The sequence below is a fragment of the Triturus cristatus genome, chromosome 7 (assembly GCF_964204655.1).
Source record: "Triturus cristatus chromosome 7, aTriCri1.1, whole genome shotgun sequence".
Lineage (NCBI taxonomy): Eukaryota > Metazoa > Chordata > Amphibia > Caudata > Salamandridae > Triturus > Triturus cristatus.
This window is the reverse complement of record NC_140590.1, coordinates 868,141,383-868,213,471: the sequence shown is the minus strand read 5'-3', so window position 1 is coordinate 868,213,471 and position 72,089 is coordinate 868,141,383. Positions and strand designations below refer to the sequence as shown.

The window sequence follows — 72,089 nt, the reverse complement described above, 5'->3', positions numbered from 1 at the left end:
ACAATCCCAGGGAATGCCTATGGCATTTTGGGGATGTTGGTAGAGTCCATTATCTGTATATTAAAGAGGAAGGAGATTATCAGCTCAGAATCATTAGCTTAGAGTTATCATCCTCTGGATGCATAAAGAGAATGGGGGTATAGAGCATCTGAAACTGAGCTTGGGTTCTTCTGTGTGAGCAAATCTCTGGGTTGTAAGGAATTGTTAAGCAAAGGACTAGACTTTCTCTGCATCCATTTAAATGTCTACTGACTACAAGGGCCAAGATGGTGCAGAAAAAGGCATCATAGGTAGTGCAGGAACGGACACCTGAATCAGTGTTGAGGACAGACTGATGTCACAGGCGGGTGTGGTTTCCTTGGAACTAGCATCAATGTCAGTGCCTGTGGACATGTGGGTTCAGTGGGTGACAGGATCAAACTGTGGCACACCCTTGGGAAGTGCTCAAGAAGGAAGTGGTGTATCCTTTTAGATATGCAGCATAGCCTGCTAAAAGGCATCATCCTGCGATGGCTCAAGGGTGTAGCCAGAAGCTCAGGTTCTAGCTCATTAAGAATCAGAATGGACTGCAAAGAGGATAAGGTACAGACCAGAATCTGGAAACGACACCACCGCCTTTCTGAAGGGTCCTGGGAACTGGGTCGTTTGCTCAAGAAATACAATGGATTTCTGATTGGGATTTTTTGCAGGGGAACACCTTGGAGGTTTGTTCCATGTCAGAAACTCTCCCACCCAAGCGTGCTTCTCCCCTTCTTCAGGTACACTGCTTACCACTATTTAATACTTGGAGCCCTGATAAAGTTGCTACTGAAAAGGAACAAAACGCATTGGCTGATTTTAAAGTTTATAAACAATTTCCATTAATAAAAGACAATGAACTGATTCTGGCAATACTGAATAGTTTTCTGGTGCACCTTCCCTATTGGCATACACCAGTTTCTCTAGTTTCCAGTGGTACTAAATGGCGGCAAGATGCACAGGACTATTTACTAGAATAAATGTGAAGGGGATTGTGGTGCGGAACCTATGGTCAGCTGCTGTTAGCTGTGTGTGGTTACAGTTGTAAGCCTGTGTCTCCCCCCCCCCCCCCCCCAAATCTACCTCTCCCGGAGGGAGCCTTTGACTGTTTGACCCATGGTACTATTGAGAGTCAAATGCTGAAGGGGTACTTCAACCAGTTGCTCAGGATCCATGGTAAGCAGAGCCCCAGGACCTCAAAAGTAAAAGGCCGCATCCTCCAAGACTGGGCCCAGTTGCTCATGCTTGTCCTATGGCTCTCGGAACAGGGTTCTAACACTTCTCAAAAAACATAACAAAACACCACATACCATTTATGCCAACAGAATGACCACCATGCAGCCATGATTAACTAAAGCTATACAGTATGAATGCAAGACCGTGATCAAGGAACCAAATATCTTTTTGCACGCTTACAAACACAATAGAAGAGTGGTGCAAAAATCATATTGCAAGCTTACTCAAGTAATAAAGGCGGTGATACAGCCATCAGAATATAGCCACACAACCAACATTACACACCAAAACTAGCATACATTGAAACACAGACCATTTGCAAGAAACTATACGATTAGTTACGAAGGATGCAAGTAATAATCCCCCAATTGTATTTTTACTGGTAACCAAGTACCCATTGTAGCACCCGACTCAGGGTAGCAAAGCAGAGCATTCCAAGGCCTACGCAGGGGCGGTGGTGTGGGCTAGTAATTCCAGTCCTCCGGTACAAAAAAAAAAAAGCGTCCAGACAGTGCTTTCTTATGAAAGGGAACAAATAAATTAAATTACAAATATGCACAATTACGTAGATGGAAATACTTCTTGTGACACTCATAACACATCATACCCATAGTGGAGCCCTAAACCCACCTAATCGATGCACTATCACAATATAAGGAGGTGCATTATCAATAAGGCAGGACTACTGGCTTTGTCAGGGTGTCACTGCTTTAGTAAAAGCAGCAATGTTATACTTCGCCTTTGCAATACCATGGAAATAAACAGGCACAGCATCAAAATACAATGCATTTTCTAACCCACCACTGAAGTAAATAGGGTTAGTACAAACATTCAATAGCATTCATTCTATTGTAAAGCATTGCAATCAAGCAATAAAGCACTGGGTTGAAATGAGGAGTCTTAATTTTACTATGCTGCATCTGTAAACAGGACCAACCAACAAGGGTCCATGTAGAATCCAAAGAGCCTTTGTGCAAAAGCATCAGCTCTGGGACTGCGTGAAAACCTCAAACACTTCTAGGGTCATGCCTTTAGTACCCGGAAGGCTTGGGGTAAATACTGGGGTAATACACTCGGAGCTGCTACGCCCTTGGCAGTCCCCCAAACACTAAACACATCAATTCATAGCAACACTGCCACTCCTGGAACTCCATGAGCAGCAAGTAGGCCAGGTTTGGAAAGCCTCAGAATTCCAGAGCGCTCCTTTCCCCCTCAAAGCAGTGAATATTCGAGTAGCAGCCTTACCTCTCTGCCGAAAAGACTTTCTCTGCCTTGCCTTTTATTTGTGTTAGATACTGGGCACCCATGTGTTGCCCTTTATGCTGGGGAGCACAGAGGAGTCCACAGCCACGCCACCAACATTACAATTAGCTTTTCATTTCTCCTAGCCTCTACAGGGAACTTGTTATGAGGCTTGGGGTTATGGCTACCTGTGCCAAATGTGTCCTCTGCCTAGATCCTGGCGTTTTCTCCGGAAGGGGAGGGTGGGGGGTGGGAGGGGGGGGGGGGGGAGAGATCTCGCACAGCTCTTCGAGCCAACAAGTACCACCCCCTTCCTGCCAAACTCATCGACCAGTCCAATAAAGTCTCAGTAGAACCCAACAGGGTTCTCCAGAAGGTTTGTTCTCCAAACTGGTCCTATGGGTGCATAAGTGGGCCAGCACCACTGGCCCTGTAGAAACCAAGAAAAGAGCTTCCATGAGAGCCCCAGCTGACTGATCCCATCTAACCAAAACTTCAAAGACTAGCCCCTGCTATGTGTGGTCCAGATGTCTGGCTCGCCTTCTTTGCTTCTACAAGTCTGGGCTTTGCCAGCCCAAGTGCAGCGTGACAACCTATTTAACAGATGCAGACTTCATCTCCAGCCATTCCTTTCCCCGGGAATGGTTAAAGCACTGTTAATGGCTCTGTTTTGTGGGGAAGCCTTAAATCCTATTGAAGGACTGCAGATTAACTTGGCCAAGTAGGGGTGTTAGACCTGTCAGCCCTTTGGGTGGTCCCTCATCATTTATTTTGTCCCACTTTTGCATCAAACCCTGTTATAATTTTTCCTTTTTGGGAACCACCAGACTTTAGTGTTGATGCAGGGTCAGGGAGCCATTTTCCTACCCCTGGAACTTCTGTCTGAGGGCCTGAGACACAACATGGTGGCCACCCATTGTCACCTGTGACATCACCAGAACCTCCTGGAACATTCTAGAACCCTGTGACAGTGGGAGGCTGTTTAGAATGTTGGGAGGCCATCTCAGAGTGGCAGTTGGCAACTGACTGGAGAAGAGAGAGGACAGAGTTAGAAGGAGGTCGGAGTAAGGCAGCAGAGGTGGAAACCAGTGCTTGGAATGGGGTCCAGAAACCCACCCTTGATGCTAGTCGCTACTGACCAAGCCCAACCTAAAGCCCTGTGTGGGATCAAGACCAGAAGAACCATCTTAAAGAACTGAATATTTGGAACAGGCCTTAAAGAAGAAGAACAGCAAGTTCCTGACCTGTTCAGCAGAGTCCTCCCGGAGTCCTGACGTCGAGAAGCCTAGAGACCTGGGGCCTGAGGTCGAGAAGCGGTGCTGACAGAAAGCAGACGTCGTACCCGGAGCCGCCAGAGGTTGAGTGAGGGCGCCGACGGAGGTCGTGGAGAGACACCGGAGGTCGAGTAAGGAGTCACCCGAGGTCGGGTGAGGGCGCCGACGGAGGTCGTGGAGAGGCGCCGGAGGTTGAGTGGAGAGTCACCCGAGGTGAGGGCGCCGACGGAGGTCGTGGAGAGGCGCCGGAGGTCGAGTGGAGAGTCACCAGAGGTCGAGGTGAGGCGTCGACGGGGGAGTGAAGTCCGCCCACCGGAGTCGCCGGAAACAAAAGGTGAAGCGCGCCGGAGGTCGGGAGTGGAGATCGCACTCCGGAGACACCAGGAAGTGGGGAGTCCGAATCCCTGTGACGCCGGAAGGCGACATCGAGTCGAGGCCGCCCAACGACATCGATCGGGAGCCGTCTCACGGCGTCGACACGGTGCCGAGCGGAGCCGATCATCTTGAAAAGGGCAGTAAGTGGTAGAGGGGGCGTCAGAGGCCCTGTGGAGCCCTAAAAGACCATTCTAGGGGCTATAGGGGTGTTAGAACCAGCCTGGGAGTGCCAGGGGTGAACTGAGACTGGTACAGTGACCTCCATAAAGGGTGGTGTGGTTTGGAGGGCCAGATCTTTAGGTTACTCTTATTCTACCTCAGCTTAGGCCCCAGCCTTGATCAATTTAGGTGTGACACCCCCATGCCATCCAAGTGTCCTTAAGTTGTGTATGGGCAAAGTAAGACCAAGTGGCCTCATGAAAATGATTTGAACTGTAACTGTCATTGATTGTTTTATCCTATTTAAGGTGCTTATTTATTGTCAACCACTAATTTATTCCTGCACTATATTTATTGACTATTTATTTGCCATCTGTATTTATTCTTTTCTAAATGAGGACCTGAACCTATTTATTGAAATTCCAAAGTGGTATTATTTATTTGACCTGCTCTTTTAAAGGAAAATCTTATTGTATTGTATTTATGTTATGAAACCTGCAACTAATAGAAAATAAGATAAAGACATATATATTTTCAACTTGACTTGCATTATTTTTACGGTGTAGTGTCGTTTTTGGAACGGATGAACGCATGGTTGTGAGGGTGTGACGTACGCTTAACACTGTGCCTGACCCCCAACTGCTCGAGCCAAGCTACCATTGTGCTGGGAACCTGGTGACTGCTAACCCGGTTGCCCGATTTCCAACATAAAATTGGTGTTCAGCGGTGGGATAGAGCTGTGCTTGAGTCTACTCGACAATAACTGTGGGTAGTCCATAGGCCTACACCGGGAGTTTTCTCCAAGCGGACTTCCTAATTTTGAGTTTTGTTTTTTCCAAATTTACTTCTGGTGGTGGGAGGAGGTATTACAAAAGGTACCCCCCTGCATAGCTTCTGTAAGCAACTGTCTTCTAACCTGAGTGGGCAAAATGGAGTTTGTGTTGGAGGATGTGGAAACTTATACTGTGGCCCAACTCGGAGTTTTGTCAGCAAGAGGGGGTGTTTTGTCCCCAAGGTGCAAAGAAGGGTGAACTCCAGACCAGCTTGAGGGCTTGGGGGGGAGGCACGGCGAGAAAGTAAGGTTGAGAAGGAGGACAGGGATGGAGAGCCTGACCTCGAGGGGGCTGGTTTGTACCAACCTGAGGTGGGGGACCTGGTAGCGGGGCCCAGAACACCTTCAAGGAAGGGCAGCAGTGTCTCTAGCCACGGCTTACTAGAAGCAGAATTCACTGACCGGAGGGAGAAAAGACAGCTCACATGGGAATTGGCGAAGCTGGAGAAAGAAAAGGAGGAACGGAGGATGGCTCGCGAGTTGAGGCTCAGAGAGATAGATCTCCAGATCCTACGGGTTGGGGCACACCCTGTTCCTAATGGTGGCAGCGAAGAAAGAGAAATCACCAGGGAATCCAAACCCTATTTGCCAAGACATAGTAGCTTGCTATAGTGCGGGTGATGATATCGCCAGGTGGCTAGCAGCCTATGAGGTCTCTTTAAGAGTCCATGGGGTTCCAGAGAAATATTGGGGAGGGGGATTGTATAGATACACGCCTCCAGCTGGTAGGGATACATCATTGGCCCTGGAGCAGGATGAGCAGACCCACTAGCCCACCATGAAAGTGGCGCTCGTGAGCAAGTTTGGACTAACCCGAGAAGTACCGACAGAAGTTCCGGGGTAGCCACAAACTGGGCACACAGAATTGGGTGGATTTCCTGGACTATGCAAAGAAGGCATTAGAGGGTTGGATACAGGGCAGTGAGGTGAGGGACTACGAGGGGTGGTTTGATTTAATGTTGAAGGAACACCTGCTCGAAAAATGTTTCCCTGAACTGCGTCAATACCTGGTGGATAGCAAGCTGACCAATCCCCGGAAGCTTGCTGAGGAGGCGGACATTTGGGCTAGTACCCGGGTGTCCACAAGGGGGACTGGAGGGGACTCTCAAAAGACCGGACAGGGCGCCGCCCAGAAGAAAGAGGGAGGGGAAAAGAAAACAGAGTTCTCTAAAGGCCCCCAAAATAGTTCCCAAGGGAACAGGATTCACCCCTGGGGCTAACCCACCCAGAAACCCTAATCCTGGCCAGAGTCAGCAGCCAAGGGTTGTCCATTGCTTAGAGTGCGGTGGTGTCGGACACTATAAGGGAGATGTGAAGTGCCCGAAAAGACCACCCCCTCCCATCGGAGGAAAGGCCCCCGGAGTAGCTAGTGTAGTGCTCGGGGAGGAGATGCCCTTAAATAAGGGAAGGGAGTGGGCGGGTGTCACTTTAGTGTCCCTGGGAGAACGGGAGATGGTTCCTAAGATCCAGGTGCCCGCAAATACCACAAAGTATGGGCAGTGGGTCACCATCAACGGCCAAAGAGGGGAGGCTCTGAGAGACACAGGAGCCAGTATGACTATGGTACGTAGTAAACTGGTGTCTCCAGAGCAGGTGATTCCCCATGTACTCCACCCTGCCGCGATGGCTGACGGCAGAATGGGCCACTATCCGGTGGCCGAGGTTCCATTTGAAGGGGTTGAAGGGTTGCTTCGAGTTGCCGTAAGCCCTGCCGTGCCAGTCGATTGTCTGCTGGGGAATGACATGGAGCATAATGCTTGGAAGGAGGTGGAATACCGGACTCATGCTGAGATGCTGGGTACACCTGACTGGGCCTGTGTCAGCACAGGGTCTGCGACTACCCGGAGGGGGAGTTCGTTTAGGCAGGAGCCTGGAACAAAGGCACCGCCGGCTGCCGACCAAGGGAAGAACCGAGGGCAGGAGGAGCCTGCCTCGGCATTCGCGCCCCGTGTGACCGATAGGCCACCGGAGGTGGTGGACCAGGAGTGCGGAGGGGGATGTTACCGAACTGGAGAACCTACCCATCCCAGCCGAGTGGCACGTGGAGGGAGGGCCGACCAGGGAGGAATTCTGCAAGGGCCAGAGGGAGTGTCCTACCCTTGAGGGAGTGTCCTACCCTTGAGGGACTGAGGCGACAGGCCAAAGCCCAGGCAGCAGGGAACGTTGAGGGGGAACTACAATATTTACTGGGAGGATGGCCTCCTCTACAGTGAACCCAAGGCACTCATGCACGGATAGTCACGGGCCTTGGTTGTCCCTCAACGTTACCGAGCCTTCCTTCTGGAATTGGCTCATGAGATCCCCTTGGCAGGACACCTGGGGCAAGACAAGACCTTTGCCCGGCTTGTCCCGCACTTTTATTGGCCTCAAATGAAAGTGTCGTCCGACACCTACTGCCGGACGTGTGTGTCTTGTCAAGCCAGTGGGAAAACAGGGGTGAAGCTGAAAGCTCCCCTGGAACCACTTCCTGTCGTTAGCACCCCCTTTGAAAGGCTGGGCATCGACATTGTGGGTCCGTTAGATCCGCCTACTACAGCTGGTCACAGGTTTATCCTGGTTCTGGTGGATCAAGCCACACGGTACCCAGAGGCTATACCTCTGAGGACCATTACTGCACCTGTTGTGGCTAGGGCCCTGATGGGAATCTTTACCCGAGTGGGTTTTCCCAAGGAAGTTGTGTCCGACAGGGGGACCAACTTCATGTCAGCATACATGCGGGCCATGTGGAAGGAGTGTGGAGTGACCTACCGGTTCACCACCCCTTACCATCCCCAGACCAATGGTCTGGTGGAAAGGTTCAATAAAACCTTGAAAGGCATGATCAGAAGTCTGCCTGAAAGCCTGCGGAGGAAATGGGACGTCCTCCTACCCTGTCTATTGTTTTCTTACAGGGAAGTGCCACAGAAGGGAGTGGGCTTCAGCCCCTTCGAGCTTTTGAATGGGCACCCTGTGCGTGGACCTCTCAGCCTGGTGAGAGACGGATGGGAAAGAACTCCCAGAAAGCTTCCCCAGGACGTGGTGAGCTACATGCTGGCCTTCCGGAGCCAAATGGCTAAGTTGTGGAAGCAAGCTTCTGACAACTTGGAAGCCAGCCAAGCAGTGATGAAGGCGTGGTATGACCACAATGCTCACCCGGTGGATTTGGAGCCTGGCCAGAAGGTGTGGGTGATCGAACCAGGAGAGCTTAGCGCCCTCCAGGATCGCTGGTCAGGACCCTTGGAGGTGTTGGAGAAGAAGGGTAAGGCTACCTACTTGGTGGATCTGAAGACCCCTCGCCAGCCCCTAAGGGTGCTGCATGCCAACCGCCTCAAACCCCACCATGAGAGGCCCGAAGTCATATTGCTGATGGTGACTGACGGAGCAGAGGACGTGGAAAGCGAGCCTCTCCCCGACTTATTTGCGTCTCAAGAGAAGGATGGGTTGGTGGAGGGAGTGATTCTCTCCCCGTCCCTAACTCCTGAACAGCAGGAGGACTGCCGCCAGGTCCTGGGGCAGTACTCTTCGTTGTTCTCCCTTGTTCCGGGTAGGACTCACCTGTGCGTCCATGACGTGGACACAGGAGACAGCCCACCTGTGAAGTCAAAGATCTACCGGAAGACAGACAAGGTGAAGGCCAGCATTCACAGTGAAGTCACTAAGATGCTGGAGCTAGGAGTGATTGAACCTTCCAACAGCCCCTGGTCCAGTCCGGTGGTACTAGTACCAAAAGCTGCACCACCGGGGGCCCAACCGGAACTGAGGTTCTGTGTGGACTACCGGGGACTGAACTCGGTAACTAAGACTGATGCTCATCCGATACCAAGGGCGGATGAATTGATTGACCGGCTGGGAGCTGCCCAATATCTGAGTACCTTTGACCTTACTTCCGGGTACTGGCAGATCTGACTGATGGAGCTAAGGAAAGGTCAGCCTTCTCCACGCCCAAGGGCCACTACCAGTTCTGCGTGATGCCCTTTGGGCTCAAGAACGCACCTGCCACGTTTCAGCGCCTGGTGAACCAGATCCTCACTGGAATGGAGAGTTTCTCTGCTGCTTATCTGGACGACATTGCAGTCTTCAGTAACAGCTGGGAGGATCACTTGCGTCACCTGCAAGCTGTTCTCCAGGCCCTGAAACACGCTGGTTTAACGATCAAGGCCAGTAAATGCCAGATCGGGCAGGGGTCGGTAGTGTATCTTGGACACTTGGTGGGTAGGGGAGCGGTGCAACCCCTCCAGGCGAAAAGCGAGGCAATCATGGCCTGGGAACCCCCCCACAAGACTCAGACTGAGGTCCGAGCATTTCTGGGCCTCACCGGATATTACCGCCGCTTCGTGAAGGGGTACGGTACCATTGTGGCCCCCCTCACGGAGCTTACGTCCAAGAAGCAACCTCGACGGGTAGTCTGGATGGAGGCTTGTCAGCAGGCCTTTGTGAAACGAAAGCAAGCCATGTGCGAGGCCCCGGTCTTAAGGGCCCCAGACTTTTCCAAGGAGTTCATTGTCCAGACGGATGCATCGGAACATGGCATTGGGGCAGTGTTATCGCAACTCAATGAAGAGGGTCTGGATCAACCCGTGGTCTTCCTATCCCGGAGACTACTTCCCAGGGAACAGAAGTGGAGTGCAATAGAGCGTGAAGCCTTTGCCGTGGTATGGGCTCTGAAGAAGTTGCAGCCATACCTGTGGCTCGCACTTCCTAGTTCAGACCGACCACAGACCCCTTCGGTGGCTGATGCAGATGAAGGGGGAGAATCCCAAGTTGCTAAGGTGGTCTATCTCCCTACAGGGAATGGATTTTCAGGTGGAACATCGGCCTGGAGTGGACCACGCCAATGCAGACGGTCTCTCAAGGTATTTCCGCCTTAGTGATGAGAACTCCCAAGGGGTTGGGTAGCTCTCCCCACTTTCAGCTGGGGCTGGGGGGGGGGGGGGGGGGGGGGGGGGGGTACGCGTGTTAGACCTGTCAGCCCTTTGGGTGGTCCCTCCTCATCATTATTTATTTTGTCCCACTTTTGCCTCAAACCCGGTTATAATTTTTCCTTTTTGGGAACCACCACACTTTAGTGTTGATGCAGGGTCAGGGAGCCATTTTCCTACCCCTGGAACTTCTGTCTGAGGGCCTGAGACACAAAATGGTGGCCACCCATTGTCACATGTGACATCACCAGAACCTCCTGGAACATTCTAGAACCCTGTGACAGTGGGAGGCAGTTTAGAATGTTGGGAGGCCATCTCAGAGTGGCAGTTGGCAACTGACTGGAGAAGAGAGAGGACAGAGTTAGAAGGAGGTCGGAGTAAGGCAGCAGAGGTGGAAACCAGTGCTTGGAGTGGGGTCCAGAAACCCACCCTTGATGCTAGTCTCTACTGACCAAGCCCAACCTAAAGCCCTGTGTGGGATCAAGACCAGAAGAACCATCTTAAAGAACTGAATATTTGGAACAGGCCTTAAAGAAGAACAGCAAGTTCCTGACCTGTTCAGCAGAGTCCTCCTGAAGTCCTGACGTCGAGAAGCCTAGAGACCTGGGGCCTGAGGTCGAGAAGCGGCGCTGACAGAAAGCAGACGTCATACCCGGAGCCGCCAGAGGTCGAGTGAGGGCGCCGACGGAGGTCGTGGAGAGACACTGGAGGTCGAGTAAGGAGTCACCCGAGGTCGGGTGAGGGTGCCGACGGAGGTCGTGGAGAGGCGCCGGAGGTCGAGTGGAGAGGCGCCGGAGGTCGAGTGGAGAGGCGCCGGAGGTCGAGTGGAGAGGCGCCGGAGGTCGAGTGGAGAGGCGCCGGAGGTCGAGTGGAGAGTCACCAGAGGTCGAGTGGAGAGTCACCAGAGGTCGAGGTGAGGGCGCCGACGGAGGTTGTGGAGAGGCGCCGGAGGTAGAGTGGAGAGTCACCCGAGGTCAAGGTGAGGCGTCGACGGGGGAGTGAAGTCCGCCCACCGGAGTCGCCGGAAACGAAGGTGAAGCGCGCCGGAGGTCGGGAGTGGAGATCGCACTCCGGAGACACCAGGAAGTGGGGAGTCCGAGTCCCTGTGACACCGGAAGGCGACATCGAGTCGAGGCCGCCCAGCGACAGAGTAGAGGCCGCCCAGCGACATAGAGTCGAGAAAGCCCAGCGACAGAGTCGAGACCGCACAGAGACGTCGAGACCGCCCAGAGACGTCGAGACCGCCCAGAGACGTCGAGACCGCCCAGAGACGTAGATCCGGAGCAGTCTCACAGCGTCGACACGGTGCCGAGCGGAGCCGATCATCTTGAAAAGGGCAGTAAGTGGTAGAGGGGGCGTCAGAGGCCCTGTGGAGCCCTAAAAGACCATTCTAGGGGCTAGAGGGGTGTTAGAACCAGCCTGGGAGTGCCAGGGGTGAACCGAGACTGGTACAGTGACCTCCATAAAGGGTTGTGTGGTTTGGAGGGCCAGATCTTTAGGTTACTCTTATTCTACCTCAGCTTAGGCCCCAGCCTTGATCAATCTAGGTGGGACACCCCCATGCCATCCAAGTGTCCTTAAGTTGTGAATGGGCAAAGTAAGACCAAGTGGCCTCATGAAAATGATTTGAACTGTAACTCATTGTTTTATCCTATTTAAGGTGCTTATTTATTGTCAACCACTAATTTATTCCTGCACTATATTTGACTGACTGTATTTATTTGCCATCTGTATTTATTCTTTGCTAAATGAGGACCTGAACCTATTTATTGAAATTCCAAAGTGGTATTATTTATTTGACCTGCTCTTTTAAAGGAAAATCTTATTGTATTTATGTTATGAAACCTGCAACTAAGAGAAAATAAGATAAAGACATATATATTTTCAACTTGACTTGCATTATTTTTACGGTGTAGTGTCGTTTTTGGAACGGATGAACGCATGGTTATTGTGAGGGTGTGACGTACGCTTAACACGGTGCCTGACCCCCAACCGCTCGAGCCAAGCTACCATTGTGCTGGGAACCTGGTGACTGCTAACCCGGTTGCCCGATTTCCAACAAGGGGGTAGTAAAGAAATAAAATCATATTTCAGGCTAAGCCAGAAAAATGACAGATTATTAATGTGCCATAATGAGTGTAGATGTGATTTGAGGGACTGTTGATCCACACTGGAGATGCAGGTTTACCCCTAGGCTGATGCCTTGCTGGGCCTTCTAGGCTTACGTAGCCCAAACGTGTGCTTAGCGCAGATTTTACTAATATTATGTAATTCCATTAAGTGCCACAGACCTACATTATGAATCTCCACTCACATTAGAAGACTTGCCTGAGATCAATCATAAATCCTTGGAGGGTTCTTCTGCGACAAGCGACTCGTACCCAGTTAGCAGCTGTGCAAAACTAATCTTACATGTGCAGACCAAACGTGTGCTCCTGTGTAACTAAACCAGAGCCTTTTACCCCAGCAGTACAACAGCAGCCTTACCTTAAAAAGCAGACACAGGTGGACAATAGTCTGCTGTCCATTTACAGGGAGTGAGACTCTGGTAAAGATGCTCACTCACAGTAAAACTAAAAAAAAAAAAAAAATGGTCAAAAGCAAAACAATCCAGGGGGATTAAATAGGCGGACCCTACTTTGCAACACCATTGTACAAGGAAACATCTACCTACATACACCAGCACCACCATCTTTATATGCCAATGTGTGAATCGCCATAGATGCACAGCGTCATGATGTAAAAGGGAAACCAAGAGAGACTCCTGTGTTGGCAAGGTTTCACTTACAAGGTGCCAAGGAAACATGAGCCTTGCAGAAGTCAAACATTGCAAAAACGACAGAAGATGCCTGGCGTACTGATCACCTAGGCACAATACCCTCTCGAATTACGATGTGTCACATACCAATCCACTTTGCAGAAAGTTCAGCATTCCTGGTTGTCCCTGCCACGACTGCGAACATTGGCATTTCGTGTCTCAATTCAGACTTTTGCTTCTCCCAAGATTTCTTCAGGGTCAACTAAATTTTCAAGTAGACATATGGTGTTGGGAAACAATCGCAACAAATTTTAGGCTGGAAATTACAAACCCTTGTAAACTAATGTATGGAAGTCCTTGTACTATTTTGGTGTTTGAGTCCATAAACGTGAGTGAATAGTCTTTAAAAGTAAACTATGAACTAGTCTATAATTGAAATTAGTTCCAATACGGTTATCTGAAGACAAAAAAAAGAACTTTATTCATCGAGAAGCTGGATTCTTTGCTTACAGGTAGCTATTAAAATAGTACAATTCAGGAATTGTATGCCAGCAGTTACAACATGCCTAGATATTTATGATGACATGTTTCTAACTAGTGGCATACATGTCAATGAGTATCAGAACTTAGAGACTTAGACAAGGTCAGCGGTTTCCCTGGTTATCCAGCAGTCCCCACGGTCTAGGACAGTGGTACATCACGTTTTGACGTCTGTGGTCCACACTTATTCATTCCTGAGGACCCCCACTGAATCATTAGAATTTTTTTTTTTTTTTAAACATCCGAGGCATTACTGGACATGGAGGACCCCAGCCTAAGCTTTCGATGCTTTGAACCACAAAATAGAGAAAAAGGAACTCATTGAAACAGTCATTTTATTTAATTCACAAATAAAAACAACTAAATTTTTATTGGAAGGTTGAAGCGTTACTAAATTTGAGGCCCTCCAAGCTATATTCTGTTTGATGCACTTGCACTGCTACCCAGAATCAATGAGGATACTAATTTAAGCTACCAATTTTAAATTCCTTCAGACTTAGATGGTTTTACAATGCAACCGTAAGTTTAGCTTCCTTAACTATATACACTTTAAGTCTTATAATATTTAACTTTGTAATCAGTCAAGGACTGCCCGAGTAGGCTTAGTAGACACCTACAAGTCCCCAGGTTAGGAACCACTGGTCGGGTATTTACCAAGAATTAGCAAATACAGGGCTCGAAAAATCCACTCACATTGGCGAGCCCGATTTAATTAGGGCAAGCTGTTTTTTGGTACTACTCGCCCTTTCTGGTGAGTAGGAAAATAAACTGACTTTTGAAATCCGTCTCTGAAAGCAGAGGAAATGTGACGAGAGCAAGATGCAAAGGCAGCTTTATTGCTCACAAAGTAAATGAGCAATAAAAATGCCTTTAAATCAGGTTAACTTGTCACATTTGCTTGCTTTCACAGAAAGGTGGCCAAGTGCATTTCAGTTAGGTCAAGTAGATTTTGTAGGTTACTAGACCTGCAGGTCTAGTAAAAAATTACATGATTTTGAGCCCTGAAATCGTATTGTGTACCTAAACAGCTTTCCTCTTTAGGAGCTCAGAATACTCTTAATGAAAGACCAGTGTAATTGGCCTTTTGACAGGCTATGTACAAAACTATTTAAGAGGTTGAGCCTAATGCTGCCGGCCTCCGGGTTGTAGGCAATAAAGCTGTATCACACCATTTCCCTACCCATTTCTATTTTTCAATAGAAAACAGAATTGATCCATAAAGTGGGGTTGAATTTAATCCTTAGAAGACTCCAGGATAATGCCTCTTGTACTTTGAGACCACCCATCTTTCAACAGGAGTTATCAGTTTCAGAATCCAGCGGTTTTTTCCCCCCTCTCTTAACCAGTTCCCCCCCTTTGGTTCTCACGTCTGATGCGATTCACACAGGGTATGCATAGTAGTCCACTGCCTTCCATGAGGGACACAGTGTATAATTCATGGTTAGGAAGGACTAGCATTGTGCAGGACAGATGTATCCTTCCATACACATGCAACATTAGAGTGATGCCAGGGCCAAAATAAAAGTCAGGATACCAGTTTCACTTCCAGTCAAGCACTAGAGGCAAGGTTACATGCAGGAGAAGTTTCCATTCCAATAAACCCAGATACCTTTTCCACCCTATAAAACATCAATTTGCTTTTAACTTTCACCTGTATTTGTATAAACATTTATCCTTGGAGCTGGACCTTCACTTTTCAATCAACAGTGGCCCATAATAAATACACAAGGAAATACGAGAGCACTTTGAGGAAAGCAAGATCATGCGAAATACTGAGGATTTGATTTATAATCTGACTGTTCATGCTAAATGATTATTCCTTTGGCTTCTATGAGTTTCACACTTCGATTGGCAGTTCTACACACAAAGTCACCGTCACCAACTAAATGCCTTTTCTCCATTTTCAAGAGGCACACTGATATCAAGCGTCCCACAGCAATAGAAGGGTGACAGGGAACTCTAGAAATATATCTCCATGAGATTTTGGAGAAACACGACAGTAACCACCTGCTGCCCCTTATAATAAAACACATTTGGCATTTTACATTCCTTACCAAACAGTTACGTCATGCATCGTTTAACAAAGCAAGAACTGTGCAATAATCACAAGAAACAAACACTATAGCATGTCATAGGTCCTGTTTTTTTCTGCTACATAGTAGTGTTTCCCATCCACATCTGAGGCAGTATATGGGTTATACATTGCCATGGTTCTAAATCTCAAGTAAAATCTTCCTATCCATATCACAAAGCATTTCATAGCATAATCCATGGGCAGGGGAATGGATGTGCTCCATGCAATGCGACATCCTTCCCACATGTAGCACACTCCAAGCATGCAATGGCCAACAGCAGCACCCTCAAGGGGCAACTGCTGGGGCTTACCAAGGGACAAACTCTCCAGTCAAGTCAGAGGAATTACCCATCAGATATATATGAAGAGGGTCCCAGATGTCCCCAGATCACCAAATCTGGGGCAGCAGTTTAGCATAAGTGGTCACCTGGTCTTTACAATAGATCTGATCCTGCAACCATTCCTTAAGTATGGTGGTGGGAAGGAGGTGGGGGCAACTGCATGCAGCACTGCGTTTGGCCAATAGGAGGTCCAGGGACACAAACTTTCTGGATGATGCTTCAATTTTTTCTGAGTAAATGGATGTAGTGTCCTCCAAGCTGGTGTTCTATCATGTCGTCCTGAATAGTATTGTGTAGTGGTGAGGCTGGGGGTGGAATCTATCCCTAGCTGGATTAAGGGAAGTGCTGAAGTTCCCTCCATCAGATTGCGTGTGTGGAGCCCATTTCCATGACAAGACCCCATAATTTGTCAAAGAAATGTGCATCATAGATATTGGTCATAGCAATTCACTGGGGTTATGGATTCTGAAGCCAGCTATCCCCCACATTAGGGTATAGCAACCCCGAGGGTCATCAAGGGAGCAGCCTGCGATATATGGCATGGTTTTACAGAGAACGGTAGCAGTGCCCCGAGCATTTGTTTAAAGAAAACTTGTGCCCTACCCATCTGTGGCAAAATTGGCATGGTGTCAGAGCCCATGAGAGTTTCCTGTGACATAGTGATGTCAATATTGTGCCCATCTAGGTAGGTCAAATATGTTGGGAGCTTGCAGGGGTTCCCCAACCCTATGACATTCCACGTGAGAAAGTTATAGCCAGCATGAGTAGTATGTTCACAGATGTTTTTAGGGCTAGTCATCACAGCTTATGAAAACAAAATGTATGGGCGTGGATTAGGCACTACAACATAATCAGTATGTTGATAAAAACGGGTTTTGTGGTTACCAGCGATATGCACTAGAGTAACCCATTAGAGAAGGTCCTCAACAATAAGGGTAACAAACATGTAATCTCACAATGCTTCCACTATCGTGAATTGAAGTATACAGTAACAGGCAAAGGAAGAGAATACTGGGGGGGGGGGGGGGGGACGCAACAAGCGCTCTTTCAACAGTGAGCATAGAGGAAGAGCTTATGTATTATAACTAATACAGGGGGTAATAGTCAGGAGTGAGCAGGGGGTGGGAGTGTAGAGAACAGAAGGGCATCAACTCAGAAGACAACCGAGGGGTGGGTCAGCAAGGCAGGATAAGGAAGTAGAGGGGAAAACGTGGGTATAGGGTCAGAAAGATTGGAGTAAACTATACAGATTTATTTAAATGCAGTAGGGGTATCCTTTAGGGGTGCCACGAGAGTGTTCAGCAGTTCCTCCTTGAGCCAAGGGTGATGGGTGATGGATAGAGGTTCAGGTGTCTGTAACTAGTGGGATTAAAGTATCATTGAGACGTATTCTGAGTTGCAACAGCACGTCTGGTCAATAGCTCACCCCGCTGGCCTTGGGGACCATTCACCTTGCATTCATTCGGGAACCCTGCGAGTGTCAGGCCGATCAACAAGTGGATCCCATCAGGGCTTAGTTTTGTCCCCATGACCAGGTTTTAACAGCAGCAAGGGAGGCCTGGACTCCTGTGAAGCATCAGCAGCTGGAGGGTGAGCTACGAGTGCTGTCTAGACAGCCGCTAACAGCCCCGCCCCAAACAAGACAGCTGGGAGCATGCCACACATCTGGTAAGGCCCCTGCAGCAACGGACCACCAGGCAGCAGCGTAAGCCACGACCCACAGCCCCAGCAAGAAGCCAGCCATCCCCAAACTCAGCAAACCACGACAGGTAGCTCCCTAGTCTCCCAGGGGAGACTAGGGAGCTAGGATTTGCTTAATGGCCAAGTGCGTATTTGTAGGATTTTACATGTACGTTTCAAGACTGCCCAGAGACACTAGGACCCCCTACAGAATACGGGGCTGGCACCAACTACTAGACCTGTGCCAGTTCAGAGAGAAGTCAAACGCAAGGTTCAAGATCAAAGTGTTAGTGACCCTGGGGCATTATGGTCTACGCTAATTTATTTCTGGCTATTCCTTCCAGTCATATGGATGTGATGCTCACTTTGTATATGGGCAGATTGTTTTACTATTTGATAAATGAATAACATTAAAAAATTAAAATGCACCTGCCTTTCAGCTAGGTTAGTGTTATACAAGTAGCAGCTAGATATACAGCTCAAGTCTACATTTTAAAACTTCAACAGCCCCAATGAGATTTAGGTCCATGACATTTAAGCAAAACCCATTTGTTTCTGGATGATGCTGTACGTGGTATTAGAAACCTACATTGGGATGTTGCTAGACAGTAGCTTTCCACACGACGGCTCAGAAACTCCAAGGAGGCAATTCTACACAAAAGGAATTAGCCATAACACGGAATATTAGCTTACCTGACAAAGAAAGGACTACTTGTAATTTGATGGGATTCTTAGTTGCAGATTTTCCATCTCAAGAACGCATCAGACCTGTCTTAACAGCTACATGTCAGAACTAGGATGTAGAATACCGGGGGGGGTGGGAGTGGAAGATATTAACAGTCTGCTATACACAAAGAAGCCTTCCCGTGCTGACAACGTCAAATAGGGGAAACTACATGCCGCTGAAATGATCCTACGCCACGTGGCAAAGAACCTGAAAAGTCTGAGTCTAGAACCTAAAATCCCTGGGGCTGCTCTATTCATAAAACGCTGGTATTCCAAGCTCCCTCGTAACGATGGTAAATACATAAGAAATAAGCCTATTACAGAGGGTGAAGGCTTCGGATAAGAACACCACGTTCTGGTGCGCTTCAAGGACAGGTTTTTGGAGCAAGAGCTCTAACCATTAAACTCCCTTTTTTTTGGAGCTCTGAGAAGTGTTAACAAGCGTTTCAGACACTCTTGGTCCACTGCACAGAACTAAAAATCTATACGTAGCTTTGTTGTTTTTAGGAGGGGAGTTAATTGTATTCACCTCAGGTTAAAAATGTGAAGCAGAAATATAGTTCTCTTGCATGCTGTAACAGATGTCACACGTAAGAGCAAGCTTTTCACAGGACCCAAAATAAGTATTTAAAAAATGCCATGAAGTAACACAGAAGTAAAATTGACAGACTTTATTAAATTAAAAGCAATTTACAAATTCGATTTGAACGAAGCAGCATGTAAGTATGAGTGCAAAACAGTTCCTATGCAGCGCAAGTTGTAATCAGGTCAATCTTCCCACAAAGGCGGCAAGTCAACAGTTACTTCATCCAGTGAACAGAAGAAAGGCGAGTGCAGGATATCTGTAGGCAAAAAGGTAGATCCATTGGTTTTCTATACATTGGATTTGTATTTTAGAGACAGAGCACTAGAGATTAAACATGTATAGGACAAGATTTACAACTGGGGGGGGGGGTGAGATAAATAGAAGCCCTGCGCAAATTGAGGTCCGAAACACAAAGCGCTCTTCACATGGCCAGTAGACTAGGGGGTTATTGACAGTGGGTATGACGCAGTTTCCACATTAAAGCAGTTAAAGACCATCTGCAAACTTGCAGGAGAACCGGCTACAAAGATACCAACCTGACTCCCATGTGAATGGAGAGGATTTCAAAGGCGATGGCACCAGATCAACAGGTTTGTCGAGCCTTTCAATGTCCAGTGTCTGGAGCGATACACCAGCCAGACACAAGTGACTCAGCTGGTGTTCTTCAGGTACATCAAAACACTCAAAATCTAAGACAAAGCACACATGGTAACATAGGGTAAGTTTAGCTGAACTATGTACCACCACATTGACAGTGTACATAAAGCCCTCCATGTGCCTACTCACAGGAGACTTATCAAATTAGTGAAACTGAATATTTACTCCAGAAACGTGATTAATAGGAAAAATCTAAGTTTGCACCTCGTGTCTGTACAGATTCTTACCAAGTGGATTATATGGAATACATTTCTCAATTTCTGGATATTCTGCAATAGATGGAGTGGTTGAGTTCTGCGAAAAGAATTAAAGTTTGTGAAAGTTAATGGAACTCACCCGAAGTCAACTAAGAGGCTATTTACACCACAATACCCTAGCAATCAAGCAGTGTGACAAACCATTTGCTCAGTTTTACATCAAGATGAGCAAAGGCCTCGGGGAAGTCTTCCCCCTCCACCCAATCTACCTCTCACTATCAGGTTCTAGGTCTAAACTATAACAACTTATGATCCTTCAATAAAAGAATACTCAACACCTTTGGATGTCATGTGATTAGCTGATTTAGCACAAGACTAAATGCAGCAGGCAGCCAATTAAAAATTGCAACTCATAACACATTGAAAACACTTAGTAAGTGGACATGAATATCTTGAAGTTGTGTCAGAAATCATCCAACATAAACAAGTTTCATATATCGGAGTGTCCTTTTACACAATTCAAATAAACTGCTCTTTAGAATGTTAAACAATGCACCCCAAGAACACCAAATAGTTCACTTCCATCTATTGCAATTAATGCACTGTAATATTGAAAGAATCCGCCCTGTGTTCCCAACCTTCCGCTACCAGTGCTACACTGCATAAATGAACACAATCCACTTAAAGCAACGTTGCTGGTGACGTTTTGACAAAGGATATGCCACCAAGAAAAATGCTGTAGAAACTTTTGTATTCAAGATTAGAGGAGGTATGTGAGTGAATTAAAGATTAGAGATATGATGGCTATTGTAGATACAAATGTGTTCCGGAATCCGTGGGAAAAATTAGTATCCTGAAAGAACATTTTGATGGCCATTTCAAATCATGCATTTGCTTACCCCCCCCCCCCTAATTTAAGAACATTGGATAAGACTGGTGTTCACGGGGATATTTATGTCAACTTAAATTGCAAATAATATTTGCTTATCTGTTAGATACAAGTGGCATTATGTATAGATTAAAGGAGTTTAAATGTATGCAACGATTTTGATTGCTATACAACACTGCTCTATGAAGAGGTAATGTTATTCCACATGCTATCCCTTACGTCACCCAAATTAGAGAATCTCTTGTAGGCTCCATTTGTGGCGATATCCAATGACTGCATAGGCTAACCAAATGGCTGGGTTTGGTTATCTGCAGGGACACAGATCGCAAGTTTCACAGTTCCTTGTATACCTGAAAAATATACTCCATTTAAAAAAAAAAGAGAAAGTGAATGCTGGATGGATTTTTAATACCTTGACTGAAGACTGCTGAACCTTGGGTTTCTTTATTTGCTTGGCTTGTAGATGTTCAGCGGATTTGCAGACATTAACTTTGGCATTACTGAGACCCTTCCTGACTGCTGGTGCAGAGTTGAAGACTTTTCCGAGAGATTTCGGATGGGATGTCTGCGACTTGGCAAACACTTTTGCTAAAAGAAGCAGATTACACATTAGTAATTTAATATGCAAATTGACATCTATCAAGTGCACTATTAGATACTTAAACTACATGCTACTTGGCAGAAATACATTTATTAAATTCTCAAATCACCACAAAGAATTCCAAAAACACCTACAGCTTGGATCAAGAGTTGAATGCATGCAGGCAAAAAACAGGCACATCAACAAATCACTACACTCAGCACATCAAACGCAGTTAACAGGCTTCACATAATTTCCAAATGGCCACACGAAAACAAGTATAGCCTGCTTCTATTTTGCTCAAATTAACTTTAGCCTGGTGTAGTGTGGAGACGCAGGTTCATTAATTCTTCCAGGAAAGATGCAAGTATGACCCGTGCACAATGCATGCACAGAATATTTTAAAAAGCTCACTTGATGTAGATGGCAACCTCGTGCGATCTTTAGATGCTCCATTTGTGCTGATGCCACCATTTTCTTGGTCCACGTAGATCAAAGTAGCCATTTGTTAGAAATTATACAGTGCTGCAAGGGAATTAAAGCAAGTGTTACTAGTCTGTATTGGAATACGTAGCTATGGCTTTAAAAACAGGAGGGCTTCTGAAACTGAAGGACTTGTTGTAGAGCAGTCTGTGTTCTGGAATCAAAGACCACGTGCTCCATCATGAAGCATTTCAAGCAGCAGCGTTGCTTGGTACAGTCAACTTACTTTCATGTTAGCTGCTAGATAACTGCTGCTTATAAAATGCATGCAACTACTGAAACCGTCTCTGAAAATGAAAAGGACAAGTTGGCTTGGACTTTGATCCGCATAGAAGTCATGTTTGAACTGTTGCTGCTTGCACGGTTGACAGCCCCTGTAGGATACATACGCGATATGGAGCTGTGCCGAGTAAGTTGGTGGGAGTGACTGCTAACAGAGTGGCCAATAGAAGCATTCCTGTCCTTTTATACGCGGATGACGCAGTACTCCTCTCACGTACAGGGAGGGGACTGCAGTCTCTCATTGATGGTTTTTGTGGGTTCATGGCACAACTAGACTTATCCCCCAACTTAACAAAATCCTACATTATGGAAGCAGGGAAAAAAACCAATGAGGAACTTTACTTTTAAAATTGGGGGCCACAAACTAGAGAAGGTCGAGGTTTTTAACTATTTAGGGATAATCTTCGACAAACACCTCAATTTTAACACGCTAATCGCAGAAAAATGTCAACAGCATCTGAGTATAATGGGCTCAATTATGAATCGAGCCACGAGATTAGGCTGATGGTCACTGAATGAAATACTGAAATTATATAATTCAATCTGTTGCTCTAAAATTATGTATGGGAGCGAAGTTTGGGGTTTTAGAAACACCTCCAAGATACAGTTGGAGGAGAATAATTTTTTCAGGAGGATTTTACAAGTGCCCCAAAGCATCCCGGCATACATTGTCCATGAGGAGCTAGGGCTCCCTTACATCTGATAGATTCAGTTTCAAACCATTAATGTGTTGGATTAAAATCTGGCCCAATCCCGATGCTAGTCTCAGTAGAGAAATAATTAAAGACTGTATCAATAGGGATAAAGGTCATAAGATACCATGGCTTAAATATGTGAAGGACAAGTTGAAGTGGCTGGGCTTTGCCAGGTATTTTGAGGAGCCCACGTCTGACGGCTCAATTAAAAGTGGCCATAAAAACAGAATATCTCATGCAACTAGCTTGCGCCCGGGAAGACAGTGAAATATTGAAAAGTTCAGTCCGAGCACACATCCTAACAAAATCTGTTGTAGGCTTAAAACCTTACCTGGCGCAGATCTATAACAAAAATGATAGATTTTTAATGTCCAGATTCAGACTGGACCTTTTACCCCATATTTTAGCTGTCCCCGCAGGGTTCACAAAAGATATTGGATCAAAGGATCCCTGTGGCTGCGATCTGGGATCTCCACAGGACACCCTCCATTTTGTATTCTTTTGTCCATTTTATGAATATCCGCGGGCTGTTTTTTTAAAAACCATCCTAAAAGCGAATAAATTTACCCAAGTTAGGGTAGCACTTTTATATTTGAAACTCTGCTGAACCTCTTACCCTGTTTTGTACTGTGAATTTTTTAAGATTAGCTGCAAAACTGAGGAATTCTAGACATGAGGCGTAAAGAGCATTTGGGATGTTATATGGCTTTTAATATGTTAGAGTTTTTATAATATACTGTTTTATGTAGGCTATGATCTTGCAGTTTATTTTATTCTATTGGGATGGTATCTTGCACTTTATAGTTCTCAGCACCCTGCACTTTAAAAAAGTTACAAATTGACTGTCTTTTAAGAAGCCACTGTGCACTCCTGTTATTAAGGCTTTGGACAGGCCTACTAGAATGGTCTTATTGTCAAGGGCTTTTTATGATTAGTTGCCCTTACTATTGTATTGTGATAAGTGTAAATGTATTGTGATGTGTAAATGTATTGTTCTTTTCTTGGATGTTTTAATACCCGAATAAAGATATATTGATGATGATGACTGCTAACAGGAGTTAGGGAGCTCATTGTAGGTGTAGATAGAGAAGCAAGGGGTGTGGAGATGGTAGGCATAGCTGGGGCAGTTGGGCACAGATGGTATAGTGGCAGCTAGTGATTCGGAATTTTAGTGCTGTTGATACAGAGGGGCTCATTAGTGATACACTGTCGTGGGAGACATTGATGTGACATGAGGTGCCCCATGTGGCTGATGCCGCCTGTCCTGACTGCTTACATGCGCACCTGCAACCAGCTGAGCACTGACAGAAGCTGGCTCTTGCTGCTGCTGCCTCCAGTCGCTCATTGTACACATAAGCCACCAGTTATTTGATACTGAGCATTGCTCAGTCCGAGAAGCCCAAGTGCCCACAGCACCAGGCCTGCGATAGGTCAGCTGCTGCAGTAATTCGAAAGAACACATTAAATCAGACTGCTTTTTCGTTCACCTCAGAGCGCATTTCCAACAGTGGATCAGATGGGCCAGCCATCTTGCTTGCCTGCACTCTCCAAAGCCTTTGGAGTTTCGCCTCAGTGTGCCTGTGATACTGCCCAGGGCATTATGGGAATCTGGTGAAGACATTGGATCTCCATACCAGCTAATGAGTTTGCTGTAAAGGCGTGTGGTTCTGGTCACAGATGTTGCAGTTTTAAAGGTGGCAGCATAGTAACTGCTCAACCCCCAATGGAAAAAGCAAACCACAGCGGTAGCTTTATAAGCCAGTAGCATTGACTGCAAGGAAACTTCATGCTCTTTAGAGGGGGAGAAACTAGTCAGAGGTTCAACCAGACCCAATCTTCAGGTCTAACAGAATTGGCTAGTATTGGCAGAGTGGACGTGAAGAAAGACCCGGGCTCAAGAAGAAGCTGATACAGCACTCAGTTTTGCTTTCTGTGCAATGAAACGAAAACAGGGAGCGATTCTCAGTACCATGCCACCGCAATGACCAGTTGCCCACCCCCCACGTGCAGCCAATGATGGACTGAGCAAATGAAAAAGCAGGAGAGGCCAATTATAAAACATTTCTCAAAAAGGGCGCTTGAGTGAATATTAACAGTAGTGCTCGAGAAGGGCTCCTTAACCAAGACCAAAAGAAGTTCCTAAAATAGTTATGAAGAGATAGTGGAGGAATAGTTTACTTGTCCCTGTCCTTGGGGGGGGAAGGGTAAACACAAAGATATAGCAAGCCTATTGGGGCTGAAGACAACAAAATGTATATACCGCATGTCTCTTCGAGACCACGTATTTTCTGTCTCCAGCTGAGACCTAACAAATGCACCACTTCGTGTGCGGCCAAGGAGCCACTTTTATAGTTTATCACATACGAGAAGAGTCACATGGTGACTGTGGGATTATGGTTTTCTGGGGGGGGGGGGTATGGTTGGAAAGCCCTGTGCCTTTCAGCTCCAGATAACCTACTGCGTGAAATAAATAACTCTTGCAAAATTACAGAGGTCCAGATGCATACAGTTTAGGTAGTCTCACTTGCCAGTTTTATTGTGGTTTTCAGACACATCTTTGTGTGCACAGACGTCTATATTCATACAAGTCTGTTGTGGGTGTGCCTGTACAAGTGTGCGGTTTGTACATTTATATTTGCATGAGTAAATTAGTTTATGTATGTGATGAACACTGGTTTGCGTGCCTACATGCCCATATGTGGGGATAATAGTTCCATTTATAATGTTACAGGGATCCTAGCGAGTATATATATATATATATATATATATATATATATATATATATATATATGCTAAAAGCCATTTACTGGGCGAGAGACAGGCAAGCAGGGAAAAGAAATGCAGCAATGAAGTGACAACCCCAGATCTCTTCCCCCAGCTAGTTCCTGTACATATGCTGCTTTCTCAGTTCAGTTCGCTACCTGGTTAAGCTCATTGTCTGCAGTTAACTGCAACTTGGGGGTCTATGGTGCCATTGAGCGCCTGGATGGTCCCATTTGCGTCCATGGAGAGAGGAATATTTGACCCGTCACAGATCAGGACTAAGGGCAAATAGGCCAATCTTATGCGCACCAGCCCGAGACGGCTTAAGCCTACATCAAACTGGAAAGCGCTGCTGGTTCTCTCGCTTTGCAATCAAATCCGATCAAGTGGCCGACATGTTGTACAGAATGCACACAGGGCAGCCATGATTTGCGTAGGGATTCAAGTTAACATAACAAGTGGCAAGAGCGCGCAAGAAGTACATCTGGCATGGAGGGTAGCCATGCTGTACGAACCATTAGAGATGATTAGTCTAAACCGAGCACCACGGGTGTCAAATGATAATCTTATTGAAAACCTGCCCCTTCTTTAGAGCATTTTAACATTGCATACAAATCCTGGTTAACCCATTTACTGTGGCAGGTTTTTAGATTGCCTTTTAAGTTACAATTCCATGTTTGAAGTCTGTTTAGGAGAGTAAATGGGGAATTACGGCCAGAGCCGTCTACTGAGAAAGCAGATGCGAGTCCTCCTGAGAGCTTAACAGCATGCGATTCTGGGCAACTCAATCTCTCGTCACCTAAACAAGCTGCTGTGCCTGGGGAAGGGGGTCGGGAGAGAAGGGGAGAAGCAGGGGTGCTGACACGCTTGCGCATAAGAAATGAAGTTCCACTAAAGCAGACGAATACAAGAACCTAGGCCATGGGACACAGATAAGAGAAAGAAATGAACGGAAAATAGTATGCAATAACCAATAGAAAAAAAAAAGTAGTAGTAAGAGGCAAGTACAAACAAATTACAAGGGCAGGATGTAAGCCACTCTTAAGATGGATATGAAATACAGTAATTTCACGAGCATAGCGCAAGCTCTGCAGGCGACACCTAAAAACATGTCATACTGGATTGCAGACCTACTAGTGATGCCAATCGGTGGCAACATGCATCAGACTCATGTGTTCTCTTATCGGCTAAAGCCTCTACTCTTGCCTGACAGAAAGGAAAGGCAAGAACTGAGGAATTCTTATGGCTGCCAACTGGAGAAGACAGTCTAGTTGACAACCTTGCCGCATTTTATGTAGGAAGTATTGACATAAGGCCCGCTGGGAAACAGACCCAAACTGATGGAACAGAACCTCCTTCAACATGCCTTCGTTTAAGTCTCGACAAGCAGGCACAAAACCAACTGTTCATAAAGGACAGAAAGATCGTAAATTGCAAAAAATAAACTGTACCGTTACCCAGGACTTTAACTGTGATGAAAAAGAAATTGAAAAAAACGTCTTTTGGTTCCTCAGAGTTTTGCTGTTGCATACAGATGTGTGACGTATCTAAAATCAGTAAGGTTTATTGCTCCTGGTCAATTTTGTTAAATGAATAACTAAGATTGTTGAAAATATTGAAAGTTTTGGTTTTGAAATGGAGACTGAATTACTGAGGCCTGGAGAAAGTGATCAGGAGTATCTCAATCACGGTTATGTCCACTGTAAGTTATAGATTGGTGCCCTTTTTAGGTCTTGCCTAGGCAGCGCACATGCGCGGTCTCAATGACAACTAGTAATTCATATGGGTGTTGAAACTCCGCCCATTACTTGTTAGTTTCTCGTGGCTTGCAATTTGTTAACTTGTGCATTTTTTGTTATCCGACTCATTATTGGTGCTTCATGCCATTCGTAACTTCCGTTCAGTCCGGAACCAGCACAGCCTAACTTCAGTATCCTTAAGCTTACACATCGTAATGGTTGTTAAAAAAAAAAAAAACACACATGTGCGTGCATCCCGGCCGCTGAACGCAGTCCTGGACTCACCCCTCCCCGCCCCCACTGCTCCCTCGTTTACCTGTTGCACATAGCGAGAGGCGGAACCCAACAAGTTTGCACATTTACAAGCAGCATCAAAATTGATGGGATGGATAAGCTAGAGACTGTGCTTAGCTATCAGGTCTATGAGAAGGACTGCAGTGGCATGGCTGAGGTAAGCTCTATAGTAGTACTATTAAAACCAGACTGGCTGGGAGTGTAATGTAAGGTACTCATACTCCCTAAGGCTCTGGCAAATGAGCATGAGCCAACGTTGTGTTTAATGTGCAAGTAACATTGTATTACAGGCCCTGCCTACATTACCCGTAACAAGCTGCAGCGCAATACGGATTGCTGGCCGTATTTATTATTCATTCACTGTCGATCCTAAAAAGAGCAGACATTCTATTTCAAAAGCTTGATATATGTCAGCGAATTTGAATATTGGCAGGCATTCTCCTCACCACATGGCCTCCCAGCAGCAGCCGCTTGTAGTGAGAACATAGAGATAAAAGATTTTTTTTTTTTATTCAAACTTCTTCTGCCTGAAAGATTAACGATAAAGAAAGGTTATTCCTGGTGTGGAGGTGTATTTTATTTTCCACAAATATTGTGTGGTAGTAGCCAAGTCAACAAGCAGCCATGGAACTGTACATAGCTTCTATAGAAGAGTACAAGACAAGGCCTATTACACATTCTTTAACAATTGCCTTACCTAACTTTATATTTTTGGAGCTGGAAGGGTATCAGATGGAGATCTATACTACTCCCACGTTAACTACTCCCTTGCAGAACTAACTAGACAGGAGGTGCTGGGTTGTGTGTCTCCCCAAGCAGGGCTTTAAGTGGGATGAAAAAATTACGAGAGTGCCAGCTTTAGGGCTCATAAATAGAGTGCACCACCTGCGAGAGTGCATGTCAAAGAGACAGTGCCCCTGTGAGAGCCACCCGAGAAAGAGGACAGAGAGCAGGGGAGGTTGTCACTTGGGATGGGAGACGGAAGCAGGAGCAGTCTCTGGAGAGCTCTTGCTACTTACACACCGCTCTGATAGGGAGTTCCTTCACAGTAGCCCGGCGGCACAGCTCCACACAGCCTGGCAGCACAGCTCTTTGCACAGCCCAGTGGCACAGCTCTTTACACAGCTCTGCGCAGGTGACAGGCAAGGAGAGGGCTGGCACGGGTGAAGATCAGAGAGCGTTGCTTCACCAGTCAACAGCTGTCCCCGCTCTGCACAGGTGACATCCGTGGAAGGGGTTAAGAGACATCTCCGTGAATCATTTACCCCCCAAGGCAACAAGAAGCGGGTCCCAGACTCAGCTTTCAGCCGGTGGCAGTGCAGGCCGCATAGCTGGGATGACTTTTTTCCCCCCCAGGTCTGACAGGGACAGCAGGGCACTGAGAGAGAGGGGGGGGGGGGGGGGCACATCAGATGTCTAGAGAAGGTATCAGGCCAGAAGGGCAGTTTGTGCTTCTCTCAGTCATGGAAAGTTTATTGCTGGCAAGGAAACCTGTTTACATTCCATTACCCGTTAGTTCTCTCACTGCACCCTAATGGCTACCTCTCACCTTCAGAGAGTAGTAGTGTCACTGTAGTGTGACGCTCTACATTGCACTCCCTGATATGGTTGCATGTTGATTACACTCATCCATGCACAGGTGCCCAAGGACAGAGCTCCTCTGGCCTCTCCAGCCAGGGCAGAGGGGGAGGTTATGGAGAAGGAGGATGTCACCCCCCATAATGAGAGTTCTGTGTGTTAAAGATGGCAGGAATTGCTGTTCGCATGAGCTAAAAGCCATTTTGTACCTGGCAGCCATTTTAGTTAGCCATGTGCTTTCTCCCTCTTTCAGAGCGTTGCACATGCTCAGAAAGGTTTAGCTGATCTGATCCTAGTATAGAACAGTCAGGCTATTCTTGCTGATGTACGCAGTTTAGTCTCCCCTCCCACTTTGTTGAGCAAGCAAATTTTGTATACCCATATTAGTCAATAAGCATGCTTGTATGTGCCAGGACCTCCCCTTGGTTTTATGCTGACTAACCTATGCACATACAAGGCCCCTGTTCTCTGTACTCCTTAGGATGTCTCCTACAGTGGACTGAGGGTACTGTGTAACACAATCACTCATCTGAGGTTAATAAATGCATTGTTTTTATATTACAGCTTCTGTGCCAATCTCTTCTTTGTTGGTTTAAAAGGACCAGGTGCATCAGTGAACCCCTTAGAAGGTTTTTATTTCTTCATGTGCGTGCCAGGCAGGACTCTGCTCTCTGGGAGACCCCGGCCACAACAGCTCATCTGAAGGCACTGAGGCTTTGCTCTGCTGGGACAAATACAATGTACCCTTACAGCAACAGTTTTTCAAAAACAAACTCCAAAAGCAGTAGTTTTCTCCCACACTGTAAAGTCTTTTAGTTGTGCTTCTGCTTGGGACTGCCAGGGTTTCCCTGGTGATACCAGACAAAACAAGCATTTGCAATGCAAGAGGTCTCACATTTGCGAGAATTTGAGCTATAAGCGTTGAATTATTACTTGCAACACAAACAGCTCAAACCTTCCGTAATGCAAGACCTATTGCATTGCAAATGTTGGTTTCCTCTGAACTCATCCGTCTACATATCTCTTCAGCGACCTCTTTTCACTCTAATGAAAGCATCTCCTTTACCAAACTATCCCCCACATGACGTACCCAATCCCCTCCAAGCACTTTTTTTACACCCTGTCAATATTTTGACAACTGTGTACCTACCTCCTTTATACACACCTGCACAGAATCACAACTGCAACTTGAATATACGGCCATTGCTCTGTGCATGCAGCAGAGATTCCAAGAATTGGATGCCCATGTATTCTGAAAATCTTTGACCCACTGACCAGCACTGGGAGAAACTTGCACTGCCTTCAGAATCAACTCAAAAGCTTTCAACCGCGGTCCGTTTTAAACTCCCGGAGGTGACAGTTGAAAGTATGCTCTGTGCAACAGTAATATACAACACGGAAAAAAAGCCTGGAAATACCTTTTTTAGCATGCAAGACCAAGTAAAATATAAATAGAAAATATATCTCTGGCATGGATTCCTTTAACGGTTTACATGCATCATTCAGCGGATGGACCAGTGTTTTTGCCAGTACAATTAAGGACACATAGGGCCCAAAAGTGACCCGTTTCAATGTCCATTTTTAATTACTACCTGTTCTTAGACCAGGCCCACTTAAAACCCTACTCTTACCGAACGTAGCTGGGCTCTGCAAACTGAAATGAGTGGACACAACCCATACTCGTCCCCGATATGAACGGATTGAATGAACACTCAGTAAATCTTGTCTACAGGAGGCTTCATTGTTACACAAAGAGCCCACGACATTTAACACCTCTTGAACAAGTAAGATCCTAGCAGCAACTGACATTCCTATCCTAACACCCAACACTTCTATCAGGACTTCGTGGACTTACTTCTATAACGACCTCACAAGATGCACCCTTACAACACAAGCCGCAAAACCAAACATGAAAATCGAGGTGTCCACTTTACAACCGTTTAAATAAGGTTAATACCATAACACTCTGCTTTGGTTAATAAGCAGACACCCGACACGCTATACAAACTGTCAAATTTGACGCTAATCAACGCGTTTGGCCAATGCTAGGGCTCACAATAATACTCATTTGGTAAACTACTGTCCACAATTACAACCGAATGCTTCACTAGACCCAGATATCTTCTAAAACACTAAACAACAGTCAACCCAGTCACAGCATCAAATCCGCTGTTTGTTATAACCGCAGTAACCAAGATCACCAAGACCCGACCTCCTACCTACCAGTGGTTCTAAAGACATCAAGACTAACTGCTCTATAGCACATTTAAACGCGAACCCTCTAAACCAAAAAAAAGAAACTTACCAGACTCGGTATGCTACAATATTTTCTAAGAGGCACTAACAACATTTACCACTATCGTATATAAAGCTAGACAGAAACATGAACAAAAACTCATGACTACAGCTCCGAATTCGATACACTTACCTTCTCTCCAAAAGACTGAAAACCTCCAGGGAATAACGCATATATAAACACTGCGAGTCTGCACTATTTAAAATATGATCCTTTTCCTTATTGGTGGGCTGTAAATGGCTGATGCTTTTCCATTGGTCAATTTCGGAAAACTTTCGTTCTGATTGGCGAAAGTACCTCGTCTGGTTTTGCCCCATTGTCTCGTGTGCGCATGCGTATGATTGTACGCAAGCGTACTATAAACTGTCTGGAAACGTGTATTTGTGATCTCCCCTCTGAAGCAGTGTACTTTGATTGGGCATTAGTTGGGATGGGGGAGGGCTAAGGGACCTTGGCATAGATTAAATGCTGTGCGGAGTGCGGTTAGTGTTGTGATATTCCACGGTGCTGAAGGGAGCTGCTTCACGCTCGCTCCTGATTTGGGAGGAGGGGTGTGGCATCTAACTGTTGAGGGTTTAGGCTCGGTGCCATGGAGACTGCTGTGCCTTGGGGAGGGTGCTTTGCACTGTCTCCCCGATACATCCATCGCAGGCGCCTTCAGCATGTACACGTGTATTCTCCTGCTGCCAATCGGGTTCAAAAGGCACAGGAGTTCAATGATACCACACAAGTTAAAAAGTTGTTGAAGGGCATCCATCTCGAGGATGCGCACGCGTGTGATGCTGATGTAGTTCCACTGGGGTGGTCACTCTCAGCTAACCGGTGTAGTTACATTTCTGAAACGGCCTGTGTGAGCTGCTCGCTCATGGCGGCACACTTGTGGACTGTCACACTCCGCGCACGGGTACGGACAGACTCCACGTGCAGTTGTTTGTATGGCCTGTGAATTGCAATGGAAGGTCATGAGGTCATAGCTAGAATGTAAGTTGGGGGTATTTACTTTGTGTGTTAGAATGCTGGTGACGGATTGAAAGCTGCACCAGCAGAGCATTCATCTGTTCATATATGCTTCCCCTTGTGGGCTTTATTATACTTATGCTCAATAAATCAGTTGCTCAATAAATCAGTTTTCCTGAATTCGTGTGCCTACTACAACAGTTCCCGTGTGTTTACAGATGCGCACTTGGAGCAGGCACACACCCGAAAGCTCAGCACGCGTCTTTTCCCCTCGGGCCCCTTTTTGATGCAGCCTCTCAGTGTTGGTGCTTCACATTGCTCCAGCGGAAAAGGGCAAATTTACATATCCTTCCTATGTCACAGACTCGTCATCATCATCATCAGCAAAAACTTTTATTTCGGTACACAATGACCATAAAAAGTGTTCAGATAAAATAAAAAACACGTGAAGAATCACAATCAACTAAATAATTCAATCAGTGCATTCTGGAAGTCATACGTAAAATGCCTAAATAGCACAGGGAGACAGAACATAAAAAATAGTTCATAAAATCAAGAAAAGTTAAAACAGTGAATAAAAAAGATTAAAAACTAGCATTGAGTTACCACCACTAATAATACACAGTAATAGTCCAATCGATATTAATAACCAGCTATATAGTTAATTAAACAAAATTTCTATGCTTGTGCCACATAGCTGTTGAAAATTGGGAGACAACAAATACAGTAGATTCGGATGTGTCAGACTTCAGTATTCTTAGCGCTTGCATACAATAGCGAAACCCCATATTTTTACATAGGGGCAGCAGCCAATATCTCCTGGATTTAACATAAACCGGACAGAAAAAAAAGACATGAGTCTCCGTTTCTTTCTCATACTCACAGGCTGGGCAATTCATTGGTGCTAGAAGTGCCCACTTACAAGTAGAGGCCCGGAGAGGGAGAACACCATGCCTATACTGAACATACAATTTTCTGGCTAGGATGGGGTATATAACGTCCAGAAAAGGCTCAAAAAGATAACAATCCTTCACAGATAAAAAAGAGCAAATGGCCGAACCAGAGGAGGGATTAGATTGAGCGGCTATTTTTTTTTTAGAGCGAAAAATAGCTACTAGCATTTGGCGTGAAATTAATTTACATTCACTTTCTGGATCAGCCCACAAGGCAGGAACACCAATTCTCGTCAGTTCATTCTTAATGTAAATGAGCCAGGGGATTTTTTGAGCTCCAGAGAAGGACAATATTTCTTTTAGTTCCTGTCTGTAGCTGATCAGCTCTCGGGTTACCCAGAGCCTGCGCCAAAACCTAAGGGGTTTTAATGCAAGCTTGTCGTCGATTGACCTAATCCCTAGGTCAAGCCTCAACGGTAAAAGCGGGGTGCTCGATGGAAGTCCGAGCAGCTGCCGCAGAAATTTATTCTCAACCTTTGTAATAGCAAGCCTATTAGAATGTCCCCAGAGCTCGGCCCCATACATACAAGACCCCCTGGCTTGTGCCTTGTAGACTTCCAACAGAGGACCAATTACTTTGCTAGAAGACTTGCTTAACAATTTGATGATTCCCCCAGAAAGTTGAGCCAGTTTAAGTTGTGTCTTAGTTATCTGGTGTCCCCACGTCAAATTTTCATTAACAGTGACTCCCAGATAATCAAAAACAGCTACCCTTTCAAGTCTTGTGTCCCCCAGTTTAGGGTTCGGGCGTGTAGAACGGGGCAGATTAAAAATCATATAGTTAGTCTTGAGAATATTTATCTCGACCCCGAAGAGTGCAGAATTCTTCAAAGCTATCAAGTGTTCGCTGGATACCCATGGGTGTCTTAGATAGTAAAAGGGTATCATCAGCGAACATGATAGCAGGCACTCTATTGCCAGCCAACTTGGGAGCGTCATTGTCCTGCACTGCATTAAGATGTGCAATAACCCCGTTGACAAAGAGGCAGAACAGGGTCGGTGCAAGCATACATCCCTGTCTTACCCCCCTGCCAACTGGGAACCGTGACGACAAAGAACCATTCTTCCCGCATCTAACCTGGGCATAATTTGCCTCATGTAATCTCATCAGGACCTCTAATAAGTCGATGGGGATACCCATCTTGAGGAGTACAGACCAGAGCTTACCCCGTGGCACAAGATCAAAGGCTGCTCGGAGATCCACGAACACCATATAGAGGCTGCCACCCTCTATTTTCACCGTTTTCCAATATAATAGTAGTAATCGGAAAATCTGGTCCACAGTGGAGGTGTTCGCCCAAAACCCGGCCCTCCATCCACACCTGGAGACGATCCAAGATGAGTCTTGCAAATAATTTCTGGGAGACATCAATTAGACTTATAGGTCTATAATTAGAGGGTAGGAGAGGAGAACCCTTTTTATATATAGGCACTATCTCTGCACCCATCCATGTGTATGGTATCGGCATACCACCCAGGACCGCGTTAAACAAAATCTGAAGGTAGGGACCCCAGACTTTCAGTTCGTGCTTAAAAAGATCACCCGGTAATTTATCAAGACCAGGGGCCTTTCCCGAGGCGAGTTTAGCAATAACATTGCAAACCTCCTCAACCGTAAACTCGGTCACCTCACACTTCATATTTGCAATAGATGGAATCGTAAATAGTTCCGGGTGACCTGGCAAAACCTCAGAAGAGTACAGGGCCTGGAAGTGATTTTCCCAGACATCTGCCACTAAGTTAGGGTCATTGGCCAGGTTTGGTTCACTACTGCCGGTATTAATTATGGACCAAAATTTGCGAAAGTCTTTAGTGTCTAGCGTCACTGTTAAAGAAGACCACTTTTCGTGCTCCCATTCTTCCCTCGCAGCCCTGGTTAATACTTTATAGTCTGTCCTTCTAGCTTTAATTTCATCCCGGTTGTTTGCTTTTACAGCCGACAGTAGTTCCTTTTTAGCCTTCCTACATGCAGTATTATACCACAAACTAGGAAGGACCCTCTTCCCCTTCTTGGGAACCAAGGGATTGACTATTTCAGCCATATTGGTAACTAGTCGCCTGTGGAGAGCCTCCAACTGACCATGAAAATCTGCAGGCAGAGGTGAATCAACAAGAGCTGCAAGGTCTTCTAAAATTGGAATAGCCAAGCTGTAGAGTTTTTAAATTTTACCAGGGTTTTCCAGCAATAGCTGCCATTTGGCTCTGCACCTATCATTTGTTAGAGTTAAGTCGCCTGAATTGTATTCAGAGGGCAATACACCAATCTTGCTAACATTAGGTAATGCCATGTCCAGAATCAGGGCATTGTGGTCACTATCAATTCTAGAAACAACCGCAAAATCTAGAATTCTCGACCATGTCCTGACTTCTACCATGATATAGTCAAGAAGAGACATTTGCCCAAATTTATTGTACGTCATTTTTGCAGGGATGTCAGAGGAAAAGCGACCATTGCACGCTCGTAGAGAATGGGTTAGAGTCAACGCCATTATCTGTATTGCTAAAGGTGTCCAAACTTTCACCGGGTTTGCCTGCACCATAGGTATGCCCCCATAAAGGTCTTCTTCCATATGGTCAGTATCACTAAAGCCTACCAAGGGCTCATATTGGCAGTTCAGGTCGCCTCCCAGCAATACATGGATGTTACTTGGTACAGTTGAGATAAAAGTAATCAGGTCCTCTATAACTTTGGACTCTTTAGCTACACCAACAGGACGAGAGTATACATTAATTAGTGCTATCCTGTAATCATCTGGGAAGACAAGAACAACACACTGGATATCCACAGAGCCTGGATTTAATATTTTGCACGTGCATCCCAAGTGGAAACCAATCCAGATGGTTAAACCCCCCGAGGGGCGACCTCGCCCGCCCCACACTGCTGGAACAAAAAATGAAGCGAAACCCACCCGAAGCTGCTCTGTGCGGGCCCAGGTCTCTTGGAACAGACAAACGTCACAGTCATCCACAAAGGAACCCCATTCAACACTCGTCATCTTACTGGTTAAGCCCGCAACATTCCATGAGAGAATTCTAAGTTTTTCCACGTTTCCACCCACACTCCTTCGCAACACCTGCGCTGAGGCGAGCCTGCTGCAGTGCGGTTTACTATATGCCCCATCTAATGGGCAGGGTGTTGCCGACTCATTGGTATGGAAACTAGTATCTGCGGCATGGGTGGTAGTGTGGATATTACTGTTGTTATTAGAGCTGGTGGATAGAACACTAGGAACCTCTGGGTGGACGCATTCCAAACACTCCGCAACGTTTCTTGTCCCTTCACTGTGATCTGAGGCCCTGATGCCTGGTTCCTGATTAAAACTATACGCGTGGTATGGACTCATAGTTGCCCCAACAGCTATCTCCCCACTTTTGGGCTCGCGGTTTGTTTGTGGCACCGGAAAAAACGGTGCCATAGTTACATCAGTTGCCCCTTTTCTCAATTTGACAATCAGAGGTCGGCCACTAGTAGTAGTAGTCAAAATCCCACTGGCTAGGCTACCCCTAGTGGTAATTCTACCACTCCCTGCAATATTCTGGTTACATATACCAATACTCCCTGAGCCACCCTTCTTTTCATACCCGTCTATATTTTCAGCTGCAATTGCAAGTTGCAAGCTCTCAAAATACAGTCAGTCGACCAAATCCAGAGGACTGTATCTATTGTTCTGGCTAAAAGCTGTATTAGGGGGTGGTTCGCAGTGTCTCCCTCTGCTATATATACCGCCTGTCACTGTCCCTGCAGCATCAATAGCCCGATCAGAGCCCGAATTAGGTTTCAATTGAGTGGTGGGATAGAAATAGGACAATGGGTGGGACTCAATACCTTCCACAGACCTAGACTGGCCCCAACCACAAACATAGTTCACTGGCCAAGTATTCCTAAAATTAATCAAAATACAATCCCCCCTGGTGTCCTTTATCTTGTGGCCCACCCATGCTACCCTCCTGGCAAACAATACTTCACTGGTTACGTGTGGTGGCAATGGTCTATACTTATTGAGCCAGAACGTAACCTTGTACTTAAGTGATGGGTATGACTCCTCAGTATCATTCCCCAAGTGTGGTACACCAGTCAAAACAACTACATATGGACTAGATTCAGGTGGTAAATCAACTCTTGCAAGCGGAATTTTGTTATTGCTGCGGGATGATACAGCAGGGAGACGGGTAGTTTCAGGGCGAGATGGAAGTTGGCAGTGCTGATCACGGCCACCGCTAGAGTTTATCGTAGCTGAGCCTGCATTCTTTAATGGTACCCCCCCGGCTGGATTATTACTTCGAACCATGGCCGATGGCTGCAATCTCCCCGGATTGATTGCATCATTTGAAGTAGAAGGACGATCAGCAGTTAAAGGAGATGGTATTTGGGGCGTTGATTCAACATTGGAATGGCTCTTCCTTCCCACACCCCCACAGTTTTGAGCAGCAGTGTTAGCAATAATTTCCAATTGTTCTTCAATATTTGCCAATCTCTTAATAAGTGGTGACAAACAGGCAGTAATTAAGCCCCCTAATTTTTCCAAAAGTGCATCATTAAATGTTGGAACTGGAGCCTCTGATTCCATGAGATTCATCGGACATACTGCAGTAGGCTCAGACTGGGTCCCCACACTCTCCACAGTCCCTGCGGTCTCCATAGTCAATTACCGAGATGTCATTCCACCCCCATCACACCTTGATGTTTTAGAGTTTTTTAAGTTGTTTTTCTTAAGCTGGCCACCTTTACAGTTTTTCTTCTTGGTAGCAACCACATTTTTTGATACTTTCTTACTTCTCGTAGAGGTGGCAGGTATCGGAATCGACTTCGACCTAGTTGCGGTGTTCATCGCTTTTTCTTGAGTTATCCCATCCAGCCCACATTCATCTTGGGCATGGCTATTAGGACCGTCCCCCATAGTTGTAGCGATTGGCGATACTACCACACAGGGATCCGCATCAGGTGTACAAGCGGTCCTTTCATCGTCAAAACAAGGAGTTGGCGTAAGTGCGTTCATAATGGGACCCAAGGAGGAACGTTTTGTAAATATTGGCTCAGTGGATAGCCGTCGTTCTGTATCCGCTATTTCACGCGCTAGAACACTGGAGGCTCCCGTGATAAATTGATCTAGAGTTCCCATTACGCTCCCACCTTTAGTGCCTTTTTTATCCTTGCTGCCCGCTGGAGGCATTACACAGTCAAACAAGTGCAGCTAAGTGATTCAAAATAAAAGTGGTAGATCTTACCGCAGCAGGTCCAGGGAACATATGCTGGAGCACACAAAAGAGAGTGGGCCCAGCCCAGCCTGCTCCAGACTCGAACGGGCTCAAATGGGCCCGCCCTTGGCCCGGGCTTCGCCCGCACGCGTCCCGCGAGGCGGGAGCGGTAAGATGTTTAGTAGCCCCAGACGAGCTGCACAGGTGAGGGAGGTTGAGCAGCACACAGCCTCCTGTGCAATGAAGTCCTGTCTTCCCCTCACAGGCAAAAGCAGAAGGCACAGCGGCTCCCGCGAAGCGGGAGCGGCAAGATGTTTTGTAGCCCCAGACGAGCTGCACAGGTGAGGGAAGTTGAGCAGCACACAGCCTCCTGGGCAATGAAGTCCTGTCTTCCCCTCACAGGCAAAATCAGAAGGCGCAGCGGCTCCCGTGAAGCGGGAGCGGCAAGATGTTTTGTAGCCCCAGACGAGCTGCACAGGTGAGGGAGGTTGAGCAGCACACAGCCTCCTGGGCAATGAAGTCCTGTCTTCCCCTCACAGGCAAAAGCAGAAGGCGCAGCGACTCCCCATCACACTAGCTCACTCATACATACATTCATTGGTGGGGCCCATAACACCAACGCTAATACATCTTACTCGAATCTGCGCACAGGAGGGAAAGAAGCACTGGACATGTGTCTCTTGTCATTCATCTCTTAATCATTCGCACCAATCTGATAGAGGTGATTCTAGTGAACATCGTCTCATCATGTCTCACCTTGTTCAACATCTCATGAAGGAGAAGGTGATGGTAGTTGTAGGAATCTTGGAGGCTCAAGAATAAGGACAGCACCTCTCCGTTTCCGTGATTATGTCATGACTTAATTAATCATTTTATGCTTTTCTTTTGTGTCATTTTGGCTTACATTTTATGGTGTTCTGTTCTCAAAGATATTCCCTTGTAGTTTGGGTTAATTTCTTTTTGTGTAAAGGGGAGGGTGTGTATTAAGTTGATATGTATTAATTTGTGTTTATATGAATATTGTTACTTTAAGGAATTTAGTGATGTAAGTAATCTCAGAGTCTCGGTCCTATTCTAAATGTTGGTGGACATTCAGATGAAGACTGAGGTTTCTGATGTGACAAGTCGTGGGTCATCTTTACCAGAATAAACCTTTACTTATTATTGCTTAATCCTGCGTTCCTGCAAGTTATTTGACTCTACACCCTAAGAGGGCTTACTACAGGGGGTACCTTGTTACCTATCCAGAGTAATTCCTTTACATTATATACATCTACACCTATAGAATCCTAACTTTAACATCAAGGCACTCCACCACTTGGTCGATGGTCCAATTAGTTGGACTGGTTGATGGTGATTTAGAACCAGCTAAAACACATTTAAAGCTTCGGAACCTTTTGGTTAACTTTCAATACCTTATTAAAGAATCACAAACTCATTTCTTATTAATCAATGTTTAGTTTATCTAATTAATTCACTCTGTGTTGGCATAATCAGGATTACAATTCAAATCAGATTTCTATTGAGTGATTTCCAATCTTTGATCTTGAACATAAATTGACATAACATTTATATTTACCTAAATTTGAATATTGGCAACTATTTCCAGAAGAACCCGTCAACCCATAGCAAAATGAAAATCCCTTCAGATGGAATCGTCCTTTTACAATCACAGAGAACCCCAGGTAAATCCAGGAAATCTCAGTCAGTACGACATAGTCCCCACGATTTAGCCAAGGGACCAGGCGATCGCACCAACGAACCAACAATCCAGCAAATCGACTCTCCACACCAACACAGCCTAACAGCAATAAGGATAATGATACGGAAAAAGGAGTTGTACTTTCTTCTAAATTCTCCCCTTATATACTCTTTTTCTCCTTACTTTTAGGACAATGTGCAACAATTTAGGAGTAGAAAGTGTTCTGATTGGCTAAATCCTCTCAATTTTGTAAGTCTTTTCAATATTCCCAGGTTTGCCTGTTTCCCATGAGACCGGGCATGACATCTTCCCAATTGTATTCTTTTTCGTAGTTTCACAGGCGAAATTTCCGAAGTAACAACATGTAAACCTTCCTATACAGGTCGTTCATTGTCCCCTCAGTCATTCACACTAGTTTGGGTCTTGGGAGTCCTCCACGTTCCTATCCTTGACAAGGAATATTTAATTTCTCATCAGAGGTCGCTTGGAGATCATCAGAGCCATCCGAGTCTGCGCAGTGAACATCGCGCTCACATGACGGTGGCCACTTCCGAACTCTATTTTAAGTACTGCGGCCTAGAAGGCCCGAATGTCAACTTAAGCAAAAACAAACATAACAGTAATTAATATATGGAAATGAAGATTCTAATGTTAAACCCACACTAATCCCAATATATATTAGTATTTTCCTAGCTTGTAGCAACATTTAAATCAATAATACTCACCATTTCAACACATCCTACAGTTAGTTTGCGTACCATAGTTAATCATTTAATTATTAGCCATGCAATTTACATTTTAGTCCCACGTGTATCTTGTGTTTATTAAGGTGCAATTGTTAGTTAATCCTACCACTCTACACAAATTAGTACAAGTTAATATTTAGAATGATTACATAATGAAATTTCATGCAAAATAGAGAAGGTATACACATTTTGCTTTACCTGCTCCATCAATCCCCCCTTTGGTGATTTTTAACATCACCACAAATCCCAATCAATGTCAAAAATTTTGCGGGAAATGATTACTCAGTTCCCTTACACTTGGTTACGTTACATCATAGTATCTCCCATCTCATCTTCTCTTGTTTTCTTGTACATGTTCTCTATCCATTCTTCTAGTTCTATATCTCCTACTTCTCTTTCTCTTATTTCCTTCTCCTTTCTTTTCGCAACTTCTCTTTTTATTCTATTTTGTAATTTTCTTCTTTTTCTACATACACATCCTAATTTCAAGATCAGTATTAGTATTACCACACAAGTCACTGGTATTAGTATTTTACCTACAAATGAACTACCTAATCTTGTTAATAAACCCTTTATAGTAGAAAAACTTTTACCAAGCTTCTCCCAAACACTTTCAACCTCCAATGGAACAATTTCCTCATGCAAATCGGTTATATTCTTAATGTATTTCTTTACATTTTGGCTCTCGTCAGGAATATAAGTACAGCAATGTTGTACCTTCTGCATTCCACAGACTTCTCTCTCTTTGGCTAATATAATATCAAGGGCAAGTCGATTTTGCATAATCATGGCTCTCATGGCAACCATTTCGGTATTTACCATTAAGAACCCTCCAGCTGTGCTTGTCGATATGCGATCCACAACTGTAGACAATTTTCTAATGTTATGTGCATTCAGAGATATTCCAACGCCTGGTATCAGTGCTCCAAAAATATCCCCTACAATTTCTGACCAACTCTCCCTCCTTCTACGTGTTAGTTGTCTACCTACTTCGTGCAAACCGTCCTCTCCCCTTCCGAAATGAAATATTTTTGGGAAGACCAGGCCTAGGTAGCATGTACCATACTAGTGGTCCGGTAACCTATAATAAGCCCTGTTCCCACAGATGTAATATATTTCAGGGAATACCAGATCATTTCCTCCTTTAAATCCCCATCCTCCCATGATCTTATATACATCATGGCATTCACTTGCACCTACAAAATAATTATCATAAACAGTATTATTTCTACTGATGCACAATTTCCCCCTCTGAGGCCAATCCAAAGCCATTGCAGGATTTATTTCTTCCTTTAAATGGTTTTCCCTTTCAGCATCCCAAAATGTTGTTTTCATCTTTTTCCCAGAAACCTTTCTTTGCATCTTAATTCTCCTCTCTTCTACCATGTCCAAGAAAGTATTCTCTTCTTTTCTCAGACTACAAGTAAGATTGTTCTTAAACACTTCTTCTAAAGTTAATTCTCTAGTTTCTAAGAAAAATTCACCTAAAGTTCTACCAAGAATCACCTTATTTAGTTCAGGAACTACAGGTACCTGCGAGAAAACATTATCTACATCAGTATAATAATATTCTAATTTCCCTGTTCTGTAGAACAAGCTTGCTAATACGCTACAAGTTATTCCATATGTCAAAGGAAGGTGATGATAGGTGACACCTTCTGACACCGATGCAGGTAACTGCATACAAACATAACAAACTCTAACGTCCATAGTCTTTACATATTCATACAGTAACTGAAAAAACATTATTAGAAAAATCAGTTATAGACCTATACTTATGGAAATCTGTTCTATCTACCAGTTTAGTTGCATGAGTATCATACGCCTCTTCTCTATTAGTCCTGTTCCCTGTGTGGGTTTCTACCCTTTCAAATGTAACTTTAAATGAAATCGTTATTGCTAATATGATCCATAGAAGCATTAGTAATCCTGTACAACAACAACACATTTTACACCATCTTCGGAGAAACCCACATGTAGGTTTTCTACCTTCTGTGTTTTCCATTTCAGAAATGATCAGTGTCTTTTGACTTAGCCTCTTTTATTCACAACTTAATTTTGTCTAAACCCAAGGCTTTAAGTGCCTACTTGGTTCTTTCGGTTAAGTGTCTTGTCCAGTGTTTTAAATTCTCTGTATCTTCCTTTGTCACTTCAATCTGGCATTTGATCGTCTTTGTCTCGGTTTTCACAATCTTGGTTCAGAACTTCCTGATCATCCGTCTCTTCTCTGATATCAGATAAGATAACTCTCAGGATTTTGGAATCTTCTTCTTCTTCATCCACTTACGGTACAGTCAATCCTAGACTTCCTTGGCTGTCTGCTTCCTCTTGTATATCAGGAAGTGCCACATACGTCCACTCCGGTGACTTATACTTCTGGTTGGGTTTCTTGATTCTCTTCTCTCTTTTCAAGTGTGCTCGATCAGTGTCTTCTGATTTCTCTTGACTAGACACCTCATTCACTTGTTCAGCGTTAGGAGATCTTACTCTCGTCAGTCAGTATCTCAATCTCTTAAGTTTATTAGGCCAAATTTCCTCTTTCGATGGTCTTTTCAACCTGTTCCCCTTCTCACCTCATTCTGTTTTCCAAGCTCTTTTCCTCAAGATTCGTCCTCCTTGGTCTTCTCCTTCACTCTCTTCAGATTCTGTATCGGTTTTACTTTTACTTTCTTTGGATTTTACTCTCAAGACCTCAGGTTCACTATCTACGGTTTTCCCTCCTCGTGTTTCTACCACGCAATCTTCCTGCTAACTAACTGTCCCTTCCTCTACCTGGATGTTTGTTGTCCCTACACCTCCTCAGGGGTCTTCCACAACAATTTTACCCTCACTCTCTGTATCTAATTCCTCACCTTCTAATTCTATGATCTCAGGCGGAATTTATCTCGTGCTTGCACTTGGTGCTTCTTTATCAAGAATTTCTTGTTCAGTTTTTTCAATGTTTTCCTTTATCCTTTCTTGTATTCCCACCTGTTCAGTCTCTGATTCGGAGCTAGTATTGGAAATTTCCAGTCGTCTCCTCAATGGTATATTCTCCGGCTCCGCAACTTGGCTCAACTCCGATTCTCCCGTTCTTGGAGTTTGTCTTGTTCTTGTTTCTTCTGATTCTGACTCAGAACTGGTATCGGACTCTTCCAAATACTCTTCCTCCGGTCTATTTATGGGACTAGGCATTCAAAGAGTATGACTAGCATGAATCCAATTCTTTACTCTGGTACACTTCACAGCAGTCGTCGTGGTCAGAATCACTTGACGTGGTTTCCCGCAGCGTGAGACCAGACAATTTTTCCTTCTATGCACTTTGATCCGCACCCAGTCTCCAGGACTTAAATCATGTGCTGGCTTCTTTTCAAGGTTGGTTGCATCCGGTCCAACCTGATGAAACACAGAATGAACGGAATCAGCCAACCCCTTGCAATAATCTAAAACAAAGTCATCAGATATAGGCAGTAGTTTGTTAACAGGAATGAAAACATGTCTCATTGCTCTACCCATAACAATTTCATGGGGGCACAGGCCAGTGTTCCAACCAGGAATCAACCGAATAGTCATGAGCACCAGAGGCAAGACATCTGGCCATTTTAGACCTGTGGCCAAACACATTTTTCCCAATCTGTTTTTAATGGTGCCATTCATTTGTTCCACTACTCCAGAAGCCTCTGGGAGATAGGTGTAGGAGAGTAGGGTCTGCAATCCTATGATCACCCAGATTTTTTGCTTTTGCTTCATTGGTTTACGACTTTCCCCGGCTGCGGGCCTGCCAATCAGACCCACAGCCTAGCTGTTCTCTCTCAAAATTAAAACACATGTACATTAGGTGCATCCACTAATTGGAACTGGGCCGCCTTATCAGTCCCTGTATCAGCATACCACAGGTATCCAGGGCATCGGTGTACCCAGGGCCTACCAGGGGCTGCAGCATGTATTATGCCACCCCTGGATGGCCGCCCAAATCTGACACAACTGGCTGCACGACAGCTGGGGCAAAGTGGTGTAATCACCCGTTGCTGTAGGTGTAGTATTCCTATACCTAACCCTAGAATGGACACATGGATTCCTATCAGTCACTCCTATGGCAGGCCTTATCAATCCTGAAGGCAGAGTGCGGGAAATTATGTGGGACGGTGCTCTGGCGCGAGCTGGGCCCGTCGACGGCTGGCGGAACCAAGTCCTAATAGCCGTTCCATGGTGACGCGGGCCAACTACTTTAAAATGCATTATAATCCTTGCGGTTATTTGCTAACTTTGGCATCGCATCACCTACACATGTCGAGTAAGGTGTCATACGAATTGGAATACGAACCCCTCGCCAATTCTGGCGACGGGGTCAGCATTCCCCCCTTTTAGAGGGGCACGACATGGAAGTAACCTTGAACCCCGGTTAAAGTTGACTCAAGCCTCAGCATCACAAAATGGATGCTGCCACCAGACACAAGTCTGACCTCCTGCTGCTGGGAGACCTTCCAGCGAGGGGAGCTTGGACAAAGGGTTTCCTGTCGAGGGCGGTGTTAGCACCATCCCAGACAGGGTTTGTGTATCCCAGGTAGGCAGGGCTGAAAGGAAGGTGATTGCAAGTGGCACCCCGGTGCTCACTGTGCATAGCCCGGCTCAAACCAGTTTCGGGGGCACACCAGCCCCTGAGCTGGGGCGAAGCCGAACAAAGGATAGGGGTGTAACCACCCCCCTCCTGGCCCCACCCATAGGTAGGACCTAGTCACGGGCCAGCCCCTTTTCTTAGAATAAAGGTGGGAGCGGGTCCCCTTCCCAAATTGGATAATTCTGAATCTTGAACTACTTTCCACGAAAGGAACTCTTGACTATTTCTGAAGACTCTCCCTTGTGGCTAAGGAGTAGCCACCCTGCACCAGCAGGCACCACCTAAGCGCTTGCGGTTTGCTGCACGTCTCTCTCACGGATCAAGACTGCCCAGCTCGACGAGACCCGGGTTCCCTGCCATCTCTGACCTCTACCTACATCATCAGCCCAGCTAAGATTCGTAGGTGTGACGAGACCTGCGGGACCGGCCATCTTCAGAACCTGCACGACGCTTATCTAGCACGCCCACCGAGGGACCCTCGAGTGAGTGCACCTAGGGTTTGAGAAGCCCTAACCCTGAACGGCTCCAGCACCGAAGTCTGCCTCCCCAGCATCCACGAGATCTGCGTGGGGGCCCTTCCGCTCCTTGCTGTTCACCGCGTTGTCTGACCACTCGCCGACCGGCTTGTGGCCCTCTTCACGACGCACCACGATAGCTTGTTTTCATCACTGGTCTGGTTGCTCCAGACTGGCTCTTGCTCCCCTTCAACAGAGGAGTACCTCGGACCCTCCTGGTCCACTCCCGACGCCATCTTGACTCCACCGCGTGGGTTTGCCACTGCCAAGACCTGCTGCCCCTTCCTGGGCCCAGCCTCATCGACAGCAGACACCTTCGTGGGACAGCTCGCCCTCCATCCTGGTCGCCGCCGCGCCTCCTGGTCCGAGGAACAGCCGAGTCCGACGTCATCCACTCACCTGGTCGAGGTGACTTCAGCCGGTACCTTCCTGGTACCCACACGATCGCTGGCTAGCGGTTGAGAACTGAGTCCCCTCTGCTTTCAGGTTTTCTTCATCACCGATCCAGACTTGGATCTCTCTGAACATCAACACTGGTCGCCTGCCAGCAACTTCTTCTTTCAGGCTCCTGAGACTATAACGAGGACTCCCGACATCTTGCTGAACCCCACGCAGCCGCAGCCTCTGGGCTAGGTAACTCAAGCATCTCGGTGCTCCATCGTAGGTTCACTCTACAAGGGTCCAGTTCCTTTTTCGTTTAGTCCCACTGATCGGATTCCTCCGGAATCAGTAACTTTAAACTATCTAACTTTTCCCATTCCACTTGCAGTGTAAATGGTTTCGTGCCCTTCGGGCATTTGTGTAAATTGTGCAACCAGAAGTATTTTCATAAGAGTTTTGTAGTGTGCTTAGCTCCCTGACTCATAAAGAGCCAGGGTAGTCTTGTTATAAATAAATATCCTTTATTTTCATAACAACTTGTGTGGTGTCCTTTCACTTGACGTTCAAGGGGTATATGTGATGGTAAACAGCTGGCTTAACACGCCCTCTAGAGTTTAGCCTAAAGACTGCTCGTATCCACGCTACTAGGATAGCTGGTCTATACGGTTGACTTACAACCAATCATCAATAAGGGTCGTTTGGAATGATACACAGTGATCACTAGAATAGTGAGCACTACATATCAGGCCAACTTCTCACATTGGTGAGCAGCGGTTGGGATTTGAGCTCGCTGTTGGTTACCACACACGTATCCTAAGAATATCAAAGTGAAAGATCACATAAGTACCCAGGTACATATAACTTAACTTAGAATACTCTGAGTTCTACTGAACCAGCTGTTGTAGTGTAACAGGGCTTAGCACACCCTGACTACAACTCTTAGCAAGGGATCAGTAGGTAAACAAATAGTGTAGGTAGGTGCATCACTTACACCTCACTAGAAAGCATGTCAGTCCACGGAGAGTCTGCAGAGACTCCCTTAGTGGTCAGTGACCCTCCACAGGTCGTGTCACGATATGCAGCTCTTAGCTTCAAGGAGATGAGACAACTGTGTGCCTCCAGGAAGCTAAACCAGGGTTCTAACCCTACCATCGCATTTCTGATAGGTCTCTTAGAGACATACGATGCTAGGAGGTCCTCTAACACAGGTCCCCCCAATGCTGATGGGAACATGCCTCCCTTAGAGGGAACCCTTGGTGACCCAGACCTCGACCTCCATACAGAGGAGGAAGACGAGGAGGAATTATCAGGAGACGAGGCAAACAAAGGTCCAGTGGTAGTCGGCAGGCTTACGAGGACCAACTTAAGCAGGCATGAGAATGGAACCGGGGAAGCCCCGGGCCCACGCTCAAGCAGGCCTAACATTGGGAGCGGACGAGCTAGGTCTCTCTCCAGAGGCTCTAACAGATCTGTTCGTACACATGTCTCTCAGGCATCTTCTCAGAGAGGAATGACGTCCCCTCAGAGAAGGGAGCATGAAGCGAAGATGAGGGAAGTCAATCTGAGGATCGAGCGGGAAGAACTTGCCCTCGCCAAAGAAAGACTTGCCTTAGCCCGAGAGCAGAAATTAAGTGGGTTAGATCCCACTGGTGGCAGCTGTAACGCCCTGAACGTCTCAGGATCGTTTAACAGACACGACAATGAGGACGCAACCACTAGTGAAGGGTTAGTTGTTTTAATGAAGGCAAATATAATACAAAGAATAAACAAAAGTTATAGTCACTGGAATCCTCCAGGCTAAGTACGTTACCAGCCCACAGCACGGATGGTCCTAACCGTCCTCTGCATATACGCCGGTCCCGGCGTATGCCAACAGAGGGCAGAAATGAAATGGCCGACAATGCCAATCGGTAGGCTGTGAGGGGCACGAAGAGTGTTGGGGAGAATCGAGGAGTCAGGGAAACACCCAGCCGGGGTCTCTACCTGAAGGGAGCAGCCGCTCAACCTCTTCCTCAGACTGCACCGGGACGCGGAGTCACCTCCTGGTGATGCGTCACCGATACCCCAATCACAAGCAAGAAGACTGAACCGAGAGCAGCCGCTCGATCGATCCTGTGGACTTCCGAGTCTGTAACGCGGCAAACACCTCCTGGTGTGCGTTACAGCTGGCAGTCCCTGTGTCTCTGGTCGGGCTGGGAGTTACGACTCCAACCAGCAAAAGCGCCACTGCGCTTGGACTCAGCCGAGTCAAAAAGCGAAGCTCAATGGTTGACCGGTAGAGCTTCCGGGTCCTTCACAGGTGACGATGGGGCAAGACACGGCCCAGGGAGTAACGACTCGACCTACCTCCGTTCTTGCCTTACTGGAGCACCACTCCGGAACACTGCTCTTCACGAAGCAGGTACGTCGGTGTGAACACAATATCCGACAGCGTTGTACCTCCCGGTTCCTCCCTTTATAGGGCGTGTTTTCCTTGAGTTATGTAACAGCTCTCCTGTTTACATAAGGGCGTGTTTCCTTGAGTTATGTAACAGCTCTCCTGTTTACATAAGGGCGTGTTTCCCTTGAGTTATGTAACAGCTCTCCTGTTTACATAAGGGCGTGTTTTCCTTGAGTTATGTAACAGCTCTCCTGTTTACATAACCTCTCAACCGCTAAGCATCCTGGGAGATGTAGTATGTTTTCGCTGGTTACCGTTTTCCTCCCCTCGTATGACAGGAATTCTTGACACAGCATTCTCCTTAGAGAGAAAGACAGGGGTATAGACACTAGACACCTGAGTAAAATAGTGCCCCCCTTTAAACAAGGGGACGACATCCACAAGTGGATAACTGCTTTGGAGAGGGCCTGCACTGTCCAGTGCGTCCCCCAAAGTCAGTGGGCAGCTATACTGTGGCTCTCCTTTAAAGGTAAAGGACGAGACAAGCTCCTCACTACTAGAGCTGAGGATGCGAACAACTACCAAGTCCTGAAGAATACACTGATTGATGGGTTCGGCTTAACCACCGAGCAGTACCGGGTGCTGTTCAGGGACACCCAGAAAATTCAGTCTCAGGATTGGGCTGACTTTGTGGATTGTGCCACTAAGGCTTTAGAAGGCTGGTTGCTGGGTAGCAAGGTTACTGATTACACAGGATTGTACAATCTTATCATGAGAGAACAGATTTTAAACAACTGTCAGAACCAATTGTTGCATCAGCACCTTGTCGACTCGGATCTGACCTCTCCCCAAGAATTGGGAAAGAAGGCAGACAGATGGGTCAGAACAAGGGTCAAGCAGAACCAGACTCAGAACCAGGGTGGTCAGAAGAAAGCAGACCAAAAGGGTAGCAACAAGAATGAACAAAATGACCAGAAGTCTTCGACAGGTCCCCAACAAACCAAAGAGGGTGGGGGTCAGGCTTCCCAGAAGAAGAAGACTCAAGAAGGCCAGTCAAAAAGGTGGTGCCAATACTGTAAAAGTAAGACTCACTGGTTTAGTGAGTGCACCAAGAAAGGAGGGCAAACTCCTGCCACTGCAGCCCCTAAGGCACCTGCACCCCCTAGTACAGTCAGCAGTGGTAGTGCGCCTCCCAAGGCATTAGTTGGGTTAACCTTGGGTACCGAGGGGAGTGACGACTTAGTCAGCACGCTCACTCAGGCCGTCCTTGTCTGTACAGGGGATATGGATATGTCCCCTGATGCCAGTCCCAATACTTTGGGCAAATACAGACAGACACCTTTGATCAATGGAAAAGTGGCTCAGGCCTACAGGGACACTTGTGCCAGTGTCACCATGGTGACGCCTAACTTTGTGGACCCTGGACAGATCATGCTAGGTACTGATTACCTAGTGACCAATGCCAGCAATGTCACTACCAATCACAGTATGGCAGTTGTTGATTTCTCCTGGGGAGGGGTAAGTGGCCCGAAAAAGGTTGTGGTTAGTTCAGACCTACCCGTAGAATGTCTGTTGGGCAATGATTTGGAAACGTCACAATGGTCAGAAGTGGAGCAGAGGACTCACATGGAAATGTTAGGCTTGCCAGCACATGTCCTTGCTGTGACCAGGTCACAGGCCAAAAGATGCCCCACTGAACAGGTGCTGGATCCTGGAAGAACGGACCAGGCACCTTCCAAGAAAAGGAGCAGTAAGGGTAAGGCTTCGCCTTCCCCCTTGCCCCAGGTCGTGGATCAAGTCTCTGAGGAGGCTGACCTTAAAGAACTGAGGGAAACTGAGCCAAAAGAGCTTGAACCTGGTCAGGTTGAGTTTCTGGGCTCAGGGGGACCCTCCAGGGAAGACCTGGGGAAGGCACAGTTAGACTGACCCTCACTTGAACCCCTCAGACAGCAGGCTGCTGCTGAGGCTGCAGGGAACGCCACAGGTACCCACAAGGTGTACTGGGACGATGGACTCCTGTACTCCGAGGCAAGAGACCCCAAACCTGGCGCGACCAGGAGGCTGGTCATCCCCTTGTCTCTGAGAGGTTTCCTTCTTACCTTGGCCCACGAGATTCCCCTTGCAGGTCACTTAGGCCAGAATAAGACTTGGGACAGAATTGTTCCACACTTTCACTGGCCCCACATGTCCGAAGATACGAAGGAGTTTTGCCACTCCTGTGTCACTTGCCAAGCCAGTGGTAAGTCAGGTGGCACGACAAAGGCCCCCCTCATACCACTGCTGGTGGTGGGGGTACCCTTTGAACAAGTGGGGATCGACATTGTCGGACCAATGGAACCCCAGACAGCATCAGGGCACAAGTTTATACTGGTGGTGGTGGACCACGCCACCAGGTATCCTGAAGCTATTCCCCTTAGGACCACTACAGCACCTGTTGTGGCACGAGCCCTAGTTGGAGTGTTCTCCAGAGTGGGCTTCCCTAAGGAGGTTGTCTCAGACAGAGGTGCAAACTTCATGTCGGGATATCTGACTGCTATGTGGAAGGAGTGTGGTGTCAACTACAAATTCACCACACCCTATCACCCACAATGCAATGGGCTTGTTGAGAGATTCAACAGGACCCTCAAAGGGATGATTCACGGACTACGTGAAAAGCTTCGGCGGAGATGGGATGTCCTGATACCCTGCCTCTTGTTCGCCTACAGAGAGGTCCCGCAGAAGGGGGTTGGCTACAGCCCTTTTGAACTTCTGTTCGGACATCCTGTAAGGGGACCCCTTTGTTTGGTAAAGGAAGGATGGGAGAGACCTCTCAAAAAGCCGGCATCAAACATTGTGGACTATGTGCTCGGTCTCCGCTCGCGGATGGCTGAGTACATGGAAAAGGCATCTAGAAACCTTGAGGCGAGCCAAGAATTACAAAAAGCTTGGCACGACCAAAAGGCTGTCCTGACTGTGTACCAGCCTGGACAGAAGGTGTGGGTGCTGGAGCCAGTGGCCCCAGCAGCACTCAAAGACAAATGGTCTGGGCCCCACACGATCATTGAGCAAAAGGGAGAGGTCACCTACTTGGTAGACCTGGGAACTCCCCGGAGCCCCCACCGGGTGCTCCATGTAAACAGGCTCAAGGCATATGTCGACAGGGAGGGCATGGGCTTGCTCATGGCCACAGATGAGGGACAGGAGGAGGAGAGTGACCCTCTCCCGGACCTGCTCTCTCAGAACCCTGACGATGGGTCAGTAGATGGTGTTGTCTTTTGTGGCAGCCTCTCTGGACATCAACAAAAGGATTGTAAACAGGTTCTTCAATCCTTTCGACATATGTTCTCTCTGACACCCAGTCAGACCAATTGGTGTACCCATGAGGTCGACACTGGGGACAGTCTGCCCGTAAAGAGTAAAATCTATCGACAGCCTGATCATGTCAGAGACTGCATCAAGACAGAGGTGCAGAAAATATTGGAGCTGGGAGTCATTGAGCCCTCGGACAGCCCCTGGGCTAGTCCCGTAGTTCTCGTGCCGAAACCTCACACCCAGGGCGGTAAGAAAGAGATGAGGTTTTGCGTGGACTACAGAGGCCTCAATGCAGTCACTAAGACTGACGCCCACCCGATACCGAGAGCAGATGAACTTATAGACCGGTTGGCTTCGGCCAACTACTTAAGTACATTTGACCTGACAGCTGGGTATTGGCAAATCAGGTTGGCTGAGGAGGCCAAGCCCAAAACAGCATTTTCTACCCCGGGTGGGCATTATCAGTTCGTGGTAATGCCCTTTGGTTTGAAAAATGCACCTGCCACCTTCCAAAGGCTGGTGAATCAAGTTCTCACTGGGTTGGACGACTTCTGCGCGGCGTATCTGGACGATATCGCTGTCTTTAGCTCCACCTGGGAGGATCACCTGGTCCACCTGAGGAAAGTGTTAGAGGCTCTGCAGAAGGCAGGCCTCACTATCAAGGCCACTAAGTGCCAGATAGGGCAGACACAGGTTGTATACCTGGGCCACCTTGTAGGTGGAGGCCAGGTTCAGCCATTGGAGAGCAAAATACAGGCCATCCAGGACTGGGCTCCTCCAACCACCCAGACTCAGGTTCGAGCTTTCTTGGGCCTGACTGGTTATTACCGGAAATTTGTCAGAAATTATGGATCCATTGTGACCCCGCTAAACGATCTGACAAGTAAAAAGATGCCAAAAAAAGTTCAGTGGACAGCAAGCTGTCAGAAGGCATTCGATGACCTAAAGCAGGCCATGTGCACAGCACCTATCCTAAAGAGTCCAGACTACTCCAAACCATTCATTGTCCAAACAGACGCTTCGGAGTTGGGTGTGGGAGCTGTTCTATCTCAACTGAATTTTGATGGTCATGACCAGCCCATAGCTTTTATTAGCAGGAGGCTGACCCCCAGAGAGAAGAATTGGTCAGCTATTGAGAGGAAGGCCTTTGCTGTGGTTTGGGCCCTGAAGAAGTTGAGGCCATACTTGTTTGGCACTCACTTCAAGATTCAGACCGACCATAAGCCCCTCTTGTGGCTAAATCAAATGAAGGGTGAAAACCCCAAACTACTTAGGTGGTCCATTTCCCTACAGGGGATGGACTTCGCAGTGGAGCATAGGCCTGGCACTGATCATGGCAATGCAGATGGGCTCTCCAGGTATTTCCACTTAGAGCAAGGAGACTCACCTGGTCAAGTTTAGCTTATTGTCCCAAAGTTTGGGGGGGTCATGTAGGAGAGTAGGGTCTGCAATCCTATGATCACCCAGATTTTTTGCTTTTGCTTCATTGGTTTACGACTTTCCCCGGCTGCGGGCCTGCCAATCAGACCCACAGCCTAGCTGTTCTCTCTCAAAATTAAAACACATGTACATTAGGTGCATCCACTAATTGGAACTGGGCCGCCTTATCAGTCCCTGTATCAGCATACCACAGGTATCCAGGGCATCGGTGTACCCAGGGCCTACCAGGGGCTGCAGCATGTATTATGCCACCCCTGGATGGCTGCCCAAATCTGACACAACTGGCTGCACGACAGCTGGGGCAAAGTGGTGTAATCACCCGTTGCTGTAGGTGTAGTATTCCTATACCTAACCCTAGAATGGACACATGGATTCCTATCAGTCACTCCTATGGCAGGCCTTATCAATCCTGAAGGCAGAGTGCGGGGAATTATGTGGGACGGTGCTCTGGCGCGAGCTGGGCCCGTCGACGGCTGGCGGAACCAAGTACTAATAGCCGTTCCATGGTGACGCGGGCCAACTACTTTAAAATGCATTATAATCCTTGCGGTTATTTGCTAACTTTGGCATCGCATCACCTACACATTAGCATTCCCCCCTTTTAGAGGGGCACGACATGGAAGTAACCTTGAACCCCGGTTAAAGTTGACTCAAGCCTCAGCATCACAAAATGGATGCTGCCACCAGACACAAGTCTGACCTCCTGCTGCTGGGAGACCTTCCAGCGAGGGGAGCTTGGACAAAGGGTTTCCTGTCGAGGGCGGTGTTAGCACCATCCCAGACAGGGTTTGTGTATCCCAGGTAGGCAGGGCTGAAAGGAAGGTGATTGCAAGTGGCACCCCGGTGCTCACTGTGCATAGCCCGGCTCAAACCAGTTTCGGGGGCACACCAGCCCCTGAGCTGGGGCGAAGCCGGACAAAGGATAGGGGTGTAACCACCCCCCTCCTGGCCCCACCCATAGGTAGGACCTAGTCACGGGCCAGCCCCTTTTCTTAGAATAAAGGTGGGAGCGGGTCCCCTTCCCAAATTGGATAATTCTGAATCTTGAACTACTTTCCACGAAAGGAACTCTTGACTATTTCTGAAGACTCTCCCTTGTGGCTAAGGAGTAGCCACCCTGCACCAGCAGGCACCACCTAAGCGCTTGCGGTTTGCTGCACGTCTCTCCCACGGATCAAGACTGCCCAGCTCGACGAGACCCGGGTTCCCTGCCATCTCTGACCTCTACCTACATCATCAGCCCAGCTGAGATTCGTAGGTGTGACGAGACCTGCGGGACCGGCCATCTTCAGAACCTGCACGACGCTTATCTAGCACGCCCACCGAGGGACCCTCGAGTGAGTGCACCTAGGGTTTGAGAAGCCCTAACCCTGAACGGCTCCAGCACCGAAGTCTGCCTCCCCAGCATCCACGAGATCTGCGTGGGGGCCCTTCCGCTCCTTGCTGTTCACCGCGTTGTCTGACCACTCGCCGACCGGCTTGTGGCCCTCTTCACGACGCACCACAATAGCTTGTTTTCATCACTGGTCTAGTTGCTCCAGACTGGGTCTTGCTCCCCTTCAACAGAGGAGTACCTCGGACCCTCCTGGTCCACTCCCGACGCCATCTTGACTCCACCGCGTGGGTTTGCCACTGCCAAGACCTGCTGCCCCTTCCTGGGCCCAGCCTCATCGACAGCAGACACCTTCGTGGGACAGCTCGCCCTCCATCCTGGTCGCCGCCGCGCCTCCTGGTCCGAGGAACAGCCGAGTCCGACGTCATCCACTCACCTGGTCGAGGTGACTTCAGCCGGTACCTTCCTGGTACCCACACGATCGCTGGCTAGCGGTTGAGAACTGAGTCCCCTCTGCTTTCAGGTTTTCTTCATCACCGATCCAGGCTTGGATCTCTCTAAACATCAACACTGGTCGCCTGCCAGCAACTTCTTCTTTCAGGCTCCTGAGACTATAACGAGGACTCCCGACATCTTGCTGAACCCCACGCAGCCGCAGCCTCTGGGCTAGGTAACTCGAGCATCTCGGTGCTCCATCGTAGGTTCACTCTACAAGGGTCCAGTTCCTTTTTCGTTTAGTCCCACTGATTGGATTCCTCCGGAATCAGTAACTTTAAACTATCTAACTATTCCCATTCCACTTGCAGTGTAAATGGTTTCGTGCCCTTCGGGCATTTGTGTAAATTGTGCAACCAGAAGTATTTTCATAAGAGTTTTGTAGTGTGCTTAGCTCCCTGACTCATAAAGAGCCAGGGTAGTCTTGTTATAAATAAATATCCTTTATTTTCATAACAACTTGTGTGGTGTCCTTTCACTTGACGTTCAAGGGGTATATGTGATGGTAAACAGCTGGCTTAACACGCCCTCTAGAGTTTAGCCTAAAGACTGCTCGTATCCACGCTACTAGGATAGCTGGTCTATACGGTTGACTTACAACCAATCATCAATAAGGGTCGTTTGGAATGATACACAGTGATCACTAGAATAGTGAGCACTACATATCAGGCCAACTTCTCACAATAGGCACAATGTAGTTTCTGTTGTACATTCAATGCTTCACAAATCAATTTTATAATTTCGTTCTGAAAATGCTTTCCTCTATCTGATTCAATCTTACTGGGAAACCAAATCTAGGAATGAACTCTCTCAATAGGAGTTTCGCAACAGTAACTCCATCACTCCTTCTAGTCGGGTAAGCTTCCACCCAACGTGAAAACATGCAGACAACTACTAGGACATATCTTAGTCGATTACATGGGGGCATTTCAATGAAATCAATCTGCATTCTGGTGAAAGAACCTCCCTCCCATCCTATGGTTCCCAAACTTACCACTGTTTTTCTTCCCGGATTATATTGCTGAGATATAAGGCATCTTTGACACAGGCTTTCAGCTACAAACCGGAACTTGGCGTTATACCAGGTCTGTTTGAAAAGTCTAATCATGGCATCCCTACCTACATGTGCCTGTCCATGGTACATCCGTGCCATGGTAGAGATCATGCTATCAGGCATTAATGGTCTTCCATCATGATAAACCCAAACCGTGTCTTCCTCGCGTGGTGCACATCCTGATTTTATCCACTGTTTCTTTTCCGCTTCTCCTGCCTCTTCCTGTAACTGCCTCATCTCCTCCCAAGTACTCACAGTGTTAGTAAAAAGTAAGGGACATTTGTATTTGTATTTGTAGGGGGATTTATATAGCGCATATATACCGACAGGTCTCTTAGCGCTGACAGAGGAGATACACAAAACAGCCCGGCAAAGACAGTCCTGGTGACAGGGATCTTAGGAAGAGTCTCTGAAGAGCAACGTTTTCAATAGCTTACGAAAGGGGAGTAGGCCTGGTTCTTTCCGTAGGGCCTCCGGCAATTGGTTCCAAAGACGTGGCAGGATAACAGAAAAGGCACGTCCGCCTTTGGAAACCAGATTGCTGCGGGGGCAGACTAGCTGGAAAGCATCTGCAGATCGAAGTAGACGTCCTGGAACATACTTAGCCAGGCGATCCCTAATGTAGCTAGGGGCTTGCCCATAAAGAGACTTATGGGCAATGCACAGGGCCTTGAATTTCACGCGTTGTCTAACGGGCAACCAGTGTAGATCTAAGAGCAGAGGTGATGCATGGGCCCTCCTAGGAAGGCTGAAAACCAACCTAGCAGCATCATTCTGCGCCACCTGGAGCCGGTTAGTGAGCTTCTGAGGAAGGCCCAGATAAAGCGCATTCCCATAGTCGAGGCGCGACAAAATTGTAGCCGAGACTATGGATTTCATGGAGGAGGTAGATAGAATAGGGACCAACTTCCTCAGTTGCCTCAAGATACCAGAGCAGGTGCTCACCACTGAAGAGACTTGATGACTCAGCGAGAGATCTGTGTCGATCTTGATTCCCAAGCTTTTCACAACTGGGGCTGGACAGGGAGGAGTCCCAAGTTCTTTGGGCCAGAACAGGCCACCCCAGGAGTTATTAATGGTTGGGACGACAAGAACCTCCGTTTTATCGGGGTTGATTTTTAAAGAGTTAGCTGTCATCCAGTTAGTTGTGAATCTTAAGATATTTTGGGCCGTCTCTTGGGCGAGGGCTGAATTGTCAATCCTCAGAATAAGCTGGGTGTCGTCAGCATAATTAAAAATACGACAGTCCAGATTGGATAGAGCGGAGACTAAGGGTTGCAAATAGATATTAAAGAGCAGCGGGGACAACGCAGAGCCCTGTGGTACGCCGCATGGGATGACACCTCTCTTGGAGGAGCAATCGCCGAGCTGCACCCTTTGTGAGCGGCCAGAGAGAAATGATCTTAGCCAGTCAAGGGCCGTACCCCTGATTCCCAGGTCCATCAGACGGGTCAGCAAGATGGAGTGGCTGACCGTATCGAATGCTGCAGAGAGGTCCAAGAGCACAAGTGCGCTCGGCTCTCTCCTATCAGCATTCAATCTAAGGTCGTCAAGGACGGACAACATGACTAGCTCCGTACTATGATAGGCTCTGAAACCTGCCTGACGTGGGTGCAGCAGCTTAAATGTGTCCAAATACTCAGAGAGATTTTTTAGGACATGTTGCTCCATAACTTTGGCCAGAAAGGGCAGTTGTGAAATTGGCCTGTAATTTTTCAAATCAGCCTTGTCGGCTCCTGGCTTCTTCAATAAGGGGATAACTCTGGCCTCCTTCAGGTTACTTGGCACCTGACCAATGGCTAGGGAATTGTTGAGAAGCGAGAGAATCTGATATTCCAGGATAGGGCGAGCCAGCTGAAAAATCCTAGGAGGACAAGGATCAGCCGGTGAGCCAGATTTAACTTTGTTTGTCAGGAAGGCCAACGCTTCTGCGTCCAGCGGAGGAAAGTCTGCAAGAAACTGCGCTGGTGAGGTTTGGGGTGACACCAGTCCTTGACTTGCAGTGATTGCGGGAGATTTATTAATCTCAAGCAGAATATCCATCACTTTCTGTAGGAAGAAAGACTGTAAGGTATCAACATCGAAAGGTATTAAAGTTGATGACACATCGACCTTTCTGCTAAGTTCTTTTAGGATCTTAAAAGTTTCCTTTTGTTTATTAGGAGCATCAGAGATCCGAGCCTCATAATAATCAGCTTTCCTGGAGATGATAGCTTTCTTATAAAGGACCAGTGCAGCTTTATAGAGGATCAGGTCAGAGGCCTTATACGCTCTTCTCCACTGTCTCTCAACCTTGCGCAGGCTCTGTCTGTGTATCCGTAAGGTCTCGTTGAACCAGGGGGCCCCTTTGTTTTTGGGCTTAATTCTTTCCCTGCGTTCTGGTGCTAGATGGTCAATGGCCGAGAGGAGAGTATCATTAAGGGATTGGCTGGCTAGGTCAATATTAGTAAGGCCCTCCTCAGGCCTATGCGGGGGAGATATCTGAAAGAAGTCGGTAAGGTTGTCCGACTTGATTTTATGCCAACTTCGCATGAGTTCATTTCCTTTTCCCGATTCCGATTCAAGGAGTTTTGGTTCCGCACACAATACTGCGCTATGTCATTCACAAATTTGTTGCCTGCTGACACATAGTCAGTACCCTTCGAGTGGGCTGCAAATTTTACAACTGCGATTTGCTTAGGCAGCTGTATCGCCTCAAGCAATTTTCCAACCACTTCTGCATTCCTGATCGGAGTTCCACTCAACGTCAAGAACCCTCTTTGAGACCAAATCTGTCCAAAATCATCCACCACTCCAAATCCATACTGGCTATATCCATAACCATAGTGACTCGCAGATTCTTTCCAAACTTACACGCTCTGGTCAATGCAAACAATTCCGCAATCTGAGCTGATTTTACTCCTTTCAGACAAGATGCTTCCAACACAGCCGCTACAGTAAATACTGCATACGCAGCACTCAGAATTCCTTCTTCAGTTCTCAGACATGACCCATCCACAAACATCACATAGTCACTTTCTTTCAGAGGCACATCTTTTATGTCCGGACGCGGCTTAGTGCAAAAATCAAGCACTTCCAAACAATCATGATCCACGTCATCCTTCACTTCCACATTCACAGCATCAGGTAGCAGTGTTGACAGATTTACATTAAGGCACCTTACAAGGCTCACATTTGTAGCACCCAGAATGACCTTTTCATATTTAGTCAGCCGACTAACGGTCATAAATTGTGTACGGCTTCTTGTCAAAAGAATTGCAACATCATGGGGTACAAACACTCTCACAGGATATCCCGTCACAATTCCTTCACTCTGCTCCAGACTCTTACAGGTAGCAGCTACTGCTTTCAAGCAACCAGGTAAAGCTACAGCTACAGGATCTAGTACAGCTGAAAAGTAGGCAACCGTTCGTCTTAATCTTCTATGCCTTTGTACTAACACAGAGAGTGCACATCCATCTCTCTCACTGCAATAGAGCTCAAATTCCTTTTCGTAATCAGGCATTCCAAGAGCTGGTGCTTCACACAAGCTGTTTCTCAGTTGTCTAAAGGCCCTCATCTCTTCTTTATTTATTTCAAGGGGATCTTTCACATCACTTTTTTTCAAGCGCACCAAAGGTGTTGCAATCAGCGAAAAGTTGCTGATCCACTGGCGACAATATCCCACCATTCCAAGAAACATTCTCACTTCTCTCCGAGTCATTGGTGCTCTCATTCCTTTTATAATCCCGATCCTGTATGCCATCACTTTCCTCAGGCCTTTCTCAATCTTATGACCTAAATATTGTACTTCCTTTTTCCAAAATTGTAATTTCGATGGGGATACTTTAAGTCCTCCATCCGCCAAATGGTTCAACAACGCAACTGTGTCCACTACACATGCCTCTCGCATCCTCGATGCCACCAATAGGTCATCGATGTATTGCACGAGTACTGAACTTTCGGGCATTTTCAAATCTTCTAAGGACTTCTTTAGAACCTGATTAAATATCGATGGACTTTCTGTATACCCCTGAGGGATACGGCACCATGCCAAAGTATGTTCGCCGAACCGGAACACAAACATTTGTTGGCTATCGGGGTGCAATGGAATAGAAAAGAAAGCATGACACAGGTCAATGACTGTGTACCACTCCGCATCATGGGGAATCTGATATAGGATTACCGAAGGGTTCGGTACAATGGGACAGCAGGGTACAACAATTTTATTCACTTTTCTCAAACCATGCACTATCCTGAAAGTTCCGCTAGGCTTCTTTAAACCCATGATCGGAGAATTACATGGAATATTCATTATTTCTCTCAGAATTCCCTGTTCAATCATCTTGTCTATTACAGGCGTATCTCCCGCAATTATCTCTGGTGTCGATTTATACTGAGGAATATTCGGGTAGCTTACTCCTTCTTTTACAGTTATTTTCACAGGGTCTACTCTCTTCATCAGTCCCATATCTTCTGTGAAATCCCATACTTCAGTTTTCACTGTTTTCTTCAATTCCTGAGTCAATTCCTCCGGATCAAATACAACAAATGCCTCAGTAATTTCGGGTTCCAAATTTGCCATTGTCATTCTATACAGTACATCCTCATCCGGAGTTTCAAAGGCTATGCCATCAGGGGTACAGAAGATAGTGCAATTCATTTTGCACAACAAATCTCTCCCTAACAGATTCACGGGGCTAGTATCACACACGACAAATGGATGCATGTTGGTGAATTTCCCTATTTTAACTTTAACAGGATCAGTAAGATAAGTTTTTATCTGTCTATTTGAGATTCCTACTACTTGGATTGTGTCACCAGAGAGAGGAAGATTTTTAACGTCAGCTGATCTAACAGTTGAACGAGCAGCACCAGTATGTACCAGGAAAGTAATTTTTTCATCATTTACCTTTCCATCCACAAAGGGTCCTGTCTGGTCTACCTCTAGAGTTGCGCCAAGTACGCACTCCTCTTCCTCTCCTAGGCACCGTCAATAATTCTCTTCTGACTCACTCTCATCACGCTGCAGCCAATACTGTGAAACAGCACTAGTGCATGGTAGCTTCGTTACCTGTTCCTCGGTGTAGAATCCTGTCTCATTACTGCATCTCTGAGGATTAACGCTCTGTGGAAAAGGTGGCTTTGGCACCTGACACTGTTGGGTAACAGCCTGCTGCTAACGCGGCGGTTGACAACTCAACTCATTCTGCACCTGTGGATTCAATGATGCATTATCACCATTAGCACTCGGGGGCAATTTACACTCGGATTTCCAATGCCCTAATTTTCCGCAATTATGACATGGCCATTTCTTTTTTGCTTCCTCTAAGCTGGTTTGTCCATTTCCTTTTGCAATATTAGGCTTTTGTCTAACTTGGCCCATGCCATTAGCCTGCTCAATCAACTGGGCTTCTTGCCTCTCCGCTACCTTAACTTGTGTCTACATTGCCTTCTCTTTCAGTTTGCGTTGTTTTGCTTCGATTTCATCACTAAAATATTTTGCATGTCGTAACACTTCATCTATCTTTTTATTTTGCCAATCCACTGTATGCTGTTTGATCATTTTGCTTACCTCAGGTCTTAATCCATAAACAAATCGATATACAAATTGACTCAAATCCTTCTCGCTCAAGTTCTCATCACCACTGTATTACTTAAAAGCTAATAGTAACCTTTCATAATAGGCGTGAACAGATTCTTTAACCTCCTGGTAAGCTCTATCAATTTTTACCCAATCGGTTTCCTTTGGTGTAGGAGAGTAGGATCTGCACTTATGTTGCCCCCACTTTTTTTCTGATGTATACACTGGTTTCTGGCTATAGTCTGGCTGGGACCCTGCTAATCAGGGCCCCATCCTCTCTGTTCTCTCTAAACAACTTGGAGTGCAGATTAGATGCACTAGTGATTGGATACTGTGGTACCTTATGAGCCCCTAGTATATGGTGCCTTAGGTACCAAGGGTATAGGTACTTCACAGGCCTACCAGGGGCTGAAGCATGTATTATGCCACCCCTGGGAAGCAGACTAAATCTGACACCACAGGCCTGCTACTGCAGCCTGGGTGAGGTAGTATTAGCACTCCTCACTGGGGTATAGGTTCCCTATATCTCACCTTACACACACATATAAACCTATCAGTCACCCCTAAGGCAGGCCCTATCAATCCTGAGGGTAGGGTGCTTGGTTTCCATGTGAGGGGGTGTCTCTGCCTGAGCAGGGCCCCTCGACAGCTGGCAGAGTCTATTCTCTGTGGCTGTTTGTGGATGCGGTTAAACCATATACTGTTAAGTGCATTATAACCTCGCGGTAAATGCTAACTCTGGGATGGCTGCATCAAAACATGTGGTGTTTGGTGTCAAATGCTTTGGAGTCATACCCCCACACCAGTAACTGTTGTGGGAGTATGATCCCACCCTTCTAGAGGGATAGACATGTACCTACTGTGGAAACACGGTAGAATCCTGGCATCACAAAATGGATGCCACCAGCACAGACACTGGGCTGCCCTCCTGCTGCTGACCGAAACTCGCAGTGGAGGAGGCCCAACAATAGGCATCCTGTCACAGGGAGGTGTCACCACCTTCCAGACAGGATTTAGTGTATTGGGGCTGGGTGGGTGCACTCCTAGAGTGCTTTGAAGTCCTGCACTGGGGGAGCAGTAGGCTCTTCTGTGCATATGCCAGCTCAAACCGGTTCAGGGGCTACCTGCCCCTGCTCTGGTGCAAAACTGGACAAAGGGAAGTGGGTGTAACCACCCACTCCCCTGACCCTCCCACAGGAGTGGTCACAGAGCTAGTCCCTCCCTTTCTTTTAGTATAAGATAGGGAACCCTTGCCATTGCAAACTAGATATCCCTGGACGACGCTCTGAAGAAGAATCCTGGCCCTTCAATGTTCCACTACCTTTGGAAGACTGAAGAATCTCCCTTGGAGTCAAGGAGTGACTCCCCTGCGTGGCAGGCACCAAAACTTTGAATCTACGGTCGCAAACGTTCCCGCTCCCGCCGGAGTCCGAAGTCCCTGCAGCCCCGGAAGTAGATTTCCTGACTTCTCCAAGGTCATCGTGAGTCCCCAGCGAAGCTGAGGCAAGTGGACCCCACGAGTGACGAGGAACAGCAATACCCGGGTACCGTGCACCATTGTCGAGTGCAACCCCTTCACGACGTTCTACGAACTTGTGCATTGGACCATGTGTGGTCCTACCCTCCAGCAGGATTTTCACCGAAAATCAGAGGCCTACCTCGTCCCGGGTGACCGTGGGCTCCTGTGAAGTGAATCCTCCCAAGGAGTCTTTGCGATCCCTTACCGGCTGGCTTGTGGGTCCCCTGAAGACTTTTCTACCAAACCAAATGGCTCCCCTGGTTGCTCAAGGCCTGCCCTGACTTACCGTTGCAGGATGAGTCCCTCAGACCTTGCTAGTCTGCACCGCTGACTTTTTACACTTTCCACAAGACTTGCTGTTGCCAAGGCTTGTTGGCTCCAATCCGGTTGCCGACACCTCGGTAAGCTGCAAACTTCGTGGGACACGCCGAATCCAGCTCCTGGTTGTTGTCGATGCCTCCTGGACCTCGTGGCTGAAGAGTCAAGACACCCGTGATCACCTGAAATCACCTGACGACTGTGGGCATCCATCTTCCTGGGCCCGGGTAACTGGCAAGTGACTTTGAACACTGTCTCCTCTGCTTTCAGGTCTTCTTTCTTCTGAATCCAGCCTTGGATTCCCCCGGACACTTCTTCTGTCTTCACAAGCAGCAAGTCTTCTTTGGCTCCCATTGAAAACGATGCCACAACCCGACACCAAAAGACACCTATGCACCGGCTTCCCTGGGTGTGGTAACTCGTGCACTCCGGTGCTCCTGTGTGTGTTGGCTCTAGAACTACTTACCCTGTAAGTGACTTGCTTGTAGACTCTCCCGAAGTATCCTAAAACTTTAAAATTCCAACCGCGACTTGCTCCATTGAAGTCTATTGGGATCCGCGGCTGTGTTCTCACACTGCATGCGTCTCCCGTGGGTCCTTTTCTTACCTGCCTTGGGTGGATTAGTGAGGCCCCAGCGCTTCTAAAGGCCCTAGGCCTTCTCGCTTCTCAAGTCGTTCTTCTTATACCTCTTTTTTAATATATGGTCTGGTACACCCCTAGGGCCCCAGCCATATAAGTGCTTAATTTGTTGTGAAACGTTGATTTGTGCATATGTTCCTGACTTCTAATCTCATAAAGAGATTAGTAGAGTGTGTCTAGAAATAAATACATATATATTTTGTACATATACCTGTGTGGTGTCTTTTCATTTGGCAATTCAAGAGACTATAAGGTAAAACAAGCTGCTTTACATTCCACTAAAGACTTAGCCTGAAGGCTGCTCTCCACAGCTACCACTAGGGTAGCTTTCTTAAAGAGTTGTCTTAAACCTATCTACCATAAGAGTCGAATTGTACTGGTGCAAGGTGGCCACTTTAACTAGTGACCAGCATATACCAGGCCAACTTCTCACATTGGTGGGCAGCGTGTGGGATTACTGCTTGCCATTGTTTTACCAGAAAATCTCTATTTGAATTACTAACTGAAAACCACTAAAGGTACTCAAGGTACATATAAAGTCAAGCTTAGTATCAACAAGTTCTACTGAACTAAGAGCTGTGTGTGAAGGGATAGCACACCCTTGCTACAGCTCAAGTTAGGATCAGTAGGCCACAAACTAGTGTAGGTAGTACAACACTGCACAACAGTAGAATTTCCTTAAGGGTTGGAGCCAGTGGGTCCACCCAGCCTTAGTATAAGGACATGAATTTCTTTGACTTGAAAGCCATATGTGCTGCAAGGTACCTGAAGCTAGGACAGAGTCCCTCCACACTACACCTGATAGATCTGCTGACAGCAGATGATCTTAGATTAGCTCTAGGAGCTAATAGGTCTGAATCAGGGGGTGGGTCAGCTATAGTCTCTGGGTCAGATGATGAAAATCAAGATGACCTGGACTCTGTGGTTGAAGGGCCAGACCCACAGGGGTCTGAGAGGGACAGAGGAATTCTCCCTGAGAGCTGACAGAGTGGAAGAGAGGCCTAGGTCCCCTTCAAGGGAATCTGACCACTCATATCACTCTGGCAGAGAATCTGTCCAGCAGAGGAACTCATACTTTAATAGAAGAGAGACCTCCTCTGAAAGAATGTACAAACTGCTACAGTATGAGGAAGCAAGAGTTGCCCTCAAAACCAAGCAGTTGGCATTAGAGAAAGAAGCATTTGAGCTCCAGAGAGCTTCTAGAAAAAAGGGGTTAGAACCCCATGGTGGCAGCAACAGTGTCCCTAGAGTCAGAGATTACATTCCAGACCATATGCACCTGTCCAAGGTTGTTCCTCCCTACCAGAGTGGGGATGATATCTACAAATGGATAACTGCTATGGAAAGGGCATGTAGAGTACAACAGGTCCCCCAAATGCAGTGGACAGCAATCCTGTGGCTCTCCTTTCCTGATAAAGGTAGAGACAAGCTCCTCACTGTTAGAGAAGAGGATGCTGATGATTATGAAGTCCTGAAAAGTGCATTAATAGATGGGTTCGGCTTAACCACTGAACAGTACAGGTTGAAGTTCAGAGATACCCAGAAAGCACAGCATCAGGACTGGACTGACTTTGTTGATTGTGCAACCAAGGCTCTGGATGGTTGGCTGGTCGGTAGTAGAGTTATTGATTTTAAGGGATTGTATAAACTTATGATGAGAGAACAAATCCGTAATAATTTCCAAAACCAGTTGTTGCATCAGTACCTGGTGGAATCTGATCTGACCTCTCCCCAAGAATTTGGAAAGAAAGCAGACAAATGGGTCAGAACCAGGGTGAGGCAGAAAACCCAGTACCAAGGGGGTGACACTAAGAAGCAAGATCCTAAAAGCTTTGAGAAAGGTGGGGATAAGTCAAAAGACCAGAAGTCTTCACAAGGGCCCCAAAAATTTGCATCTGGTGGGGAGTCACAGTCCAACAAAGCAAAAGGCCAAAAGAAGCCCTGGTGCAAATTCTTTAAACAGAAAGGACACTGGACGTCTGACTGTAAAAAGTCCAAAGACCAAACCACCACTACTCCTGCCCCTAAGGCAACTGTTCCCCCTAGTTCAGCAACTGGTGGAGGTGGTACTCAGAATAAGGGTGTAGTAGGGTTGACCCTGGGTTCTGAAGTGGACTCTGGCTTAGTCAGAGTACCCACTCTGGCATTGCTGATTTGTGATGGAGACATTGATATGTCCTTCCTAGTGAGCCCCAGTAATCTGGGCAAATACAAACAGCAGCCTCTAATAAATGGCAAACAGGCTTTGGCATTTAGGGACACAGGTGCTAGTGTCACCATGGTGGCAGAGGATCGTGTGGACCCTGGACAGATCATCCTGGGCGAAATGTACCAGGTTACCAATGCAAGCAATGTCAGGACCAACCATAGTCTGGAAGTTGTGAATTTCTCCTGGGGAGGGGTAACTGGCCTCAAGAAGGTAGTAGTCAGTGCAGACTGAGATGTTGGGCATACCTGCAGAGGTATTTGCTGTGACCAGGTCACAGGCCAAAATGCATAAAGCTGAACCAGCTCTGGATCCTGAAACTATGGACCAGATGCTACCCAAGAAGAGGAGCAGTAGGGTTAAGGCAGTGCCTTCCCCTCTGTCTCAGATCACAGGTTCACCTCTTGAGGGAGGTGAAGCAGATCCTGAAGAAGGAACTGCCCCATAGGGACTTGAACCTGATCAGGTTGAATTCTTGGGGGCAGGGGGACCTTCTAGGGAAGATCTGAGCAAAGAGCAACAGTGACGCCCCTCCCTTGAACCCCTCAGACAGCAGGCTGCTGCTGAGGCTGCTGGGAGTGCTAGTGGGCTGCATAAAGTTTATTGGGATGAGGGACTCCTATATTCTGAGGCTAGAGATCCAACCCCTGGAGCCACCAGGAGGTTGGTAATACCTCAAAAGTTTAGGGGGTTCCTCTTGACCCAAGCACATGACATCCCTTTAGCAGGACACTTGGGCCAAAACAAGACCTGGGAAAGGCGTGTTCCACATTTTCATTGGGCACATATGTCAGAGGACACAAAGGAATTTTGTCGCTCCTGTGTCACTTGCCAAGCCAGTGGCAAGTCAGATGGCACAACAAAGGCCCCCCTGATACCACTACCTGTGGTGGGGGTGCCCTTTGAAAGGGTAGGGATTGACATTGTTGGTCCCCTTGACCCTCCAACAGCATCTGGGCACAGGTGTATCCTGGTGGTAGTGGATCATGCCACCAGGTACCCAGAAGCAATTCCCCTGAGGACCACCACAGCCCCTTTGGTGGCAAGAGCCCTCATTGGAGTTTTCTCCAGAGTGGGTTTCCCAAAGGAGGTTATATCTGACAGAGATACCAACTTCATGTCAGGGTATCTAAAAGCAATGTGGAAGGAGTATGGTGTAAACTATAAATTCACTACTCCCTATCACCCACAATGCAATGGGTTAGTTGAACGTTTCAACAAAACCCTAAAGGTAATGATTAAAGGCCTCCCAGAAAAGCTTAGGTGAAAATGGGACCTTTTACTTCCCTGCCTTCTGTTTGCATACAGAGAGGTTCCACAGAAGGGGGTTGGCTACAGCCCATTTGAACTTCTTTTTGGGCATCCTGTAAGAGGTCCATTATGTTTGGTGAAGGAGGGCTGGGAGTTACCTCTCAAACCTCCCAAACAGGATGTGATGGATTATGTACTTGGTCTCCGCTCCAGGATGGCCGAATACATGAAGAAGGCAACTAAAAACCTGGAGGCCAGCCAAGAACTACATAAAACTTGGCATGACCAAAAGGCTGTGCTGACTGTATACCAGCCAGGACAGAAAGTGTGGGTGTTGGAGCCTGTGTCCCCAGCAGCTCTCCAAGACAAGTGGAGTGGCCCCCATACAATTGTTGAGCAAAAGGGAGAAGTCACCTACTTGGTGAATCTTGGAACTCCCAGGAGCCCCCTTAGGGTGCTCCATGTCAACAGATTGAAACCATATGTTGACAGGGCTGACATGGGCTTGCTCATGGCATCTGATGAGGAACAGGAGGAGGAGAGTAACCCTCTCCCTGACCTGCTCTCACAGAACCCTGATGGGTCAGTAGATGATGTTGCTTTGGCAAGCAGCCTCACTGATCATCAGCAAATTGAATGCAGACAAGTTTTGCAAGAGTTTAGACATATGTTTAGCCTGCCCCCTAGACAGACTTCCTGGTGCACCCATGAGGTGGACACTGGAGACAGTCTGCCTGTCAAGAGTAAAATCTACAGGCAACCTGACCATGTCAGGGACTGTATCACAACTGAAGTCCAGAAAATGTTGGCGTTAGGTGTAATTGAGCCTTCAGATAGCCCTTGGGCTAGTCCAGTAGTCCTAGTGCCCAAACCTCATACCCAGGGTGGTAAGAAAGAAATTAGGTTTTATGTAGACTACAGAGGCCTCAATGCAGTCACCAGGACTGATGCCTATCCCATACCAAGGTCAGATGAGCTAATTGATACTTTGGCCTCAGCCAAGTATCTTAGTACATTTGACCTAACAGCTGGCTACTGGCAAATTAAGTTAGCTGAGGATGCCAAGGCCAAAACAGCATTTTCAATCCCTGGTGGGCACTATCACTTTATGGTGATGCCCTTTGGTTTGAAAAATGCACCTGCCACTTTTCAGAGGTTGGTGAACAAAATTCTGACAGGGATGGTAACTTATTGCTCAGCATATCTAGATGATCTTGCTGTCTTTAGTTCCTCCTGGCAGGATCACCTGGTCCACCTCAGAAATGTTTTGGAGGCCCTGCAAAAAGCAGGCCTCACTATCAAGGCCACTAAGTACCAGATAGGGCAGAGTCAGGTTGTGTACCTGGGCCACCTTGTAGGTGGAGGCCAGGTTCAACCTTTGCAGAGCAAAATACAAACCATCATGGAATGGGTTGCTCCAACCACCCAGACATAGGTGAGAGCCTTTCTGGGCCTTACTGGGTACTATAGGAGGTTTGTTAAGGGATATGGATCTATAGTGACCCTCTTAAATGATCTTACCTGAAAGAAAATGCCTAAAAAGGTTCAGTGGACAGCTAGCTGTCAAAAGGCATTTGAAGACCTAAAGCAGGCCATGTGCACTGCCCCCATCTTACAGAGTCCAGACTACACCAAAAAGTTCATTGTCCAAACAGATGCTTCTGAGCTGGGTGTGGGAGCTGTACTGTCTCAACTGAATGATGAAGGTCAAGACCAGCCAGTAGCTTTTATAAGCAGAAGGCTGACCCCTAGAGAGAAACGTTGGTCAGCTATAGAGAGGGAGGCCTTTGCTGTGGTGTAGGCCCTGAAGAAGCTGAGGCCATACTTGTTTGGCACTCACTTCATAGTTCAAACTGACCCCAAGCCCCTCCTATGGCTCAAACAGTTGAAAGGTGAAAACCCAAAACTTTTAAGGTGGTCCATTTCCCTACAGGGGATGGACTATACAGTGGAACATAGACCTGGGACCCAACATGCCAATGCAGATGGACTCTCAAGGTATTTCCACTTAGAACACGAAGACTCAACTGGTCAAGGTTAGTTTAGTGTCCCTGCGTTTGGGGGGGGGGGGTTGTGTAGGAGAGTAGGATCTGCACTTATGTTGCCCCCACTTTTTTTCTGATGTATACACTGGTTTCTGGCTATAGTCTGGCTGGGACCCTGCTAATCAGGGCCCCACCCTCTCTGTTCTCTCTAAACAACTTGGAGTGCATATTAGATGCCCTACTGATTGGATACTGTGGTACCTTATGAGCCCCTAGTATATGATGCCTTAGGTACCAAGGGCATAGGTACTTCACAGGCCTACCAGGGGCTGAAGCATGTATTATGCCACCCCTGGGAAGCAGACTAAATCTGACACCACAGGCCTGCTACTGCAGCCTGGGTGAGGTAGTGTTAGCACTCCTCACTGGGGTATAGGTTCCCTATATCTCACCTTACACACACACATAAGCCTATCAGTCACCCCTAAGGCAGGCCCTATCAGTCCTGAGGGCAGGGTGCTTGGTTTCCATGTGAGTGGGTGCATCTGCCTGAGCGAGGGTCCCTCTGCAGCTGGCAGAGTCTATTCTCTGTGGCTGTTTGTGGATGCGGTTAAATCATATACTCTTAAGTGCATTATAACCTTGCGGTAAATGCTAACTCTGGGATGGCTGCATCAAAACATGTTGTGTTTGGTGTCAAACGCTTTGGAATCATAATTCCACACCAGTAACTGGTGTGGGAGTATGATGGCACCCTTCTAGAGGGATAGACATGTACCTACTGTGGAAACACGGTAGAATCCTGAAAGAACCCTGGCATCACAAAATGGATGCCACCAGCACAGACACTGGGCTGCCCTCCTGCTGCTGACTGAAACTCGCAGTGGAGGAGGCCCAACAATAGGCATCCTGTCACAGGGAGGTGTCACCACTTTCCAGACAGGATTTAGTGTATTGGGTCTGGGTGGGTGCACTACTAGAGTGCTTTGAAGTCCTACACTGGGGGAGCAGTAGGCTCCTCTGTGCATATGCCAGCTCAAACCGGTTCAAGGGATACCTGCCCCTGCTCTGGCGTGAAACTGGACAAAGGGAAGTGGGTGTAACCACCCACTCCCCTGACCCTCCCATAGGAGTGGTCATAGAGCTAGCCCCTCCCTTTCTTTTAGTATAAGAGAGGGAACCCTTGCCATTGCAAACTAGATATCCCTGGACGACGCTCTGAAGACGAATTCTGGCCCGTCGACGTTCCGCTACCTTTGGAAGACTGAAGAATCTCCCTTGGAGTCAAGGAGTGACTCCCCTGCTTGGCAGGCACCAAAATTGTGAATCTACGGTCGCAAACTTTCCCACTCCCACCGGAGTCCGAAGTCGCTGCAGCCCCGGAAGTAGATTTCCTGACTTCTCCAAGGCCATTGTGAGTCTCCAGCGAAGCTGAGGCAAGTGGACCCCACGAGTGACGAGGAACAGCAATACCCGGGTACTGTGCACCATTGTCAAGTGCAGAGGCCTACCTCGTCCCGAGTGACCGTGAGCTCCTGTGAAGTGAATCCTCCCGAGGCGTCTTTGCGATCCCTTGCCGGCTGGCTTGTGGGTCCCCTGAAGACTTTTCTACCAAACCAAAGGGCTCCCCTGGTTGCTCCACGCCTGCCCTGACTTACCCTCGCTGGGTGAGTCCCTCAGACCTTGCTGGTCTGCACCGCTGACTTTTTTTTACACTTTCCACAAGACTTGCTGTTGCCACGGCTTGTTGGCTCCAATCTGGTTGCTGACACCTCAGTAAGCTGCAGACTTCGTGGGACACGCCGAATCCAGCTCCTGGTTGTCGTCAACGCCTCCTGGACCTCGTGGCTGAAGAGTCAAGACACCCGTGATCACCTGAAATCACACGACGACTGTGGGCATCCATCTTCCTGGGCCCTGGTCACTGGCAAGTGACTTTGAACACTGTCTCCTCTGCTTTCAGGTCTTCTTTCTTCTGAATTCAGCCTTGGATTCCACCGGACACTTCTTCTGTCTTCACAAGTAGCAAGTCTTCTTTGGCTCCTATTGAAAACGACGCCGCGACCCGACACCAAAAGACACCTATGCGCTCGGCTTCCCTGGGTGAGGTAACTCGTGCACTCCGGTGCTCCTGTGTGTGTTGGCTCTAGAAGTGACTTGCCTGTAGAATCTCCCGAAGTATCCTAAAACTTTAAAATTCCAACCGCGACTTGCTCCATTGAAGTCTATTGGGATCCGCGGCTGTGTTCTCACTCTGCATGCGTCTCCCTTGGGTCCTTTACTTACCTGCCTTGGGTGGATTAGTGAGGCCCCAGCGCTTCTAAAGGCCTTAGGCCTTCTCCCTTCTCAAGTCGTTCTTCTTATACCTCTTTTTT

The 72,089-nt window shown here is 47.1% G+C and overlaps 1 protein-coding gene across 1 annotated transcript; it reads right to left on the bottom strand.

Annotated features, from left to right (window-relative positions):
- Positions 1 to 18,809: 18,809 nt before the first annotated feature.
- On the bottom strand, positions 18,810 to 31,443 carry LOC146810789 (securin-like). The gene is made up of 6 exons (XM_085617823.1): positions 31,325 to 31,443; positions 21,477 to 21,587; positions 20,895 to 21,070; positions 19,624 to 19,690; positions 19,276 to 19,428; positions 18,810 to 18,995 (listed from the first exon to the last, which is right to left on the bottom strand). Exons 2-6 carry the CDS (start codon positions 21,565 to 21,567, stop codon positions 18,922 to 18,924), a joined length of 561 nt encoding a protein of 186 aa, XP_085473949.1. The 5' UTR covers positions 21,568 to 21,587; positions 31,325 to 31,443; the 3' UTR covers positions 18,810 to 18,921.
- Positions 31,444 to 72,089: the final 40,646 nt, after the last annotated feature.

Bases quoted from the DNA above. Each gene is read 5' to 3' on its own strand.
- LOC146810789 (XM_085617823.1), bottom strand. From the start codon at position 21,567: ATGGCTACTTTGATCTACGTGGACCAAGAAAATGGTGGCATCAGCACA. The intron at 21,071-21,476 runs GTGAGCTTTTTA...TGCTTCTTTTAG, and splicing joins GAGGTTGCCATCTACATCAA to CAAAAGTGTTTGCCAAGTCG. The intron at 18,996-19,275 runs GTTGGTATCTTT...TTTTGCCTACAG, and splicing joins TCCATTCACATGGGAGTCAG to ATATCCTGCACTCGCCTTTC.